Source organism: Otolemur garnettii, unplaced genomic scaffold (assembly GCF_000181295.1).
Source record: "Otolemur garnettii isolate 467f Iridium unplaced genomic scaffold, OtoGar3 scaffold00021, whole genome shotgun sequence".
Taxonomy (NCBI): domain Eukaryota; kingdom Metazoa; phylum Chordata; class Mammalia; order Primates; family Galagidae; genus Otolemur; species Otolemur garnettii.
Window position 1 is genome coordinate 21124591 of NW_003852416.1, and position 72089 is coordinate 21196679.

A 72089-nucleotide genomic window follows, 5' to 3' on the forward strand; every position below is an offset into this window, starting at 1 on the left:
GCCTCAGCCTCCCAAGTAGCTGAGACTACAGGCATCTGCCACAATGCCTGCCAGGATCTCGCTATAGTTCTGGCTAGTCTCAAACTAGTGAGCTCAGGCAATCCACCCACCTTGGCCTCCCAGAGTGCTAGGATTAGGCATGAGCCACTGCACCCAGCCTTGAAAAATTCTTAAAGTTTAGCAAATGCACATATCCATGTAACCATCACCAAATTGAAGAAATAAAACATTTCCATCCTCCCCAAAAGTATTGTTGAAAATGGCAGGATTTCCTTCTTTGTAAAGGCTGAATAGTATTTGACTGTGTATATACACCACATTTTCTAAATCCATTTATCCACTGATGGATGCTTAGGCTAATTCCATATCATGGCTATTATCAACAGTGCTGCAGTGGACATCCGAGTGCAGATACCTCTTTGACATATGCTGCTTTAATCTCTAAAATATACTACGTATACTCAGTTTTTTTTGAGGAATCTCCATACTGTTTTCCATAATGGCTGTACTAATTACATTCCCAATAACAGCCTACCAGGGTTCCCTTCTCTTCACACTCTCACTGATACTTTTGTTTTTCTGATAATAGCCAATTTTATGATAACAGGTGTAAGGTGATAGATATCTCATTGTGGTTTTAATTTGCATTTCCCTATCAGTGATGTTGAACATTTTTTTTCATATGCCTCTGGTCATTCACACGTCTTCTTTTGAGAAATGTGTATGAGGTTCTTTGCCTATTTTTAAATTGGGTTATTTGTTATTTTTGCTATTGAGGTGTTTGAATTCCTTTTATATTTTGGGTATTACCTCCTCATCAGATGTGTGGTTGGCAAATATTTTCTCCCCTTCTGTAGGTTTTCTTGTCACTCTGTTGATTACCATACCTTTTATTTGGACATCCCAGAAAGCACCGGTGACTAAGTCCCAGTCATTCCTTAACTTTAGCTTTAGCCTCTACTTCATTCTCTTCAGCCTCCACCCTCATAAATGATCTTCCTTTTTACTTCATCTTTAGCTTTATACTCGATCTCAACCTCATTCTCAGTCTTTGTCTTCTCCACAGGATCAGAAGGAATTAGTCTTATCTAAATATCATCTAACTAGTATCTGATGATGAAGAATTTCAAGTTTCCTGAGTAACCCCACCTACTCTCCAACTTGCCAGCACAATTTCTGGCATACCATCTTTCTCACACCAGTCTGTAGATAACTGTTTTCTAAAATATTTCTGTTCAATAGGCTTGTGTATTGCTTTCTTCACTAACTTGTGAGCTTCTCCAGGATAAGAATAATGGCTATAATTTATTCTCTAGGCTAAGAATCTAGCATAGTTACTTCTGTATTGTGAAAGTTAATGTATGTTAACATGACAACATGATTACACTCACACTGGATACGCAGGATTTCTTCACTAGTCATTTTCATTTGCTTTTTGTGTTGGATCCAGAAGTTCGTAATCTTTTCTTATATTCATGATACATTATTAACTATCACCATTAAATTTTACTCAATTTACTCAAATAAATGAATTTTGTATTCATTTATTAACCCCATAAACATTTATCATGATAAAAGGAGTACAAAAAGAACAAGACACAACTTCACACTTCAAGTCTAGTGATATCAACTAAGTTTTTCTCATTTTTCAATGCTTTTTATTTATTTTGGCTTTGTAGTTGTTTTGCCAGGAATAATTTCACTTGAAAGAATAACTTTTATTTTGTGAAAAATTGATGGATCCTTCTTGCAAGAACCAGGAGAGACAGCAGCTTTTGAGGTCTTATGTGAGTTTTTTCAATGGTCCTTTAACCACAATGTGGCTGAATTTGCTCTTACAGTTGGCATGCTTTGCATTTTTTCTGGCATTCAACTGGACTCCTCTAGTTCCTTTTCATGTGAAAGAAGCTTAGGTTAAATAAAAGGGGGCCTCAAAGTAGTTAAGATGCCAAAGAAAGATGAGGAACAACTGTATAGAAAGACAGAAAAAAGGAGAACCTTTCATGATTCTTGATCTTTACCCTATAGGGAGATTAATTTTCTAAGCTGGAATACATATGCTTCCAAGTTGTTGCAAGATGCAACTTGGAAGATGCAACTTGGACCATGGGCATGGTCAGGGAATATAACAGGCTGAAGTACGGAGCTCTAATCAGATTGAATCTTAGGGAGGGACTGTGTACTGTCCTCTCTTCTGGGTCAACTGATTTAGAACTGGGTAAATCCCTGTGTGAAAGAAAAGAGGGTACAGAATTCCTTTCCTTGAACCTTCTACTTAGGAAGATGCTATTGCATCCTTAAAAGACAGCAATCTGGATTAACATCATTTTGCTTCTGAGAGCATAAAGAATACATTTCAAATTACCCTCTCCTTACATATCAAATCTGTCAACATAGATGATTATATTATTATTGTTGTTGCAATTGCCAATGTCCAATGTAGTTCACTGTGGTAGTTTTACAGCATAGACAGAGTAATAGACATTTCAGAAGAGAGGGGTGTTAGGTATGTTCTATGGTACAGAGCTGGTAAGAAGTCGATGCACATCCTTCACCCTGTATCTTTAGCCTGTTCTACATCTTCATTTTTTAAAAGATCCTTTACAATCTGGGGTTCCCTTATCTCCTCAAACTCATTTTCCATATGGTTCCTCAATCAAAACCCCTCTTACAGGTTAGGTCAAGTTTCCTTGCTCTCCTCCCTCCCCCACAGGATACAAATCCCTTGCTCAGTTCCCCTTGGGAGGAATGCCTTTTCTGCCTTTCCCAATCCTTTCCTTCCTCCAAGGTCCACTTTAGACCAATGTCCTCCATCAAGTCCTCCCTGACAGCTCCTGCCCAGCTCCCTCTTCCTTCTCAGACCTCCTAGCACACAATGGTATGTGATAATAATAGCTTTTTTTGGCCCAGTGGTTGACAAAGCACTGCGCTTACTTCTGATTTTCACAAGCCCCTGAAGTTGGTAAGAATTTTCTTGTCCCTTCAGCAAGAGTGAAAAACCAAGGCCATATTGCAAGTAAATGGAAAAACTAGAATGTCAGTCCAGGCCCTGTCAGTCCGAAGCTTTCCTAATATAGCTTTTGTTCTATCTCAGCTCTGTACCTCAACAGGAAAAATTAGATGCCCCAATAACTATTTGTGATTCCTCTATCGACCTTGTCAGATCTTCTTTCTTCCTATATGTTACCTGCTCCCAGCACAAAGTGGTCACTTCTGCTTGTGTGAGCCATGAGCATGCATGAGTGAGAGTTTGCAAAGCGCCAGGGGTGGAAAGTCTGTTCTTCCCAGACATGATCTGTGATGGAAGCTATAGTGGGGGCATAGGGCTTGGGTCTATTTTCCAAGGATGGTATTTTTGAGGGGATGGTATCCCTGGAAGCTGGAAAGGGGGGGGATACCTCTAAAGCATGGTGGAATGAGGACATGACTTCACTTGTTCTGAGGGGTTCTTTGAGAACCAAAGAAAAAGGGTATTTAAAAAAACACTAGCAGAGAGAATCTCTCTTTTGGCTGAGTGACATTTCATACCTATTCACATCAGTATGTCAGTCTTTGAGAAATGAAGAGCTAAAAGCAGCCTATTTTTTTTTTTTTTTACTAGACAAAAGGAAGAACTGGGTGTTCCCCCAGGAGGAGACCCGAATGTGATGAGTGAAGCATTAGGACTGAAGCTGAGTCACTGGCATTGGGAGTGGGGGTGGGGTTAGAGCTTTCTCCTAAGCTTTCAAAACCTTAAATGTGCTTAGGGCCATAGTTACACACACCTGTTGGCTGCAGCCAGTGCTGGTATTGTCAGCATCTGGGACACGGCTCAGGGAAAGTCTCCAGCTGTCTTTAGTTTTTCAGAATGGATCTCCCATCAGGTGAGCTAGTGTTTCTATTTATTTTTTCTTTCTTTCTTTTCTTTTCTTTCTCTTTTCCTTCTCTTCTTTCCTCCTTTCTTTTAACAGGGTCTCATTCTGTTGCCTGGGCTGGAGAACAGTGATATCATCATAGCCTATTGCAACCTCAATCTCCTGGGCTCAAGAGATCCTCCTGCCTCAGTCTCCTGATTAGCTGGGAGGCATGTGCCATCATGCTCACCTAATTTTCCTGGTTTTTTTTTTTTTTTTTTTGTAGAGATGGGGTCTTACTATGTTGTTCAGGTTGGTCTCAAACTCCTGGCCTGAAGCGATCCTCCCACCTCAAAGTAGAGGCATGAACCATCATACTTGGCTCTTATCTTCTGTGGCCTCTGCTAGCTCAGGCTTTCTGACAGCAGGGTGGTCTCAGGGTGAGCAGATTCCTTATACGGTGGCTGGTGTACTCAAGAACAGCTGCTCCAAGAGGCCTGGGTGAATGGTGCAGGATTCTTATGATCTAGCCTCAAAAGTTCCAGAACATCACTCCCATCTCATTTTATTGGTGAAGCAAGTCACTAAAGCCAGCTAGATTCAAGGGAAGAGAAATTAGACTCCACAGTACAACAGGGGAAGCAGCAAAAAATCCATAGCTATCTTCAGCCATCACAACTGCCCTGTAGTCTGGTGGTCTGCAGATGAGTGGACAGGTACTCTAAGGAAGAGATCATTAGAGCTGTTGCAGTGGTCATTAGTTGGGTAAGTCCTTGTGTCTGATTGGCCCCATGAGAATGTTCATACAGTAGCAGTGTCACAGCACAGCAGTGTCACAGGTGGTAAATGTTCAATAAATGTTGTCTGTCAGAACAGCTGAGTCACCTTCTGAAGTGAAAATAAGTAGGAAAGTAGTGAATATCACTGGGGACTTCAGGGTAATCCTGGAATTGGCCTTGCACTGCTATAGCTTCCTTTCTCCAAATAGTCTGGAATCCATCAAATATTTTCTGCTACACAGTGTTTGTTACAAGGTAATCTGCCTGGTATAGCTGAGGCATTTTGCTAGGAGCTTTGCGGTATGCCAGGGTGACTTAAGCATGGCTCCTGTTCTCAGGAACATTTATAACAATTCTTCCCTACCTACTGCTGGGGTCTTACTTTCCAGCCTGGGTAGTAAGCAAGACTGGGACAATGGAGAGGTGGGAAATGGTGAGGGGAAGCACTTGTCACAACCATTGCTGTAGTTATTCTCCAAGGGAATCAGCAGCTTGCTTCTCATCCCTTCCAGCTCCCTCTCAGGCTGGGAGGGAGCAGGGAATCTCAATGCTGGATCTTCACATTTTTCTAAAAAAAATTAAAAGTCCTCTGTGCCCAGAAGTCTGATTATCTGGGGAACAATTTTTTCAGCACATATTGTTGGCATAGAAATAAATCTTCCCTGAGGGGTGGGGAACATCCAACTCCCAGTGGGTGGAGTTGGGCAAGTCTTCTAGGCAGGAGCAGAGTGAGCTTCAGTGGGAATTGGAGACACCAGGGGAATGAAGAATGAATCACGGGCTTCTTGAATTAAGGAAAAGTCTCAAACTGAACAACTCAACGGGGATGATAATTGAACATATTTCCTGGGATCCTCTTCTTCAGATGAAGGATGATTATAGATCCAGTCTTGGGGTTTGGGGGGAGGAAATTCAGTGGAAAGGAAATTAGGCAAGAGGCATAATATAGGCACGGCCGACAATAGCCAAAGAATTGAATGAAAGGGCTCCATCTGGAGGCCTTTTCTGGTGGTGATAGCGGAAAAGCAGGACCTAGGTGTGTTGGGGCAGTGGTTTGGGGGTTTGAAGAGGCGAGGAGGAAGATTCTTGGCCTGAAGCTCCCTCATAAATGGTGTCAGATTGTGGAATTCTAGGGTGATAGAATGCGTGGGAAGAGAGCTGTGCCTGTCTGAACCCTGGAGGACGTTACTAAGCGGAAGGGGATAAGGTCACCTTCATCAGGGAGGAGAAGCTATTTGCCAGATGCCAAGGACTGGCTTGTGGGTGCTGTCTCAGCTGTGGCGCTGTCGGTTCTGTGAGTGTCCCTCCACTCCGTGCTTTTACTCACGCTGTTCTTTCTGCCTGGAGTCCTCTCTTCTCTTCTCAGAGCTGGATGCCATGAGGCTTTAAGATTCAACTGAAGCATCAGGAGCACAGGGGAACCTTTCCTGATTATTCACAGTTTGGATTAGGGGCTCCTCTTCTGTATCCTGAGTGACTTGGAGCCCATCAGACATAAGCTCCCTAAGGAAGGGATGTGTCTGTCTTGCTCACTGTAACATTCCTAGTGCCTAAAACTTGTAATTTCTTAATAAATATTTATTGAATGAAATATCTGTTGTAGCAGTTATTGTAGGTATTAATTTTTTTATCTTCTCTATACATATACATGTGTTTATTTGGCTTCCACTTTTTGCCTTCACAAAATTAAAAAGGCTTAAAATTTAATGGCAGTAACAATGTTTACGATAAGGACTGGAAACAAAAACCTCGCAAAGAACGAACGAAGATAAATACATTTGGAAAAGAAATCAGATGATTGCTGCAACAAAATATGGAGCAATAATAGTAATAATGCAAAAAAAAAAATCCAGCCTCATCCTCCTATATAGCTGGGACTATTGGCATGAGACACCATGCCTGGCTCAGGTTGGTCTGGAACTCCTGGCCTCAAGTTTTCCTCCTGCCTCAGCTTCCCAGGGCTAGGATTATAGATGTAAGCCACAGCTGGCCTAAAATTGTGAGGAGACTCAGACTGTCAGCTTCCTGAGGGTAAGGACTGTGGCTTACCCATCTTGGTATACCCAGTATATGAGTTCAGAGTCTGGGGAATAGAGAGTGGGAATAGTATTTGGGGGAATAGTATTTGTTGAATGAATATTAGAAAGGGAGAGGGCTGTCTGAAGATACACATCAGGTTAATTGGTGATTCTAAGGTCTGGCTTACAGTAGACCACCAGGGGAGCGTTGAAAATTCTGCTGCCTAGGCCTCACACCACACAAGTCAAAACAGAGTCTTTAGGGGTGGGGCCTAGGCATCTGTATTTTTAAAAGCTCTAAAGGGGATTTTAATGTTAAAAACCTGGGAATGGAGTCCCTATCTGCTGGAGAGGGAACGCTGTGTAAGTATTAGAGCAAAAGAGAATAAAGAAGTCTGGATTCCAACACCACACTCTGGGTTCTCTCTGCAAGAAGAACCAAGGAATCTAACTAAATGTGCCCTGTTTTGAAGAAATTAGGGCATTTCCAAGAACAATAGTCTTGGCCATAATTCCCAGGACCAACAGAATCAGCATTACCAGGGATCTTATTTCTAAATGCTGAATCTCAAGCTCATCCCAAACCTACAGGATAGGAACCTAATCACCCACTGATTCCTGTGCACACTGAAGCATGAGAAGCATTGTTCTGAAGTGCTTATTTTCAAAGTGTGATTGGGACACCAGCATTGTCTGGGGTGGGATGGGGTCAGGTTATGGTTCTTAGATTTTAATTACAGTGGAATTATCTGAGGGTTTGTTAATCACCAATTGCAATCCAAAGGGAAACTGGGAAACCCATAAACCATCTTATTCAGTAGGTCTGTGGTAGTATACAAAAATTTGCATTTCCAACAACTTCCCAGGTAATGTTGATGCTGCTATTTGAGGGATCACATGTTTGGGCTACTATAAATAAGGTTGTTATGACCATTCACATTCAATTCTTTGTATGAACACAAGCTTTCATATCTTTTGGATACCTAGAAATGAAATTGCTGGATCAGGCTGGGTGCGGTGGCCCATGCCTATCAGCCTAGCACTCTTGGGAGGCCGAGGTGGGTAGATCTGGATTGCTTGAGCTCAGGAATTCAAGACCAGCCTGAGCAAGAGCAGGACCCCATCTCTAAAAATAGTCAGGTGTTAAGACAGGCACCTGCAGTCCCAGCTACTCAGGAAGCTGAGGTAAGAGGGTCGCTTGAGCCTGAGAGTTTGAGGTTGCTGTGAGCGATGATGCCACAACACTATACCCAGGGCAACAAAGTGAGATCTCTCTTGAAAAAAAAAGAAAAGAAAAAAAAAGAAATTGCTGAATCATAGGTGAGTTATATATTTAATTTTTAAAGACACTGCCAAATAGTTTCCAAAGTGTTTGGACCATATTGCCTTCCCACCAACAGTGTACGAGAGTTCTAGTTCCTCCGCATCTTCACCGACCCTTGGAATAGTCTATTTTTAATTTAACCCATTTTAATAGACATGTGGTGGTATTTCACTGTGGTTTTAAATGTCCAGTTGTTCATTGCTAGTGTATAGAAATGCCACTTCTTTGCATATTGATCTTTTATCATGCAACCTTGCTGAACTCATTTATTAGTTGTAGGAGATCTGTTTTGTAGATTCTGTAGGATTTTCTGTATAGATGTCATGTCATCTATAAATAAAGACAGTTTTAATTGTTTCTTTCCAGTTTGGAGGCTTTTTTTTGTTTGTTTCCTTTTTTATTGCATTGGCTATATATTCAGTGCAATGTTGAATAGGAATGATGGGAGTATATTGTTTTGTCATGTTCCTAATCATTGGTAATAAACATTCAGTCTTTTGTTATTAAGCATAATGTTAGCTGTAGACTTTTAAGAGACCGTTAATAATCAGGTTGAGGATACTCCTGTCTGTTCTTAGCGTGGTGACTTTTTTAAAAAATGAGGAATGGATGTTGAGTTTTTTCAAATGGTTTCTCTGCATTTGTTGAGATGATTATATGGTTTTCTTTTTAATTTTATTAATATGATAAAGTACATTGATTTTTCTTTCTTTTTTTCTTTTCTTTTCTTTTTTGAGACAGTCTCACTATGTTGCCCTTGGTAGAGTGCTGTGGCATCACAGTTCACAGCAACCTCAGACTCTTGGGCTTAAGCAATTTTCTTGCCTCAGCCTCCTAAGTAGCTGGGACTACAGGCGCCTGCCACAATGCCCAGCTATTTTTAGGTTGCAGTTGTCATTGTTGTTTAGCTGGCCTGGGCCAGGTTCAAACCTTCTAGCCTCGGTGCATGTTTCCAGCTCCATAACCACTGTACTACAGGTGCCGAGCCAGAACACTGATTTTTCAAACCTTGTGATACTGGGGTAAATCTCACTTGGTCATGAGGTATTTATCCTTTCTCTATATAGCTAGATTCATTTTGATAAAATTTTGTTTAGAATTTTGACACCTATGTTCATAAGGGATATTGATCTATAGTCTTCTTGTAATGTCTTTATCTGGTTTTGGTATCAGGGTAATGCTGGTTTTATAAAACAAGTTGGGAAGTAGTCCTACTACTTCAGTTTTATGACACAGGTAGTGTAGAAATGGTATTATTTCTTCCTTGAGTGTTCAGTAGGATTCACCAATGAGGTCATCTTGGTCTGGAGATTTTTCTTTTTCTTTGTGAAAAGATTTTTGTTTAAAAATTCAATTTCTTTAACAGATAAAGGGCTGTTTCCTCTTGAGTGAGCTTTGGTAGTTTGTGTCCTTCAAGGAATTTGTCTATTTCATATAAGTTGTTACATCTGTTGGTATTATTTTTTCATGGTTTTCCCTCATTATCTTTTTAATGTGTATAGGATCTGTAGCGATGTCACCTGTCTCATTCCTTATAGTAGTTTTATTCTCTCTTTTTTCCTGATCACTGCTCCTGGAGTTTTATTAATTTTATTGATCTTTTCAAAGCATCAGCTTTTGGTTTCACTGTTTATCTCCGTTTTTCTATTTCATTGATTTCTACTCTGACTTTTATTATTTCATATCTTCTCCTTACTTTAGATTTAATTTTCTCTTCTTTTTCTAATTTCTTGAAGTGGGAGCTGAAATCTTCCAATTTAGCTCATTCAGTTGAGACCTTTCTTCTTTGCAGATATGGAGATTTAGTGCTCTCAGTTTCCCCCAAATACTACTTTAAAAATATTCCAAAAATTTTGATAGGTTTTATTTTTATTTTATTTCAGTTAAAATATTTTCTAACATCCCATTTGATTTCTTATTTGATTCATGGGTTATTTAGCAGTTGTCATTTAATTTCCAGATACTCAGAGATTTTCTAGAGATCTTTTTGTTGTTTTGTTTCTACCTTAATTCCATTGTGGTCAGAAAGAGAACATACTTTGTATAATTTGAGTTCTTTTAAATGTACTTAAACTAATCTGTGGCTGAATATGTGATTTATCTCGGGAAATGCTCCACGTGCACATGAAAAGAATGTGGATTCTGATGTGTGGAGTGTTCTATAAATGTCCATTAAGTCAAGATGTTTGATACAGGATTTTTTAAAATAGAGTTTGTTTAACTCTTTTATATCCTGATTTTCTTTCTACTTATTTTATAAATTGTTGACAGAAGGAGAAGGGTATTTAAAAGTCAAATTATAACTGTGGAACTATCCATTTATTCTTGTAGTTCTATCAGTTTTTGCTTCATGATTTTGTTGTTGTTGTTGATAACAACAACACTCTGTTATCTTGGGTAAGTGCCATGGTGTCATCATACCTCATAGCAACCTCAAACTTTTGGGCTCAAGCAATCCTCTTGCTTCAGCCTCCTGAGTAGCTGGGACTACACAATGAGGGCTGAGTGCAGTGGCTCATACCTGTAATCCCTGCACTCTGGAAGGCCAAGGTGGGTGGATAGCTTGAGCTCACGAGTTCAAGACTAGCCTGAGTAAAAAAAGAGAGACTCCCATCTCTACTAAAAATAGAAAAACAAAACTGAGGCAAGAGGATGGCTTGACCCCAAGAGTTGGAGGTTGCTGTGAGCTATGATCCCACATCTGTCTATGATCCCAGACTCTGTCTCAAAAAAAACTCAAACCCACAATAAGATATCATCATTCATACCTATTCAGAGATATATTACCATAAACCTCAAACAAAACAGAAAAAAACAAGTGTTGGTGAGGATGTAGAGAAATTGAAACACTTGTGCGTTGTTGGTGAGAATATAAAATTATATAGTCACTGTGAAAAATAGTATGATGATTCCTGAAAAAACTAAAAATAGAATTACTACATGATACAGCAATTCCTCTTCTGGGTATATGTCCAAAAGAATTGAAAGCAGGGTCTCAAAGAGATATTTGCATATTGCTATAAATAATAGCACTGTTCACAATAGCCAAAGGGTGGAAGCAACCCACTGTCCATTGATGGATGAATAAATAGGCAAAATGTGTTGTATACCCACAATGGAATATTGTTCACCCTTAAAAAGGAAGGAAATTCTGAGGGATGCTGCAATATGGGTGAACTCTGAGGACATTACACTAAGTGAAAAAAGCTAGTCACAAAAAGACAAATACTATAATATTTCACTTATATGAGGTATCTAAAGTAGAATAGTGGTTTCCAGGGACCGGGTGGAGGGGGAAGTGGGAAGTTATTTAAATGGTGTAGAGTTTCAGTTATGCAAGATGAAAGCATTATGGAGATTGGTTGCACAACAAGTGAATATACTTAACTCTCCTGAATTCTACATTTAGAAATGGTTAAGGTGGCACATTTTGTTATGCATTTTTAAGCACAGTAAAAAAAATCTATAAGAAAACACAAAATAGATCATGAACTAAAAAAATATATATATAAAAACAGGAAATCTATTAATATAATTCCAAAATATTTTGGGGAAAAATAACATATTGTTTGTCTCTCTAGAAAGTCTGTTTATAAAACATGTTCTTTCTAACCCTCTAATTATAAATAAAACAAATGGTATTTGTTTTTTAAAAATATATATCTTCCAATTTCTACTTAATGTTTGGAACATATTTAACAGTTATAATTATTATTTTTAACATCTCTCTCTGTGAAATCTAATATCTATATCTGTTCTGTGTCAGCTTCAATTGTTTCATCTCCTCACTGTGGATTATCCTTCCTTCCTTTTTTGATGCCCGGTTATCTTTTTACTGGATTCCAGGAATTTCAATTTTATTTTGCTAGGTACTGCTTATTACTGTATTCCTATATATACTGTGGAGCATTATTCTAGGATTTGGTTAAATCACTTGGAAATGATTTGATCCTTTTATGTCTTGCTTTTAAAATTTGTTAGGCAGGACTGGAGCAGTGTTTGGTAGGACTAACTAGACCTTACACTGAGGCATGGCCTTATGTGTTCTCTACCCCGCAGCAATCTTAAGTTTTCAAGTCTGGCTGGTGGGAACAGATGCCATTCCCAACCTGGTGGGAGCCAATCACCTCTAATTTTTGTGGATGGTACTTTCTCTGGCCTCAAATAGTTCCCTTACATCTGTATGCTCATCGGTCCTCAGCTGAATACTCAAGTGGGAACCCTCTGCAAACCTCCAGAATGTCTCTGTGTGCAGTTCTTTCTTGTACTCCGTCTGAGAACTCTAGCAGCCATGGTTTCCCCACATTCTCAGCTCCGTATTCTCAACTTAATGGAGTTAGTTCTGCTCTGCCTGGGTTCTCCCTTCTTTGTGCTGGGGCTTGGAAACTCTCTCAAGGCAGTAAACTGGGGCAATCGCAATGCTTGCTTCATTTGTTTCACATCTCTCAGGGATCATCATCTTTCTTTGCCTGATATACAGTGTTTTTCAAACTGTTGTTTCAATAATTTTGTCAGTTTATTTGGTTGTTTCAGCTGGGAAAGTAAACAAGTCCATCTGGCCAGAAGCAGTCTACATTTAAACTTTAAATGTTTTTATCCTGAAAGTTACTTATATGTTTTATAGCATTAAAAATAATTGTTTCCTGTATTTTTCAAATAAAACCATAGTTCTGTTCACCCCAAAACTGACCAAGTGAATTGCCCTTTGCTTTAATAACAACCCCACTGGCTCAGTCCAAGAACAGAACTGCATTTGAATATAAACCAAGCTGCATTAAATCGCTGTGTGTGTACTTCACAATGACTGGTAAAACAGGCTGTAGTTCTAGGTATAGCACTTGAGCTAGAGCAGCAGCAGTAAATCTTTGCCTCACTCAAGTATGGCCATTCTGTGGTTTGCTTTATAGCTGACACGTCAAAGATATTATAAGGAAGAAGATGAAACTCAAAGGTAAGATTTATAAACATATGCTCCCTGCTCTTAGATTAAGTGTCCCTGAAGAATTCAGCCTAAAGTGGATCTCTCTAAGTCAAAATCCTGATGGTGCACACGCTGATGTCTTCTATTTGGATATGAACGGGAACCGTTAAGTGACTCTGTCAACCGTTAAGTGACTCTGTAAATCTGACGATGGTGAAGCAGAAGCGTTTATTTGATGCTGTGGAGTGTGTGGGTGGGGAAGTGCAGAATGTGAAGCAGGAACAAATGGAAAGTTCCTGCAGACACAGAGGAATGACAAAGATATGTCAGGCACGTACTGAAGTGCTAAAGTGTAAGTGCACTGTAGAAAGAATGAGGACTCTGCAGCCTGGACTCAAATCCTGTCTGTGACAGTTACAGCTGTGAAACCCTGGGGAAGTCACTTAACCTTCCTTTCTAGTTCCCACAGTGCTACCTCCCAGGGTGCAAAGCAGTTAGGACAGTGCCTGGATGCAGTGAGTCCAGAATGTAAATGTTGGCAGTTAGGATTATCATCATCATTTTTGGTGTTATGGAGAATTGCAAAGGGAGGGATGGATATAGAATGTGTGGGCATCAACAGGACAGCCTCCTCCATCATGTGGAATCTGAACCGGGCTTTGACACATGGAAAGAATTTCCAGCGATGGAAATGGCAGTGATTCTGGGTGTAGAAAACAGAATGAGCTAAAGCCCAAAGGGAGAAAAAATGTTTTTGAGATACACTTAGAGAAAAAAGTAGTCTAGAGTGAATGGCATTCCTGGGGAGTAGAGGATGATAAGGCTAGAAGGGCAAAAATTACAATATTTGGCAATATTTTGATATGATGTGAAAAAGGAGATGTTGTGTATAACCCAGATATAAGCTGGATATCTTCATGGCCCAGTCTCAAAATGACAATGAATGATAACAACACAACAGTCTAAAACCAAAAGGATCTTGAAACTAATTCAAAATTTTACTTGCAGTTCTCCAAGAACATTAAAATGCATACAAATTCATAAGCTTTAGGAACAAATTTTAAACTTCTTTCTTCTGGTAAAACACAACTGCAGTTCTAGGTACAGCCACTTGAACTAGAACAGCAGTTATTAAATCACCGCCTCACTCCACTCTGTAGATCTCATCAGCTCTGGAGCTTCACACCCTCTTAATCTCTCACTTTCCATTTCTTCTTCCCTGAAACTCACTTAAAAGCCTCAGCCCATGAGGCCCTTGTCCATCTGCCTCTTCAGTCTTGTTTTTGATTATCTATTCTCTTAATTTTTGAATCATGAAGCCTAAGGACTATCCTGAAAAAGGCAGGACTCTCCCAAGAGGGCAGTCTTAGCTCAGCTATTAAAGACAGTATTCTCTTTATGGGTGGGTGGTAGAGAGGTTGGAGACACCCTTCATGTTACAACATCTTAAAATTCATCACGCAAAGCTAATGCTAAGCTTGTGGTAATAGGATGATGGGAGGCATACCATTAAAAAAATAGGAAAGCTGGGTGCTGCCTGTGGCTCAAAAGGGTAGGGTGCTGGCCCCATATGCCAGAGGTGGTGGGTTCAAACCCAGCTCTGGCCAGAAACTGCAAAAAAATAAATAAATAAATAAATAAATAAATTAAATAAATAGGAAGGTCAAGAAATGAAGAGCTTTTGAGGCAAGATGCTGAGTTTGGGACTGTACATGAAGAGGAGCTGGAGCATCACCATTCAAGTGTAGATGGACAAAAGAAGCTGGATAAACAAGTTGGGGGGAGGCAGCACCTGTGGCTCAAAGGAGTAAGGCACTGGCCCTATATGCCAGAGGTGGCAGGTTCAAACCCAGCTCCGGCCAAAAAAAATGCAAAAAAAAAAAAAAGTTAGATTTGAGCATCATCCCCAACGAGGTGATGGCTGATGACGCAGGAATGAATGAGAAGAGAAGTACAGAAAAAAAATAGAGAAATATGAAGGCTACAGACAGAATTTTTAAAAAATACCTCCATTTCAGAATAGGAGCTGATAAGATTTATGAAAGAAGAAAGAAATCCTGGTGTCCAAGGTCTCATCCAGACCAATTCCATCAGAATCTCTGGAAATGGAATTCATGCATGAGAACTGTTTAAAGCTCCCTAGTGATTTCATGTGCAGCCAGGGTTGAAAACCATGTTCTAGTAGTTTTTATGATGCATAATAGTTTTCAGGGTTTTATAGGGAAGAAGTTGTTAAGGAATACAGTTCATTGGATTTAAGACCCAGATATGAGGACAGTCTCATTTTGCTGAGAAACTTGAGGCTCAAAGAGGCTAATTAATTTTGGACCTTTAACAAGTCATTTAATAAATGTCCAACCTCCTGCTTACCTCTCACTGTCACGATGCAACCCCTCTCTTCTGTCTTCCCTCACTCTACTGCTCCTCACCTTAGGGCAGATTTTCTACTACCCTTGCCTTGGGACTTTCTGTCTCTCATTCCAAGGCTGTTGCAGCCATCCCAACGCCTCTAGGTTCCGATTTTAGAACACAGTATTTCTGTCAGGTTAAAGGCTCATTGAGGTACCTTCAGGAGCAGCAGGCCATCCTGTCAGAGGAACTGTGTTAGGGACTCTGTCGTACATAACTTTGTGAGCCCAGAGGGAAGGTTAACCTCCAGAAGAAAATGAGAAGGGGTATCCTGCATTTTGAGGTGCTGGAGGTGACAGTGCTCTGACTTCTAGCACAGACCCCTCCTCAAAGACTCTAGCAGTGTCCTCAAGCTGTTTATAAGATGGCGTCAAAGTCTGGGGCTGTGGTGTCGAGTCCTGCCAGGGGACACAGCATTTGTGGGAATTCTGTGACTCCAGAGGGAAAGGGTCAGTTTCTTTTCATTGACAGTGTTCTTGCTGCCCAAGGGTTTATCTCTGGGAATCTTGACTGGTTTCCAGGGTCAGGCTTCACTTCTATTGTTATCTGGGAACACAGGAACAGCCCTTTTGTCGTGCCAGACTGAGTTAGACAACTCCATTCCCCACAACCCTGCGATCACACCCCTCCCCCAGGAGTAAAGTTCTATACGCTTCCAAAACAACTAGAAAAAGATTTGTAAAAATACACAAACCAGCTCATTTTCTTCTCATATGCATACATTGTGCTTGGTTTACATTCCCCTGTGTACTTTGTTTTCTCTCTGTCTCCACAAAATTACTCATGAATGTGATCTAACATTGGAATGCACCCTGGAGCTTGAGGACACGCCTGGAATCCCCTGCAAACACCGGTCTTTCACTCATCCTCATGCACAGACAGGATATGCACACGTAACCCCTGAACTCGCACGTGACTCCACCAGCCCACAGTCATGCTAAAAGTGGGTTCAAGTTACATATGTGCTTCTTACACCTCTGCTCACACAATCCCCCCTGGAAGTTTGTGTACACAGAGCCGGTTCATTCCTAGCAGAGTCAGCATCTGTGTTCACAGCCATATCAAAAACACACCTTTAGGTTCCTAAGGAACAAATGGCAACAGAGAATGGGACCAGGGAGACTGAAAGAAAGGGCCTGCTCTTCCTCTTCTGTCCTGAAGCAAAGCAACCAGGGTCTTATGGGCTAAGTTGGTGTGCTGAATTTCAATGTAGCTTCTCATTACAGATCCTGATTCTCTCTACTCCAAGGCCAAGAGCAGCAATCTCCTCCCCAGCAAGTCTGCTGGGTTCCTCCAGCTGTCTCCAGGACAGTTCTCCCTCAGTGCAAACTATTAGCATTTCCTGTTAAAACATTTCTAATAAATAAATGAATACATCATCTTCCCAACCCAAAGCAGATCTCAAAGCAGCCTACGAGCTACCCTGAGCTAAGGACCGACATGGACCACCCAGCACCAGCCCACTGGCCTAAGGCCAATGCTGCTTTTGTTTGAATTCCTGCATGAGTAACTGCTCAAGCTGACGCCAGCCAAACTCAGTGAAATATTATTTTTAATATTAAATAAATAGATGTTAGGGTGTGTTGATCTTTTTTTGTTCTCAGTAAATTGCAGCACCACAACCTAGAAGCCGGCTCTTGTATCCAGACTTCTTCAGACAGCAGAAAGAAGGTTGACATTCTCTTTGACCTTCCTCATGGGAACACTTACCCCGCAAAAGACAGAAAAGTCCCAGTTGGTGTTGACAGGACCCTATTTGGAGTAAGCTAGGACTTCAAATGGTAACAAGGCTTGTGAAGGATCACCATCCATTTTTGTTAATTTTTCTAGTTTGTTGTTTCCTTTTAATATACAAAAAACACATGCTCTTTACATGAAAATCAGAAAGCACAGATAAACAAGAGAAAACTGAAATGAACTACTCAGTAAGAAATAATGAGTCCTGAATTTAGATGAATACCCTGCCTAGCTTTTATATAGATATATGAACATATCATACTCAGTGTATGTTGATTTGGCAAAAAAAGGGCTCACACTGTATAAATGTATATTGGTTGCAGGTAACTGATTTTGGAGATCTATTTTACATCAATAAATACTGTCCTAAAACGCTACTCTTTAGGGCTGCATAATATGAATAGGCCATAGGGCACTCAGTCTCCCACTATTGGATATTATGGTTGTTCCCAAGGTTTTGGTATTATAAACAACACTCCAGTAAAAAAAAAAAAAAAAAAAAATCTTTGCCTACATCCTTAATTACTTTCCTAGGCTAAATCCCCCAAGATAGAATTTTAAGGCTTTGGCTACATATTGCCAAATGGGCCTCTGGAATGATTATAAAAGTTTACATCACCATCAGCAAGGAATCAAAATTCTATTCTTCAAACTCCATCTTTGACTTTTTTTTTTCTGAGGGCTGGGGAATACCCAACCTTAAACATTTAACAAGAGAGGTGAGCAATATAGAACTTGTATAAATCTGAGTGGTAGGTGGTTGCAGTATTTGGTGGCAAAGGGAGCCCACTGAAAAGAAGGCCCTGGCTGGGATGGCCTTAGGAAGGCTCTGGCAAGTGAGAAGACACTTTGACATCAGGCTGGGCTGGGAAACATGAGTGTTTGGAAGCCCCAAAGTGAGCTAAGACAAGAGGCTCTACTATGGAGATCCCAATGAGGTTCATTTACTTGGAGGGAAAAGACACTGAGGTCAAGGAGGTTGGGGGAACCTGGCATAGTGGCTCATGCCTATAATCCCAGCACTTTGGGAGGCCAAGGCTGGGGGATTGCTTGAGCCCAGGGTTTTGATAACAGCCTGTGCAACATAGCAACTCCCCAATCTCTACAAAATATTAAATTAGGTGGAGATAGTGACATGCACCCGCAGTCTCAGCTACTTGGGAGGCCAAACTGGGAGGATCATTACAGTAAGCTCTGACTGTATGATTATTAAATTATAGTAAGTCTGACCGTATGATTATTAAGTTATAGTAAGCTATGACTGTATGAGTATTGCAACACTGCACTCCATCCTGGGTGATACAGTGTGATCCTGTCTCCAAAAAAAAAAAAGGTTTGGGGAACACTGGGATAAGCCAAATTAGACCAGTTCTTTCACAGCAGAATTTGTCAGAACCTGTGGAATGCTCATGGGCATGGTGACACTCCAAGAGGCCAATGTGGCCAATGTTTGCTGAGCTTATTTGGCCACAGACCCACCCCAGCCCTATTGTTTTTATTTTCCACAAAGATTCTCCTGGATCTATCTAGTGCTTGGTGGAACACACTTTTAGAAACACACTCTGATGCTAGAAAGGGAAAATAGTTTTCACAGGAAGGGCAGAGACTGGGAGATAGGACATTAGGTGAGGGGTGAGGGAGAGAAGAAAGAGGGGAGGAGAAAATGCAGGAGAATTGAAGGAAAAGGGACAGGAGAGAAGCACAAAAGGGAAAGAAAAGGGGAAAGATGCAAAGAGAGGGGAAAAAAGCATAAGAGAAAAGCATAAGAGAACAAGGAAAAGAAAGTGGGGAACAGGTTCGGCGCCTGTGGCTCAAGTGGCTAAGGCGCCAGACACATACACCTAAGGTGGCGGGTTCGAATCCCCAGCCCGGGCCCGCCAAACAACAATGATGGCTGCAACCAAAAAATAGCCGGGCGTTGTGGCGGGCGCCTGTAGTCCCAGCTACTTGGGAGGCTGAGGCAGGAGACTCGCTTGAGCCCAGGAGTTGGAGGTTGCTGTGAGCGTGATGCCATGGCACTCTACCCAGGGGGATAGCTTGAGGCTCCGTCTCAAAAAAAAAAAAAAATGAAAGTGGGGAACAGGAAAAACACCAAGAGAGAGGCCTCTTATCACTAACCACCTCCCATTGCTTTAGGAAAGACCCAGGTGCCTGTAATCTCCTGCTGAGCCGCTGTCCCTACAGGCCACCCCAATCTCTGCCTATCACTTCCCAAGGTGAGTCTACCTGAAATATTCACATTTCACCGCCCCTTCCTTACTGAAAATGCAAGAATTCATTTGCAAGGAAAGCTCAGAACATAGAAATAAATGGTAGACCCTAAGGAAACACAGGTAAAAAGGAGCAAAAAATTCCAAAATTATTTACTCACTGTATCTTTAATAGTTGTTATGTAGCTTTGTGTTGAATCACAATAGGGCATGATCAAAACAAAACAAACTCAGCCAGGAAGCTTAGTTGTCTAAAGAGCAGACAAGACAAATTGACAGCTTTTATTTATTTATTTATTTATTTATTTCTGAGACGGAGTCTCACCGTGTCTCCCTTGGTAGAGTGCTGTGCTGTCACAGCTCACAGCAACCTCAAACTCTTGGGCTTAACTGATTCTCTTGCCTCAGCCTCCCAAGTAGCTGGGACTACAGGTGCCCACCACAATGCCCGGTATTTTTTGTTGCAGTTGTCTTTGTTGTTTAGCAGGCCCTGACCACCAGCCTCAGTGTATGTGGCTGGTGCCCTAACCACTGAGAGAGCTGCGGGCACCAAGCCGCAATTGACAGTTTTAAACACCAGCTGGGCCTTTCACCAGAGAAGGCCTGCTTTCCAAACTGAAAGCACCAAAGTGGTAAAATAAACTCCTAAAAGCTTAAATGCAGTGCATGTACACAGCACATAAACCTTAAACTTCCGCAACAAAAAGATCGTTAATTATTTTAATAGAAGCTATTTGTTATTTTTAAAAAGTCTTAAGTAACGCATGCTGAAATAGCAATAGGCTTTTTGAAATAAACTCATGGCACATTCATCCAAATCTGAAACCCTTAGAATTCTCAGAAAGTGGGATAGGATCTGAAGCAGTTACATTGGAATTGACATCATATTTCTTTAGAACAGTGATTCCCAGCCCCTTGGTCACCAGGATTCTTTGTTTAGCATCGTTCCCTGCAAGAAGTCGCTTCTCTTAGGTCATCACTGTGTACTGATGTCCGCAATTGCTCATGGGTTCAGTTGGCATACTGGACTGTTAGGTGATCAATAACATTCCAGAAACTTCTGTGATTTCAACAAATGTAAATCATAGTGACTAGCATGATACACCCAGGGTTAGCTAATGGAGTTGATATTATTCTATTCAAAAGGAAAGAAACTTGACATTTAGTTAACCTAGTCAACCCTCTCACAGATAAGGATAAGAGGAGTTGGGCCTTCATAAAGAAAACATAAGCCATTATTATAGACTTAGCAAATGTTCCAGGAATCCAAGACCCCAAGGATGGAAACCCCCACATTGGAGATTTTTCTGTAAACCTTCCAACTTTCAACAATTGTGGCATTTTTTAGAGCTGATTCATCCTGAGCCTCTAACCCAGGGACAGCCAGTGATGGCACAAGCGCTGTTGTTCCCTCTCTGCTGCCTGTGTAGACATCTCTAACCCATCCCTACTCTTTCTCATTGAGCGGCTTTTCCCCTCTCAGTGGTGTTTCATGCAACCAATGAATCAGAGCTGGTGCTGAAGATAAAATCCACTTGCCTTTTCTGCTTTTCCCTATATCTTAAGGATATAGGCTCAGATTCCTCTGTGTAGGGAAGCCTGATACCCCATAATAAAGACAGAAGACGTAGAAATGAGGGGAACTAAGAGATGTAGAATCATAGGAGAATAAGACTCTGACTTCTCTCCCACCCCACTGATAGCTGATTGTAAATGTAAATCCTCACTCTTTTTGCCTCTTGTATTCGAGTGAAAAGGAAAGGTTGGTCCGAGAATGGATTATTCTGTGCTGGGTAAACCATCCACAGTGGTCTTGGGATAATACTGGTATCACCCTACGTGGCCACAGGGTTGGGAGTTTCTAGTCTCTCAAGTCCTTTTTCTCATGTTAACTTCTTAGAGTTTGACAGTCCTATGAGAAAGGCAGAGAAGGTGCTGTCCTTCCTTTCACTCATGAGAAAAGAGAAGCTTAAAGATCAGTGATTTGTTAAGGTCAAGGTCAAGGCTAGAAAGAGATGGAATTGGAAAAAGAACTCAGATAGGGAAAAAAGACTCTGAGTGTTTTTTCTAATGCACTTGAGCTTCTCATGTTGGGATCTAAGAATCCCAGGACAGAAAGGGTGGGGCTAAGCACAAATATTTCAAAGATTTGGGTAAAATGGCCCTTCTCTAAGATTTTAGGAAAATATTTTGATATTAAAAAAAATATATGTGGCTCAAGTGGCTCATGCCTGTTATCTTATCAGTCTGGGAAGCTGAGGCAAGAAGATCACTTGAGTTCAGAAATTTGAGGTCAGCCTGAGCAGGAGTGAGACCTTATCTCTACTAAAAATAGAAAAATTAGCTGGCCATCATGTCAGATGCCTGTAGTCCTAGCTACTTGGGAGACTGAGGCAGAAGGATCGCTTGATACCAGGAGTTTGAGTTTGCAGTGAGCTATAATGATGACATTCTAGTTTAGCTGGGGGTGATAGAGTGAGATTATATTTAAATATATATATATATATAATATATATTTATATAGGCACTGGATGAGGTGGTTTGCACCTATAATCCCAGCACTTTGGGAGGCTGAGGCAGAAGGAACATTTGAGGCCAGGAGTTTCAGCAACTAGCCTGGACAACAGTGATAATCTATTTCTGCAAATAAATAAATAAATAAAATTAAAATTTAGGCAGACATGGTAGTGCACACTTACAGTCCTAACTACTCAAGGAGGTTAAGGTAGGAGGATTGCTTGAATTCAGGAGTTCAAGGTTATAGAGAGCTATGATTACTCCACTGCACTCTAGGCTAGGTGATAGGGAATAAGGCCCTGTCTTTAAAAAACACAACAATTGCACATAGTAATGTAGAATGCAGAATTTAGATGACTTTTTTTTTTTTTTTTAAGTCAAGGTCTCCCTCTGTTGCTTGGGCTAGAGTGCTATGGGATCATCATAGCTCACTGCAACCTCAAACTCCTAGGATCCAGAAATCCTCCTGCTTTAGTTTCTGGAGTAGCTGGGACTACAGTTATGCACTGCCCCACTCAGCTAATTTTTCTATTTTTTGTAGAGACTGGCATCTCGCTATGCTGCTCAGGCTAGTCTCAAACTCCTGATCTCAAGTGTTCCTTCTGCCTTGGCCTCCCAGAGCTCCAGGATTACAAATGTGAGCCACTGTGTGTGGCCAGGATTTGCATGACTCTTCATGATGAAATACAAGGTTTCAAAGATACCAGCATTAATGGAAATGGCCATATCTTCAGAGCCCTGATGATGAGGAGTCATCATTCCCTGCAGTTCTGGTGGAAATGGGTGAGAAGTACTGCTCGTCACCATGCTGCCTCTCACCTCTTCTTTTCTCCTTCTCCTCCTCTTCCTTGTTCTTCTTCATCTTCATTTATTTAGGTGATATTTCCACTCTCCCAACACCCCATAGGCAGCTTGCTTTCAAGAACATTTCAGAGGCATGGGACTGCTATCAGACTGCAGTTATGGGGGGAAATGATTTTCCCCGGTGATGCAGACAGGGTTAGGAAGAGATTGAGTCACATGCTAGGCTGAGTCGTGCTCATTGGTAAGGGTGGACATGCAGTTGAGCCACTCTGCTGACATGTACCCTAAGATGCCTGGATCAGCACATTTGTTAGCTTGGGCTGCCATAACAAAAAAACACAGACTGGGTGGCTTAAACAACAATTTTTTTTTGCAGTTCTGGAGATGGGAAATCTGAGATCAGGAGATTAGGGTGCCAGCATGGTCAGGTTCTGGTGAGGGTTCTCTTCCTGGCTTTAGATGGCTGTCTTGTTGCGGTGTTCTTACATGGCAGAGAGAGGCTTTCTAGTGTCTTTTCCTATAAGGACATTTATCCCATCATGAGGGCCCCATTCTCTAGACCTCATTCAAAACTAATTATCTCGCAGAGGCCCCCATCTTCAAATCCCATCACATTGGGGTAAAGGCTTCAGTGTATGAATTGAGTGGGGACACGGTTCAGTTAGGATGACTTTATTCATTTATTTAAGACTTTGTCACCATCAGGGGAGTGCTATGGTGTCACAGCTGACAGCAACTTCAAACTCTTAGGCATAAGTGATTCTTTTGTCTCAGCCTCCGAAGTAGCTGGGACTATAGGTGCCCATCACAATGCCCAGCTATTCTTAGAGACAGGGTCTCACTATTGCTCATGCTGGTCTCAAACTCAGGAGCTCAAGAAATCCACCACCTCAGCCTCCCAGAGTGCTACAATTATAGGCATGAGCCACCGCACCTGGCCCACTTAAAACTCTTCAATTCCTATTTTAAACATTTACTTGGACAGTAAGAAAACAAGATGATATTTTCCCCACCCTAGACACCAGTTTTTTAAAGGCTAGATTTAAGGTACTCTAGATTATTTTCTGGATTACTATGTTATTTTTCTCCTAAAATCTACCTTTCCATTTTTACCCACCCTGATAATAGAATACTTTTGCAGTTTCTTCCCCCCCCACCCCCCATCCTCAGAAGGACTAACTTCTGTGCCTATTTGAGTTACCAGCATCACATATTTTCTTGGGAGGGCCAGAAAAGCCCAGCCAAGTTTAGGGTAGGATATAGCAAAAGCCAAATTCTACCACTTACTGGGTAGAACCTACTGGGGGTGTAGGTTGAGAATCATATCCTTTGCCAGGTTCTCAATAGTTTCCTAGTCCAGGGCCTTTAGGAACATGATTTCTTCTGATTGTCACTGCTTCCTGATGAGGTCTGTATATAAACACCCTTATACACGCAGACACCAGACAGCTTAAAGAACTTGTTTGACTCTCACAGCTGGTATCCTTGGTTCTACAGCTTGGTACCATCTTTCTCTGTATAGGACATTGCCTTTATTCAGTCTTTTCCTTCTATTCCAAGACGTTATGATATTCCCATATCTGAATTCCTGGGACACTGACTGCCTTTTGGGGTGGGACTGAAAAGCCGGCTGGGAAGAGCTGGCGGTGGAGTTCTGCAGTAAGAGATGAGTCATCCCAGCTTTGACTCCCCCCCCCATTTTCTCCCCTTTCCATCTGCCCAGTTCCTTTTTGTTCTACCAACTCTCCAGCTGCTACCACCTCATCTATGCCAAAGGATATGTCCATCTTCCCCTTGAGACAGCCTGAGTGGAGACAAATCTTCCTCCCTTTGTTGAGGAGAAGCAAGGAAAGCACTTTTCACAAGTTAAGGAACATTTACTAGGAGAGTAAGAAGACCCCAAACCAAACTGCAACCAGAAAAGACAGGAGCATCAGAGTAGATGGCCTGATGGAGGGAGAGCCTTTTCATAATTTAACTGCAGTCCTTCCAGAGCAGGTAGGGGTTGACCTACCTGCAAGTTCTGCTCCCCATCTGCACTCCCAAATCCCCTTATGGGGAAGCAGAATCCTGATTCCTTCATCCTTCCTTCCTCAGCCAGTAATAGGTCTGAGTGGCTGGAGGGAGCATTGCCTCCCAGGAGGTAACCTACACATTTCTTCAGGGTGAAAGTTACATGTCTGTTTTACAGACCTAGAACTGGGCATCCTTCTCTCCATGTCAAGGCATGGGGGAAAGTGACATATTGAATGCTTAGCATGGGAGGAACTTGATGCAAGTTTATTCCTCAAGGCCACTCCCACAAACAAGGAATTGTCAAGAAGAGTTAAGAGGGTGCTCAAATTCCAGCATTGCCCACCACCAGCTGTGAGACCTCAGGTTGGGCAAATTGTTTAGCCTTTCCAAGTACCAGATCCTGCAGGAAGAGGGATGGAAGAGGTCAGCATGCATGGTACTTGACAACCCCCTAAAATGCTCACTGTTATTAGTGACCCTGTGAGTGAGGTGGTAGTAGTCCAATTTTGCAGATGAAGCAGGCTTTCAACCCAGGCCTGCTGAGCTCAAGGTCGATGCTCTTTCTATTTCCCCAATGCTGCAGCCCTCATCTGAGTGTGTGTTCTCATACTGTCTTACACTGTTACCAGACTGTGCCTTCACAGAGACCATAAAAGCCCTAAGGAAATAACTGTTTGAATTGAATGCATGAGTTCCCATGTTAGGAAAGGAGAGGAAATGAGTTTAATTTGAGAGACAGCAAAACCGCTCATACCAGAGGCTAATATAGATCAATTCATTTAGACAATCAGTTAGTTAATATTTACTGAGTACCAAAGGGTACCTGGCCCTATTCATACAGATCCCACCATTTTAGATGCCTAGAGGGAGTGGGAAAGGCAAGTGGGACCACTGGAGGAATGGGAAAAGCTGGTCTAAAACAAAAAATCTGAATTTTTTTTTTTTTTTTTTGAGACGGAGCCTCAAGCTATCCCCCTGGGTAGAGTGCCATGGCATCACGCTCACAGCAACCTCCAACTCCTGGGCTCAAGCGAGTCTCCTGCCTCAGCCTCCCAAGTAGCTGGGACCACAGGCGCCTGCCACAACGCCCGGCCATTTTTTGGTTGCAGCCATCATTGTTGTTTGGCGGGCCCGGGCTGGGGATTCGAACCCGCCACCTTAGGTGTATGTGGCTGGCGCCTTAGCAGCTTGAGCCACAGGCGCCGAGCCTGAATTCTTATTTTTAATGTTATCTCATAATCATCAAACTGGCCTAAATGATTAGATTAAGTAAAAGATGACAACACAATATGATTTATAATAGCTGTAGTAGTTTCTGTGACATTAGAACATTTTTCCTCTTCTTTTCTCAAATCCTGGTTACATGAATACTTTGCATAATCTCACAAAATTAATGATTTTAATTTCTAAGTTGGTACAGAGTCCAAATAAAGGTTTTTATCAGACTGTTGCTATGGGCGGGAAGTAGCTGTAAGGAAGACACTAAGCCTGGGATGGGAAGACAAGGTTCCAGACAACGGGATTTCTTGGCCTTGAAGACGGCTTGTGATCCTTGACTCATTCATTTGATTTAAGAAGGGGACAAGAGCACGGGTAGGAATCTCAAAGGTCAGGGCTTCTATGGTTAGTTGAGGGTAACACCACCATTTCTGCGAAGGCTTGATGCAGTTAGGCTTGATGTAGATAGATCGGTGAAGAAGAAAGAGAGGGAGGATGCCAGGCCGTGCATCCCTCAGTGTGGGCATCTGCAGGTTGAAACAGGTAAAACAACAGACAGGTTAAAGCAGGTTGGATTATACATGACACAGTGAGAAATGGCTTACAGGAGGAGCTCCTGAGCACGAGTCATCAAAAGTAGCTTTAAAATAGGAGAGATGAATCCTGGGACCTCAATTCTCTTGCAGTTGATTTTGAATCATTAAATAGATTGTGGTTGATTTAGAAAAGGAACTTTTTATGGCAGCCTAGTAACATGCCTCCAAGCATACAGAATTTGAATCTCCATCTTCTACAAACTGAGTGATCTTGGCAAAATATTTAATCTTTGGGCTTCCACTACCCTCTCTGTAAAATTGGGGTGGCATCAATTCCTGCCTTATTTGGTTGTCATGAGCATTGCATAACTTGGTGAATGTCACATGCTTGGCATTGTACTCAGACCTAGAAGGTGCCCAGCACCAGGCAGCATGGTTATTACGAACACAGGACCTAGAGCAGCCATGTTTGGTTTGTCATCTCCTCGGGGCAGGTTCTGTGATTTTGTCTTTAAGTACTCAAATTACTTAGTTCATTGTTGTTGTTATTAATAAAATAACTCTCACCTATTTTGAAATATGGCTTCTGCTCCCAGTGGCAACTGATACCTGCTATCAACACCTCTCTGCAGAGCTGGAACCAATTCTTACAGGTTTTTTCCAGCAGTAAAGAGATAGCTGAGCCATAGCAATATAATTAATCTGCCACATGAGTTACCCCTGTTCCTGTCATATATTGTTACACTATTCCCTGAACCTCAATGCCAACCTTGTGCCCTATTCTGCATCCACTTCTCTCCAGCCATGTGATCTCCGCTGAGAAAACTTGCCATGAACAGCTTTCTGTAGCAGAGACGACCCAATTCCTGGCATATGCTTTAAAACATGCATGCTTTGTTATCGACCCAGGCTGTCCATGTCTCTGATGGGTTTTGAATAAAGTATTCCCTGTCTTAAGAAAGAAAGATAGTAACCTGCATCAAGTACTAAGAAAGTTACACAAAAGAGTATTTAGGATAAAAAAAATAGAGGTATTTCCTTGGCAAAGAAAGAAGAAATAAATATGAAAGCAGAGGATTGGAAGGGATCTTGAAGGTCCTCCCCATTAACTACCCCACAGTAACAATAAGAGAAATAACAGTGATGTCAAGAAGGAAATGGAGAGATGCGGAAGGAGGAAGGAAGACCCCCTTCAAGGAAAGACAGGCATAAAGGATGTAAGGTGCTTCAACAGAAGTTTGCTTCTAATTACAAGGTAATTCACTGCTGTCCTTTCATTTGGATGGGCCAAGATCCCCAGGAAATAGATAGGAGGCCTCTTCTCCTGATACTGAGTTCTCTGGATGAGAATCTCTTTTGCAAAGAGGCAGCTTTTATCTCTTGTGGATAATCTCATCAGATAACCAGTTAAGTTATAATAGACCTCTATTTTTTTCTCCTTTTTAATACTCTCTTTTTTGTAACTTTCTTAGTACTTGATGCATGTTACTATCTTTCTTTCTTAAGACAGGGAATGCTTTATTCAAAACCTGTCAGAGACATGGACAGCCTGGGTCTGTAACAAAGCACGTGTGTTTTAAAGCATATGCCAGTAATTGTATATGAGAGCATACGTTGCTACGAACAAATTAACTGATCAGACTACAACTTTTCAATGTTTAAAACAGAATTAGCTTCTCAGTAAAAGCAGCACCTTTTCTACATTTTAACTTTGGTATTTTCCTTCTTCCTCACCCTTTTCTTCAACAGAATCCACATCCTCCTCCTCAAATCCTTCTCAAGGATAGCCAGATCCTCATGGGCCTCAGAAAACTCTCCTTCCTCCATTCCTTTACTTATGTACTAGTAAAGAAAGGCACACTTGGCATATATGAGGTCAAACTTGTGGTCCAGGTGAGCCCTTAGCAATGGCTATGGCTTTTCTCAGCATGCACACAGCCCTCTGTACCTTGGCCAGGTTTTCATCAGGTACCACAATGGGAAGCTGGTAATTAATGTAAACCTTGAAGCTAGGGGGACATCAACCCACAAACTGGATGGCACACTTGGTCTTGATGGTGGCAATGGTAGCACTGACATCTTTGGGAACCACATTACCATGGTACAATAGGCAGCAAGCCATGTATGCACCATAGTTAGCATATGAGCACATTTTGCCATCTGGTCGTCTGTCTCAAGGCAAACATGGGTCATCTCTGCTACAGAAAGCTGTTCATGGTAGGTTTTCTCAGCGGGGATCACAACATGATCTGGATGATCATACATGGCTGGAGATAATCTATACATGGCTGGAGAGAAGTGCATGCAGGAATAGGGTACAAGGTTGGTCTGGACTTCTGTGATCAATATTTAGGGCTCCATCCAATGTGAGGAAAGCAGTGATGGAGGCACAACTGAACCTATCAACCTTTTCAGGTTAGTATATGTTGGACGCTCAACATTGAGGTTTCACATGACAGATTTTGTAGATGGCCTCATCGTCTACCATGATGGCACAATCAGAGGGCTCCAGGGTGGCATGGGTGGTAAGGATGGAGTTGTAGGGCTCATCTACTGCTATGGAAACCTGGGGGGCTGGATAAATGGAGAACTCCAGCTTGGACTTCTTGCCATAATCAATATAGAGGTGTTCCATCAATAGGGAGGTAAACCCAGAACCAATTCCCCCACAAAGCTGTGGAAAACCAAGAAACTCTGAAGACTTGTGCACTGGTTGGCCAGTTTAAGAACGTGATCCAAGATGAGGTCAGTGATTTCCTTGCCAGTGGCGTAGTGCCCCTAGGTATAGTTATTGGCAGCATATTCCTTGCCTGCAGTGGCTGCTCAGGGTGGAAAAGCTGAAAGTAGGTGTCAATACAAATTTCATCAATGACTGTGTATTCAGGTCTACAAATGCTGCCCAGGACACATGCTTGCTACTGCTTGTCTCACTGAGGAAGGTGTTAGACATTTCCTCCAGTGGTCTTATCGCTTGGCACATGGTCATTGGCATTATCAGTCTGGACACCAGTCTGGCCAGTGTGGATGGAATTGCACTGAGACTTGGCCACCAATTGACAGCTGCTGAGCAGATGGCAGAGACAAAGAAGGCAGGTTGTCACTTCTTACAGGATGACTCTTAGGTGGTCAGTGTGAGAGAATCTGCCCCATCTTTCTTTCTATGCAATTTTTACATGTTAAGTCTCTTTCTAAATCTCTCTTGCATTCAAAGTGTAAACTTTTTTGAAAAGTCCCTTTATTTCCTTATTTTCTCTCTGCCGGCTTCTCCAACTCCCTGTCTTCTGCCTTTTTGCCCTTCTGTTCTTTTTATTATTTTTTAAATTTCCTTTTTCATTTATATTTCATTCATATTTTTTTTAATACTACCTGTGAGTTTTAACTTACGTTCACATTTCTGTCTTCAGCCCAGGATGACTCCATCTTTTCACAGGAAAGAAAAGCTAGAAATTCAACCTTGGACTGGAAACCAAATTCTGGTCATTCCCTCATCATATGGCACTGCATTCCCTTAGTGCTTTCAATTCTTAAGTCTGAGAATTGAAAAGAGGTAATACACTAGAGCATTGCGCAGTAATCAGTAAGAATCACCTTTCATCTAAGCCTTCACTATTTAAGGTGTGAGATGTTCCAGGTTGATCTTATGATCTTACAGGACTAGATGCTCTAGTTGAAGCCCATTCTCTGCTGCTCTATTGCCCAAAGGCATCAGGACACTTTATAATTCTGGGTGGGCTTTGCTTTAGAATCAGAGATTTGGGGATTAGTAGAATCAGAGACTTTGGGAGAAAGAGTCTTCAAAATCATGCAATCCATCTAGCGATCTGATGCCTGAATCCCTGGATCTAGGGAAGGGGAACTCTATACTTCCGAAGGCGGCCTAGTCCAATCCATTGCCAAATAATAAAGCCAAAATTTCAAAGTAAACATTCCTATATTTAGTCATGGTGGTTGTTTGCTTAGCAAACTCTCCTTCTATGAATGATATTTATTCTTAATTTTCAGTAGCCACAGCTCATTTCTGTCCTATCATGGTCTTTCCAAGAGAAAGAACTTTAAAATTATCAGAATACTGGGTTAATACTGGATTCTTTTTAAAATTTGCAGATGTGGAGGTAAGAATGTGTTTGTACTACATGGATCCATCCTCATCATCATGCCAATGATAATAAAAGCTAACCCTTCTAGCATTAATTATGTACTAAGGTTTTTTTTGTTTCTTTTTTTTTTCTTTTTCTGAGACAGAGTCTCATTATGTTGCCCTTGGTAGAGTGCCCTCTAATCACAGCTCACAGAAAACTCAAACTCTTGGGCTTAAGCGATTCTCTTGCCTTAGCCTCCCAAGTAGCTGGGACTACAGGTACCCGCCACAATGCCCGGCTGTTTTGTGGTTGTAGTTGTCATTGTTGTTTGGCAGGCTGGGGCTGGGCTCAAACTCACTAGCTCCAGTATATGTGGCTGGCGCTCTAGCTGCTGAACTACAGGTACCGAGCCTATGCACTAGGTATTAGTCTAAGCATTTTGCCTATATATGATAGCTAGAAAAGGTCATTTTTCTAAACAACTGTCCCTATTTGTTTCCCTACCAAGGCCTAGCATATGATGAAATATCAACAAGAAATCTAGATGTCATCTAGTCCAATCTCCAACTTTCCAGATAAGTCTCAGAGAGAATATGTGTCTTACTGAGGGTCATGCAGCTATTAGTAGAGGATGTGTCTTACTGAGGGTCATGCAGCTATTAGTAGTAGTTAGATCTTTCAAGCTCTGGGCAGAAAACATCCTGAATGCTTCAAATACCTTGAAGAACAAGAACAAGCTGACCATTCATAGCCAGGAACAAGTAAGGTATTTTAGAAAATTGAAATTTTTTTTTTTGTAAAAATCTATTTCATTTTCTCTACATGTGGGTAATACTGTGCCCCAAGGTGCCCCAGATCACCTTTCTATGTTTTTCTATTTTTTTAATTTTTAAAAATAAATACTTCTTTAAATTTCCTTTTAGGCACACATATCATCTCAATGCTGTGCTTCTCAGGCTGCTCTTGAACTCTCAGCCTCAACCATTCCTGCCTCCCCACCGCCCCCCAGAAATCCCAGTCTAATTTGAAGAAAAATTCACTTGGGCAGGGTTTCTGAATAGGGGACAAGATAGTCATTTGAACTTCTTTACCTATGACTCTCTTATCAGAACTGACAAACACAGTTCTGTTGACCTATTTAAGAACAGGTTGGATCTTCCTGTGTGGCTTGGGGACAGGGGAGCACTAGGTAGAACAGGGACATGGATGGCATTTTAGCTGGCTGCGTGTTGAAGCAAACACCTCTCCAGCAGGGGAGAAGAGCTGCCCCCCTGGCTATTTGCTTCCATGCACATCCACCTGAATTATGCTCCTAGGACCCACCAGAAGCCCCATATGCGAACTCCCTACCCCATTCTGTTTCTGAATGTTCCTCTCAAGAACCTGTACCCTGCTCATATTTGTACCCAGGTCTGGCACAATTAGTACAGAGGGAAAACTTTTGTCTTCTCAAAACATGGGAATATTCTAAGTCAATAGCAGCCTTTGAATAAGGGTTTGGTGAATCAGTGTGTGGACTACGTAGAGTATTTTAAACCATATTTGCCTGCAAGCAGTGACAACTTTAGAAACAGCACGGAAATGGACAAATGAGTGAGGTCAATTTGTAACTAATGCTAAAACAATATCAAAACTTTCTTATTGTATAAAATATTTTCCAGAATTTGTACACTGGGTTTAAGCTTTTTTAAACTTTACAAAGAAATTATTATAGCTGTATTTGTTGGGAAGAAAATACTGAACATAGATTCATTGATTTTTAGATAGATGTTGGGCAAAAAGTGTGTGTTTTCCCAACTGGCAGAACTTTTCTTCATGTTAGTAACTAGAAAGGTGGGTTTGTAATGGGTTTGTTTTAGAGACACACACACACCTGGGGCTCAATCTTCGTTCTACCACTTGACAATTTGGGAGCTTGTTTATATCATTTAAATCATTTGAGACTCTGTTTTCTTACGTGCAATAGCATTTATCTCATAAGATACGGTGGGTTTCAAATAAGATACTGCATACAGAATAAGTTTACAAAGTGCTAGGTATATAGACACTTGGTAAATGTTAGTTTCCTTCTGGCGATGTGTGTGTTTGGAGAGAAGAGGAGGAATTGAGTTGATGAGGACTGTTCCAGAAATAAAGGATCTGTAAACAATTATATTAACTAACTAAAAACCAGTACAAAGCCAGAAAGGCATAGAGGTGAGAAATAGAAGTTTGGAAAAATGTTATCAACAACGAATATTTATTAAGTATTTTCTATTTATGCATTTAGAGTCTTCTACCAGGTCAAGAAATATGGGACTCAAGGGTAATTCTTGTCCTCAAGCAGTTTACAGTCTATTTGAGGAGATAAGACTTACCACTTGTAAAAAAGAATATTAAAATGCACAGAAATTGTTACTATAGCACTTGAGAGGAGAGAGCAATCTCTGTATTTATTGTTATCTTGGAAAACCAGTTATAAATTCAAAGGTATTGTGGGTAGGAGGAAAGAGCAGATAAGACCATTTTGAAAAGATCAACTACTTTAAGTCTGATGACAAAGACTTGTGAATGTCTACACAAGGGGAGACATTTGGTTTTGTTAAAACAGCAGTGGTGAAAAATTGTCTTAACATTCTCAGAAACAACAGAAAATCCCCAAACAAAGCTAACTGGGGCCTGGTGGCCTCACTGGGCTTTTGCCAAGGGGGAGGGGAGAGGTGTACAAGCTGAAGCTATCCAGTGCATACTCCCGGGGCTTCCTTACTGGGTCTGAGAGACACCCATACCCTTTGTAGAGTTACTTATCCAGATCCTCCTTAAGCTCCATTTCTTTCTTTTCCCAGCAGATCCCTGGAGAGATGCCCTTTCACCCCTCCATCTCTGCTAAATGCCTGCTGGATCCCAGCAGTAGAGCCCATTAGATGTTTGGATTTACTTAGAACTGACTATGATGAAGGCCTGTTAGGGTTGGTGGAAAGAATTCTAACCAAATCTTCCAGGTTGGAAGATAAATGACAGTTCTTCCCAGAGTATTCCCATGACAAAGCACAGCAACCATCCTACAGAGGGTTAATATTCCCCCCTCCTCTGCCCCCACACTTGCTGTCAGAGATCAGCTAATCTGATAATTACAGCAACAAACACAGTTTAGACAAACAAGACCTGACCCTGAGGGTTTGGAATGAAAACATTTACTCTCTCCCTCCCCAGAGAGACAGTGCCCGGAGCATACACACAGAGAGACACTGGGAAAATACCCTTGTACTGGAGCAACAGGGTGAAAACATCTGTGTCCCTGTGCTGCTTAGGAGATAAAATGAAGGCATTGGGGGAGCAGGAGGAGCAGGGCATGGTGCAGTCTGAGGGCGTGCGTGTTTGGAGCAGATGGAAAATGTACCCATAACTGGGGCTATAAGTGAATTGGAATTGATTTTACAATAGAGACAGAGTGAGGGGAAAGGTACAAAGGAGACTAATGCAGGATTCAAGTGAAAACCTTAGGAGTGGGTAAAGGAGAAACAGCTTGAAACACCAAACTAAGATTTATTCCTTAGCGCTGGAGGGGAAGTATATTCAAAGTGGTCCCTGACTGTAAGTGAATTTGATATCTGCTCCCAGAAAATTCCAACAGTCTACACACTGTCTTGTCATCCTTTTCCCATCTCTGATTTTGCTTCTAAACTGAACAACGCGCCCTTTCCTCCTCCATGCCTGCCTCAAAATTTGGCAAGCTACTTTCCCCCCTTTTACTTCTAAAATGCAACTTGCTAGAAAAAACTTCCTGAAGTTGCTTAAACCAGAGATTCTGACTTGGGCCTGCCTCAACCTGGAGTTCCAACAGTTACTCCTTTCACAACTCCACCCTCAATTTGTTCCATGTCCTAGTGCCAAACGTTATTTCGTTTTTACACATGGCTGGTAGTATGTCAGCTGGTAAATACTCCTTGCCCCTGAGAGCCTTCCAAATTACCTTTAGGCATCCAAATCCTTAGGGGGAGGGTGTTGCAGATAGTGTGCACTGATGCTACCAAGGTAAGAGGCATAACTGCTGATTGATGGGAGGCTCAAGATTTAAAATAAATTCCACAAGCTGAAAGATGGTCTCAGATCAATAACTTCGAATGTGCCAGTAAGTGTAAAGTGTTGTGTTTAGCTTCAGTAATCAATCATACAAATCGAAGACCTACAAAACTATAGTTAACAAAAACAAAACAAAACAAAACAGCTTTTGTGTTGGCAATTGGTTCAATATGAGACAATAATAAATCTATCTGTTTAAATAGTGAATACAATCATGTGAGCCATTAATGAAGGTATTGTGATCACATTAATGCTTTACTATGTTTTTAACAAGGGACAGATAGGCTAGGACTGAACAGATATATATATTTTTCAACATTTAACTATTAGCTGACCAATTATATAGAGTCCAGTAGGAGGTACAGACTGATGTCTTTTGCTTTATTTGTCTTTTTTTTTTTTTTTTGGAGAGAGTCTTACTTTGTTGCCCTTGGTAGAGTGCTGTGGCATCATAGCTCACAGCAACCTCAAACTCTTGGACTTAAGCGATACTCTTGCCTCAGCCTCTCGACTAGCTGGGATTACAAGTGTCCACTACAATGCCCCACTATTTTTAGAGATGGGGGTCTCGCTCTGGCTCAGGCTGGCCTCAAACCTGTGAGCTCAGGCAATCCACCCATTTTGGCCCCCCAGAGTGCTAGGATTACATTGTGAGCCTCTGTGCCCGGCCTATTTGTTGTGTTTAATGTAATTTCAGGTTCAAGTCCCCTATTGCAATCTATATGGGGTCCACCTTGGCAATTGCAAGTTGCTAGTTGCAAGTTGCAAGTTTTTTTGAGTCAGAGTCTCACTTTGTCCCCCTCAGTAGAGTGCTATAGTGTCATAGCTCATAGCAACCTCAAATTCCTAGCTCAAGTGATTCGCTTGCCTCAGCCTCTGGAGTAGCTGGGACTACAGGTGCCTGCCACAACACTCGGCTATTTTTAGAGACGAAGTCTTGGTCTTGTTCAGGCTGGTCTCGAACCTATGAGCTCAGGGCAATCCACCCACCTTGGCCTCCCAGAGTGCTAGGATTACAGGCATAATCTGCATTTTAAATCTCCCCTGCTAGTTCCCATTTCTAAAGAGATAGATTCTTTCCAAATGAACCGTCTTCTTCTCACTGTTCCTCTCTCACACAGAATGGTCATTTGTTCATCCATCCCTTAAATATCTAATGCTTACCAGGAACTGAGGACTCAGTGGTGAAAAAGAAAGAGTCCTCCTGGCCCTCATCAAGCTTGCATTCTCATTGAGGTAGGTCCTAAACAAGAACTTTAAAATGTCAGATAATAAGAAGGTATGAAAAGTCACCAGGTATTTGAAAGGCTTGCCTTCTACCTGGACTTGTCAGAATGTTACTTCCTGCTTCCTAACCCAGCTCAAGTTCCGTTTCCCTTTGGAGGCAGAGAAGTGCCCTGTCTGTCTTCCCTGAACAGAGCTTGAACCAGGAAATTTAGCACTCAGTTGCTCTGTAATTGTTTCCCTCAGACCAACTTTGCTTCCTTCAACAGACTGCAGGAGACTGTTGGCTCTTTAAGGTTCTAGGGTATACCTTCAACTGAAATGTATTCACCAGGCAATGAAAAGCACAATTCAAACGTGACTTTAGGTTTTTAAGCTGATTCCCAGATAACAAGAAAACTCCTTCTAGTGCTTCCGAAATCCTCTAAAATAAGAATGTAAAGTTAAGACAGTAGTTTTTTTACTTGCTGAACTTACATCCTCCAAAGAGTCCTAGACGCTGTAAGGAAATCTTTAAAACAACAAACATACCTTCAACTGAATAATAGCAAGATTAGAGGGAACAGCAGGAGGGAAACAGCCACCAAGCTCAAAGAGGGAGGACCAGGACCGCTGACGACAAACAATGGCAAATTCAGGAACGTACTTAGTCCAAAATTTAGCCCAAACAACATTCTTTTAGCCTCTCACATTCGGTGGGATAAAAGCAGCAACAATACAAATGGCCACTGATAAAGGACAGGTTAAAGGGATGATGGCACCACCTTCACACCAGGGACTGATACGGGGAAAGAACAAAGTGGGTAAAGCTACACCAGCGACATGAAAAGATTGGCCTCTACATTTCAAAACTACTAAGAGTATAGTATAAATGTCTTACCACAACAAATAAGATGGCTATGTCAATCAGTTTGATTTAAGCATTCCACATTGCATATCAAATCAGTACATTGCACCCCATAAAGGTACACAGTTATGATTTAATTTTTAAAAAGCCACAAAAAGAAGCAAATCTCAGAGAAATATAGATAATACGATTCTTTTCATTTAAAAATACTTTTATATGTGTGTAGAAAAACGCATGTAAGGATATATACCAAATGGTTAATGATGGATATTTCCGGGAATGGGGTGAGAGGTAATGAATTGGGGGAGACAGATACATGGGAGAATTTAATAACTTATTTTTACTTTATGCACTTGTGAATTGTTATATATATTTGCATTTAATTATATATATATATTTTAGAATGAAAATATATTGTTTTAATAAAACAATAAACAACAGAAGCAGCCAGAGTGTTCATTAATCTGTCTTTTGGAGAAGACACGTTATGTTGTCATAGGGAACAAGATCATCACTAACGTCAGTTTGCTCCTTGGGGAATTGTGGATATCCAGCGTGGATCTGGATTTGCATGGGCAGACTTCTGAAGGGAAATCCTAAGCATTTGTCAATGGACTGTACACGTCTATCCCCTAGGGATAGATGCATATCCAAACAAAAGACATGGCAGGGCACATAAGAGCGAGATGAGGAGGCAGTCAGAGGCATGTTTTATGAGTTTGTTTCCTTAATGCAACTCAAGGATGTACTGACAAAGTTCCTCGACAATTGTTTTGATATATATATAGATGAATTCCTAGTAAAATATGTATGGTAAAATAAATTTTTCATATACATGTAATTTTTTGCTTTTTTTTTTTTTTTTAGAGATAGGACTCTCTGGTGCCCGGGCTAACGTGCAGTGGCACCATCATAGTTCATTGTAGCTTCAGACTCCTGGGCTCAGATTATCCCTCTGCCTCAGCCTCCTGAATAAGAGGTAGGACTATAGGCACATGCCACCATGCCTGGCTAATTAAATCATTTTTTTTTTTTAATAGAGAGATTCTCCCTAGGTTACCCGGGCTGGTCTCGCACTTCTGTCCTCAAGCAGTCCTCCTATCCCAGCCTCCCAGAGTGCTGAGATTATAGGTGTGAGCTACTGTATCTGGCCTGGAAAACAATATTCAAGAGCTGCTGAATATGGCTCAAGAGTATGGCTTTGGAGTGTTAGATGCATTTTGAATTCTAGGTTTGGCACTTCATGATCTTGGCCAAATTATGTCACGTCTTGTTGTTTTCCTCTTAACCCTTCTGAATCTCTTTTGGGGGCTCTTCCCTCTCTCCCCATCCCAGAAATGCTGAGGGTCCCTGAGTTGCTGGCCGAGTCCCTCTTCTTCCTTCCCTGGGTAACGCTATCTATCTGTACCTTCTGTTCTCACAGTGTGCCCATGACATGCAAGTGGGGATTGGGCCAGGTCTTCTCAGCTGTATGCTTTGCCTGCTGCCTAATGGGATCCCTATTGCCCATGTGCTGAAACCTTTCAAAGTGCTTCACAAGATTCTTCAAAAAATCTAAGTTCTAGTGTGTCTTTTTATCCCTCTTTTGCTCACTCTTCTCCCTCTTTCCTCTCTGCTCCAGTCATACCAAACCATTTTTTGGTCTTACACTAACCATGTTGGGTGCTTTCTTAATCCTGGACCCTCTCAGCTGCTGCATCCTCAGCCTTGAGCTCCCTTTCTTGTTTCCACTGGCTAATTCATACTCATCCTTAGATCTCAGCTTAGATTTCTCTTGTTCTGAGAAGCCCCTGATGAGCACCTAACCCAGCAGTGTCCTGGACCTGCACTCCTCACACTACTCAGTTACACATTTGGATTTCTCATGAGATTGATAATCCCACAAAGGCCAGGACAGTACACTTGTCCATTGGCATCAATAGTGGTTTGGTTCCAGGACCCCTGCAGATACCAAAATCAGGGAATGCTCAAGTCCCCGATAGAAAACAGCACAGTGTTTGTGTATGGCCTCTACACATCTTCCTCTATACTACTTTTCATCTCTAGATTACTTATACCTAATATAATGTAAATGCTATATAAATAGTTGTTATATTGTATTTTTTTTTTGAGACAGAGTCTCACTTTGTTGACCTTGGTAGAGTACCATGATGTCATAGCTCATAGTAACCTCAAACTGCTGGATTTGAAAGATACTCTTGCCTTAGCTTCCCAAGTAGCTGCAGGGTCTCACTCTTGTTCTTATACTGTTATTTAAATTTTTCCCAAATATTTTCAATCCAAAGTTAGTTGAATTCCATGAGTGGAGAACTCATGGACAACGAGGCCAGTTGTATTTGTCTTATTTTTCATCTTATATTTAGAGCACAATGCCTAATACAGGTACTTAACAATTTCATAATAGATATTTGTTGAATGACTGTTTTTATTAATATGAGCAAGGTGATAGAATGTCTAAGAGTTGGGCTGTGGGTTCAAACTTGAGCCCTACTGCCTCACAGCTGTGCAATATTTGGCAAGTAACTTCTCTGTACATCTAAAGTGCTTACAACAGCATCTGGCACATAATAGGAGCTTAATAAATATTAGTTATTGTATTGCTATAAATTTTTGTAATAGTAAATATAATCTCTAGTTTTAAAAGTTTAGATTTTTGAATATAGATTTTCTTAAACCGCTGTATATCAGGTAGTCTACTAGCTTTTCTCTCTAGGGAAGTGTTTGAATAGTTGTGTGGAAAATTATTTGGACCATGAGAAATGTTAAGAAAGCAAGCAATTGTGTATTAATAACATTTTAGATTTTAGCTCTTGCAGGACAATGATTGAACTTTAAAAATAATAGTGTTTCTATGATTATTGCCTTTGTTCTAGATGGCAGTTCTTAAACTTTGGTGTGTGTGAGTTGATAGCATCTGGTAGCTTGTCAAACTACTGGTCAACAGCCTCAGTTCTAGAGCTGGTTCTGGGTTTTGGACTTTTACAGGATCTACTGGTGATTTTGGTGTATATCAAAGTTTCAGAACCTGGAAACAAATGCAGAACAATTGGTTAAAATCACCAGCTACTATGACAAAACCATATGGCAGCATCTGCCCCAACGGGATTTTGTTGGACGTTTCTTGCCGGAGGGGGCTCTGAGAGGTTGGTGCTGAGCAGTCTCTGGGAGATGACTCTGCTGTGGGGAGTGGCCTTTGAGGACTGTTGTTATCTTCAGGAGAATCCTGAAGGGACTTTAAGGGGGAACAGCTTCTGAGAACCAGTTCTGGGCTCTTGCTCCCCAGGAGGTATTGCTGAAAGCGCCCGTAGGAACCCCAGATGGCAGAAGATAGTAGCAGTGCTTCTCCACTGGCCCCAGCATCACCTGCATTCAGAACCAAATTAATCAGTAAGAAAAGAATGAACAACCCCATTTCTTTGTGGGCAAGAGACTTGAACAGAAACTTCTCTGATGATGACAGATGGATGGCCAAAACAAACACATATAAAAATGCTTGAAGTCTTTATTTACTCATCAGAGAAAGGCAAATCAAAACCCCTTTGAGGTGTCACCCTACTCCAGTAACATTAGCCCACATCACAAAGTCCCAAAACTGCAGATGCTGGCTGACGTATATGTGGAGAGAAGGGAACACTTCTAAACTGCTGATGGGACTGAAAACTAATACAACCTTAAGGGAAGGACATAGGAAGAATCCTCAAAAAACTAAAAGTTGATTTTCCATTTGATCCCAAGATCCCATTCCTAGTTGTCTACCCAGAAGAACAAAAGTCACTTTCCCACAAAGGCATTTGCACCAGAATGTTTATTCCAGCCCAATTCATAATTGCCAAGTCATGGAAGCAACCCACATGCCCATCAATCCATGAATGGATTAGCAAATTGTGGTACATGTATACCATGGAATACTATTCAGCCATAAAAAGATGGAGACTTTACAGCTTTTATATTTATCTAGATGGAGTTGGAACACATTCTTCTTAGTAAAGTATCTCAAGAATGGGGAAAAAAGTATCCAATGTACTCAATACTATTATGACACCAATATGTAAACACTTACACACTCATATGAATGATAAAACAGAAATATAGTCTAGCAAAGAGGAGGGGAGAGGAGGAAGAAGGGAGGGGAGGGCGATTGGTGGGAGGAGGGAGGGCATTTGGTGGGATTTCACCTGATGTGTACAAGCCAAGGGTATTTTCAAAATAACTCGGAGTAAATTTTAAATATCTTACCACAAAAAATAAGTAAGCAAGGTGATGGCGATGTCAATCAGTTGGATTTAAGTGCTCCACATTGTATATGAAATCATCACATTGTACCCCATAAATGTATATAGTTATAATTTTAATTAAAAATTAAATAAAATAAAAATTGAGAAGGAAAACCACTCTAATGATAAAAAAATGGTTATAGAATTAATTGTGTAGAAATAAAAATTACTGTATCTGTCAAAAACAACAATAACAACAATGAAACCAGAATCATCACAGTTTGTTAAAATGCAGATTCCTCCGCCCTCTCCAGACCTTCTGAATCAAGGATCTGCATTTTAAACAAGCTTCACAGATTTTTTCTGAGGCATGTTAAAGTCAGAGAACCCCTTACAGAAGGTGATGTTAAGGAGACCTTGAGATACGTGTGTGTCCAGCCTCCGCTCTCTGCAGTGGAGAGGTGTTTGTGTTTTATTACACTCCCCTTCTGGTAATTGGACGGCCAGACCCTCTGCGTGGAACCTGGGACTGACTTCTCAGATCTTAAACAGTCTCCAACTCTCAAAGACCAGCTGGAGGGTGCGACCTGGAAGAGTTTTGTATTTAACTTTCTTCGAGTTATTAGGCATTCTATGCACTTTTCTGATGATAACTAATATGGGCATTTGGTTTTCCGAAGCTGTCATTTAAAAAATGATGGTCTTTTGGGAGAAATCTCAATGATAGTGGATGAACTTTACTCTGGATTCTTCCTGTTGGGTCCTTTGAGAGTGACGGGGCCATCCTGGCACACATGGTTCAGGTGAGTAAAGTGTTTTGTAGGTGACATCTACTCTCTTTAACCGTCAAACAAAGATGGATGAGCAGGGACTTGGCTGCCATGGGGGACATTACCACCTTGGTTTTCCCATCAAATGCTGTCAGGCTCTGTAGCTTAAAGAAATGAAAGGGGAGACGGAGACGGACAGTTCCTAACAAGCTGTCAGCAGGGCCCCACCATGGGCTGGAAGCCTCCCTCCCTGTTGGCCTGCTGCAGCCCTGACTTTGTTCCAATGCTATTAGAGCAAAATCCTCAAATTTCTCTCAGAGAAAAAGAAGTGGCCTGGGGCTGAGAGACACAGAATCATAAGTAATTTTTCTCTAAAAAATTCCCTCTAGTGCTTAATCACCATTTCAAAGAGGAAGAACTATCACAGCAGACTCTGAGGGTTTGCCCTGGACAGGATGCAGAATGCTGTCCTGCAGCCTAACTGGTGTGATTTTCTCACTTGCCTGAAATGGGCCAGCCTGACTCTCACTGAGGCTGTCCTAGGTGGTCTCTATCCCAGTGATGTTTAGGGCTGGGCTGAGGGAGCATTGACAAAGAACTAATGGAGACAGCTTTCTAAAAGTGGAGTCTGCTCACCTGGGTGAGGAGCCAGAGAGGTTGTTAGTGTCAGTGCCAAGCATAATGTTGATTAAGGAGGGCATCTAGAGAAGTCAGAGCATGATGGGATTTCAGTAATCTCAGAGTCAAGAAGTGACAGGTTTAATAACAAAAGCCAGGCGTGTCTTAGTGGTTTTTGTTTTGAGTCGATACATAGGTCTGTTATATTTTTGTCAGCCACTATATTATTTATAATAAAATTATTCATTCAAGATTATAATATTAAAATAATAATTAGCTTAAATAGTCCATTATCCAGGATTACAGATGGTATGACAGCCAATAGCTCTGGAATGTGTTTTGAATAGTTATACAAGTAGTGCATGAATATGTTCTTGTAAAATATTTAGGAGTTTACACAGCAAATTGTCTCTTTTATTCCCCTTCCTATTCCCTTAGGTAACCATTGGCCTAACGCTGCTCTGAAGACTCTGCTTATCTCCTGGTCATCTCTATAAGTGGTTCTCAATCCTGGCAGTATGTTAGACGCACCTGAGAAACGTAAAGATTACGTATGCCCAGTTCATACCCAGACCCACTGAGTCAGCATCTTTAGGAGTAGGGCTCAGGCTTTGGATTTTCAGAAAAATTATGAAAATTCTAATATACAGCAAGGGTTGAGAATCATTGATCTAAACATAAAATAAAACAGAATTCTAGAGCATTTTAAGTTAATATATCACTTATATTATGGAAATAGTCAAATAGTCACTGACCTTTAATTGTTTACTCTTAAAATAGCTTGAGTAAATCAAATAGTCTAGGTGAAAATAAATCGGATGTTTAATGATCACACAACACTTTGAAGACATTTTCATTTTTTTTAATAAAAAATATCTCAGAGCATCTTTAATCCAAAACAATGAACAAGGTGGGCCAGGAATGACCTTATCCATTTTACAGTCCAGGAAGCTGATGGGGGCAAAGTGATGCTTCTTAATTTATTGTGCTTGGGAAAAATCTGAGGATCTTAAAATACAGATTCTTATTTAGTAGACCTAGGGTGGAAACTGAGATTTTGTATTCCTAACAAGCACCTGGGTAACACTTTGCCATTATCTGAAGACCACAGTGATTAGTAACTGCCTAGATAAAAGGTAGCGAGTGCAACATCATAGTGAACCAAATTCTGTACAAGAAACTAGATGCCACTGAAATGATGAACACTTGGTATAACCAAGGAGCGAGAGGAGAAGGGAATACAGGGTGAGGAAAGATGGAGGGCAAAGAGGCCCTTCCTTTACATCACCTAAGCAAGGATGCCCTTCACCCTCAGGTCCCATGCCTTTAACAGGGGTACATACTGGCTTGGCGCCTATAGCTCAGTGGTTAGGGAGCACTGAGGCTGGTGGGTTCAAACCCAGCCTGGGCCTGCTAAACAACAATGACAACAACAACAAAAAAAAATAGCCAGTGTTGTGGCCAGTGCCTATAGTCCCAGCTACTTGGGAGGCTGAGGCAAGAGAATCACTTAAGCACAAGAGTTTGAGGTTGCTGTGAGCTGTGATACCACAGTACTCTACTGTGGGTGACATAGTGAGACTCTGTCAAACAAAACAAAACAAAACAAAACAGGGGTACATCCTGAACACAACATTAAAGGCATTCCAAGGCTATCAGTTGTCATACCATCTACAATTCTGAAGGTTTTCAAATATGGTTTCTTGTCTCTATTTATAACCTTTCCTTCTCGGGAATCCTGATGGGAGCCTATGGACCTTTGAGTGCTTATCCCAATGCCTTCAGTTGCAGTCCAATGCTCCCTTGGGTAACCAGAGGCCCCAGCTCTGAACTTGACTTGTCTCTGCCCATCACCTACTCTTTTGGTACTGTGGTCTTCCAAAGAAGATTCTGCAGCCCTGCTCTGGCCACCATGCCCATCGCACATGAAAGAGACACTGCAAGTCTTTTGGTGATGTCCACATACAGCCAATGACAAGGCTGTCCTCTTTGGGCAGTGCCAGTATCAGTTTTCTTCTTCAACCTTTAGGGATTCTTGTCTTGCATAAAATAAGAATACTACACACAAATACATGCTTCTGATCCTCCCTTCTCTTGTTATTTGTTTCTTTAACTTAATAAAGATCTATATTATTCTTGGAGTAAATTTCTTCTTTGCTTCACATTTCTCGATTGAATCACAAAGATAAAATTACTTCTATCCTATGAATACAAATTAGATTTTTTAAAGTGATATCTTTGTGTTTTTGTCTTTTGGAAAAAAAGAGCAGCCATTATAAAATAACAAAACAGTAAATTAAACACATTATTTTTAATGGACCGTTTCTCTTGAAAACATTGGCTGCTAAAATGGACTCCAGAAATTTAAGATTAATATGTGTGAGCTGTAGGGTCTCAGAAGTGCTGCTGGGGTAGGAATTAGAAGTGGATGTATTCCCTCCCTCAACTAGATTAATTTCCTCTGTCTTATTATATATATATATATATATATATACATATTTTGAGACAGAGTCTCACTTTGTCCCCCTTGGTAGAGTGCCCTAGCATCACAGCTCACAGCAACCTCAAACTCTCAGGTTCAAGTGATCCCCTTGCCTCAGGCTCCCAAGTAGGTGGGACTACAGGTGCCTGCCACAACGCCTGGCTATTTTTTTATTTGAGGGGGTCTTACTGTTGCTCAGGCTGGTTTTGAACTTGTGAGCTCAAGTGATCCACCCACCTTGGCCTTCCAGAGTGCGAGGATTACAGGTGTGAGCCACCGCGCCTGGCCTTCTTCCCTCTTATAAGCTCTTACGTCCGTTTTCCATGAAGGTAGGTAGCTCTTGCCATTGCTGTATCTTAGTAATTTTATTTGCACAGTGCTCTTATTGTCTGTCTTCTCCACTAGATGATAGAATCCACAAGGAAGGTATTTTGTCCTTTTGTTCACTGTGTTAGCCTTAGCACCTAGCGCAATGCTGGCACATAGTAGATGGCTAATTAATATTTTTGAAACAAATGAATAAATCATGAAGGAAAAGAAACACTGATGTTAAGTTATGGAATGAAGTTTAACCTTTAAACCAAGGTTAAAACTAAAACTAAACAAAAAAGAGCAAGCTCTAAAGAAATCTGCGAAGCTTAGCACAGAAGAAAGATCCTGATCAGAAAAGGTGGCGACCCATTGCATTAATTATGTCAAAGATTAAAATACATACACATACCACCTTACCCCTTTAAATAATTTTGACAGCGTTATATAATTTTTCTCTGTGAGCCCTTATGCTTCTTCCATTTCTAGAGCAAGATGCACATATTTCTCTGTCAGAGCCTTGGAACTGCTGTCATGGAAATTATAATGATGTCAGAGAGCAAATACAGTGACCTCATCATAGGAATAACAACCTCCTATGTTCTTTTTGAAACATAGTTAGTGAACCTATCACACACTAAAAAAAATGTTTTTAAAAATATCCTATACCCTAAAGAGAAGTTGTGGGAATGTTTTAATATCCTGGCATGAGTTAATAGAAAATATTCTGAGCTCTGTAGGACAAAAGGACAGTAAAATTTCAAAAAACAATAAATTCTTTCTTTCATTCATTCTTTCATCCAATACATTTTTACCACATGGGACACAATACAGCACAGTGGAAAAGGGACCAAGAACCAGGCTGTCTGTGTTCATATCCCCAATATTGTCTAGCTGTGTCACCCTGGGTAAATTGCTTAGTTGGGGTTTTTTTTTTTTTTGCTTTGGCTGCCTCATCTATTAAATGGAATAGTAAGAACACCTACTTCAGTTGCTATACAATTTGAATGTTAGTGTGTGTAAAGCACTTAGAACAGTACCTAGTATACTAGTAGATAGTAAGTTCTGTACAAAATGCTTTTAAATAAACAAACCCTATGATATGCTAGGCAAGTACTAAGCACCCATATATTCCCAGGAAAGTAGTGGACTAGTATCTGCTGAACACTTACTCTATATTGAACACTAATCACTAGGTAGTTTTGGATCAACTCTGATGGAGGTATCATCTTCATTCATTTCTTCAACCAATATGTACAGAGTGTCTGCTAGATATCAGGACCTATGAGGGCCTCAGAAATAGCATCTTAGGATTTACATTTTTTAAAAATCACTACTTTATTAGTGATTTTCAGTAGCTCCCTAGATTAGCTCTGCCAGGGGTGTCCAACCTTTTGGTTTCTCTCTGCTACATTAGAAGAAGAGTTGACTTGGGCCACACATTACATTCACAAACACTAACAAAAAAGCTGACGAGCAAAAAAAAAAAGAGGTCTGCACACAATTTTCGTGCTATCTGCTACCACAGACAAGCAAAAAAAGCCCTCACATACTCTGTATGTGGCCTGCAGGCTGCAGGTTGGACATGCTGCTAGCATACCACATCATTCTTTATTAATACTCAGAATGTTTGAAATTTGAAATTACTGCATGTATAGTGCTTTAGAGAGCTACTTTGCCTTTTTCCTCTGTCTATTCTACTTAATTATCCCTGATAGAAGCTATCTTAATTTTGTATTCTTGTGAAGTATCTTTTAAACCTGTTATTTTTCAACAAAACTTGAGTTTTTAGGTAATAAAAATACATCTGTTTGCAATTTTGTATGGAGAAAATGCTTCAATGCATAACTAGATGCCTCTATGCTCATCTATCTTTGTAAGCTTGTGTGAATTTCTCTTTTTAACAATTATATGTATTTATTGCATACAACACATTTTTTTTTTTTTTTTTTTTTTTGCCGTTTTTGGCTGGGGCTGGGTTTGCGCCCCCTACCTCTGGCATATGGGACTGGTGCCCTACCCTTTTGAGCCACAGGCACTGCCCTTGTATCAATTTCTTTAGGAGAGATTCCTAGAGGAGGAACTGCTTGGTCAAATAGTGTGAGCATTTTAATTTTGACTGATATTGCCAAAAAACATTCTAAGAAAAGGCTTTATAGATTGACACTATCTAACACCTCAGTGCTCTTTGGCTTTAACCCTATTTTTCAATATTTTTAATTTTTGTCAATCTGATGGGTAAAAGTTTATAAATTGTATAGTTTCAATTTAATAACAGGGATAATTTCGGGCATGTTTTTAGGCCATTTTCATTTATTCTTTTTTGATTGATTTCCTTATATCCTTAACTCATTTTCCTACCAATATAATAAAGCTCTGAGTATATAATAGATGTGACTGATCATGTTACCAATATTTTTCTAAGTCATCACATTTTTACTTATGGTATCTATCACCATACTAAGCCATATTTATTTTGTTTATGGCTTCTGAGATTGTGTCACAATTAGGAAAATGTATGCCACCCTTATATTATGTTTAAAAAATCCTTATTATTTTCTGTGTTTTGTCTGTAGTTTAAAGTATTTAAATCTTATATTCATCTAGAGTTTATTTGTGCAAAGCAAAGGAGAAAATCAATTTTTTAAAATCCCAAATGAATTTGACATGATGACTGACAGTCGTGACATTAGATGAAGTTCTGTGCTTGGAAATGTGCGATGTTTTTAAGAGTACATGTTGAGAGTCAAATACATGCCATCCTCAGAGTCTTCCAGAACTTTCTACAGCTAATGCAGAGTTCTTTTCTGGGACAATATCTCTTTATAATCCAGTGCTCATACATAACAGCTAAATAAAAACCTTACTATGATAGAAATAAAATATTAAACTTAATACTTTATTTTCAATAATTAACAAAAGTCAGATGTCCTGAAAATCAAATAGTTAGCAAATAATTTTATGGGTTTTTTGATCTGATGATAGTTTCCTTCTCATAAATATTTAATTATATCCTGGACACAAATGACTTATGAAAACACTTTATAGAGACACATTCTTTTCTGACATCTACTGTCAGGACCATAGAAAATGGCTCATCTACACGTTAAAGAGAAAATAGGGCAGAACCTCCAAGAGGGGAAGATGAATTTAAAACAAAGTGGAAATCTTTTTTTTTTTTTTTTTTTTGCCGGGGCTGGGTTTAAACCTGTCATCTCCAGTATATGGGGCTGGCACCCTACTCCTCTGGGCCACAGGTGCCACCCAGAGTGGACATCTTTTGATTACTGTACTCCACTTATCCATCACCACATAGTGAAAGTCCTCCGTTCTTTTCTTGTTTTGCTTAATCAATAAAGAAGCTCTTTGGAAACCAGGTACCAATGATGTGGAAAGTAGTTACATAGAATTAATTCTGGATGAACAGTTCTAGAGATGTGTTGATCAACAATGTGATCAAACATTGTTGATCAACTTAAAAATGTCTAAGATGGTATAAATATTGTTTTTTGGTTTACCACAACTTAAAAAAAGAGTTAATTCTGCATTATTGTTTCTGCTTTTAATCAACCAACAAATACCTAAATACCTTGCTTCTTTGAAGGATACCACGATATGTACCAGGTCTCAAGGAACTAACTAGCAATCATACTGGGAGGAAAAAGTTAAATATACATAACAATTAACTAAACAATCTCTTTTTTCTTTCTTTTTTTTTTTGGCCAGGGCTAGGTTTGAATCCAGCACCTTTGGCATATGGGTCCAGCGTCCTACTCCTTTGAGCCACAGGTGCCACCCAACAATCTCTTTTTTCATAAGATGGTGCCAAAGGCAAAGAAGGAAGCTCCTGCTTCTCTCAAAGCCAACGCCTAAGCCAAGGCTTTGAAGGCCAAGAAGGCAGTGCTCAAAGGTGACCACAGATGCAAAAAAAAAAAAAAAAGGAAGAACCACCATACATTACCCACCTGTGGCAGCCAAGGACATTGTGGCAGCCCAGATATCCTTGGAAGAGCGCCCCCAGGAGAAACAAGTTTGACCACAGTGCCATCATTAAGTTTCCCCTGACCACTGAGTCTGCCAGGAAGAAGATGGAAGACAACAACACACTTGTGTTCATTGTGGATGTCAAAGCCAGCAAGTGCCAGACCAAACAGGCAGTGAGGAAGCTCTATGACTTCGATGTGGCCAAGGTCAACACCCCAGTTAGGCCTGATGGTGAAAAGAAGGCGTATGTTCGATTGGCTCCTGATTATGGTGCTTTGGTTGTTGCAAACAAAATTGGGATCAACTAAACCACATCCAGCAGGCTAATTCTAAATATATATCTTTTCACCATAAAAAGAAAAATAAAAGAAAATTAACTAACAATCCCAGGCAGTTAGTGATACCAAGTGAGGAAAAGTGACATAAAATCTTATAGGCAGGAGTCTTTGGGGGACTACAGGGATAGAAATACTTATTTGGTACTTAAATGGCTTTTAAAGCATTTTAATATGCATTTTCTAAATTGACTCTTTTATAAATCAAGGAGGTATTATCTCCATCTAACAGATGAGGAAACAAAAGCTCAGAGGTTGTAATTTGCCCAAATTCACACGGGATTTAGACTCAATGTCTTCTAGCTGTTATTCCTGGTGGGACTTACTTACATTGGCACTGAAGATTTGCTGCCAAGACTTGTGATGGTCAGAGCAGAATTCAAATGTGTTATGAATACTGTGGTTATGCATTTGTTAAAATTAGAATTATTCTGACTTCTCTGTAATCTGGCCAGCATCTAGTAACTTTTAATAGAAATTAATGGATTATTTTTCTTATTATTCATCATATAGGTAAACTTAAATCATACTATAACAGAATGAGCACTAGGATACAAGGCTTTGAATCCCCTGCTATTTACACATAGCCCTTTAGTGAAGAGCAGTCCCATGAAAGACATTCCCTATCCACCATGTCGGCCATCATTCTTTAAATTCAGAATACGTATTCTCTTTTTCAGATAGTTCTGAGCTGACCCAGGTATGACAGAGAGGAATATGAACACAGCAGAATAAAGGCAATGAATAAGAATTCAGAAGTGGTTATCAGGGCTAAGCCTATATGAGTTATGCACATTTTTTAAAACCACATCCTGCTATTTCAGTAGATTGACTTCTGTCCAGAAAATGCAGGAGCATTAGGTCTGTTCATACAATAACACTATCTGATTACCCAGGGTCAAGCTACTGTTTATCTTTGCCAGACAGAACCCATATCCTGAGTGGGGAACCTAAAACCTTCCCTGTTTTTCACCAGTTACCTGGGCTACCACTTCAAGGAGATAGTCACTGACGTTCTTTTTATATAATCACCTAAACAACAAGAAAAACATTCTAATTTTTTTTAAGTCTATGGTAAAAGTAAATACGCAGGCACAGTAGTTAGAAGCTTTGCTTTTATTAATATTTACCTTCTTAGGAGTGCTCAATTGCAAAAGAAGGACAGTGCTGCCCTCTACTGCTGGATGCTGGAATATTATTAATACACTTCCATGGCCAGGGGCAGTGGCTCACCGCTGTAATCCTAGAATTTTGCTAGGCCTAGGTGGGAAGATGCCTTAAGGCCAGAAGTTTGAGACTAGCCAGAGTAAGAGTGAAATCTGCCACCCTACCTCCCAACCCCTGCCTCTATACAAAATAGAAAAATTAGCTGGGCATGGTGGCCCATGCTTGTAATCCAAGCTACTTGGGAGGCTGAGGCACAGGATAGCTTGAGTCCTGGAGTTTGAGGTTGCAGTGATCTATGATGATGCCACTGCATTCTAGCCCAGGCTACAAAGCAAGACCCTGTTTCCAATAAATAAATAAATAAAAATTATGCTTCCATATCTCTGCTAATCTAGGTATAACAGGTAACATTGTTTTAAATTATGTTAAAAGACAGCAGTTTGTTGGCTAACACATTGCATTTGTTTCCTTTCTTATCTCTTCATCTACCTTCATCTTGCACCAAAGCATAGACTTTAAGGATATTACCCAATCCAAAAAAGGACATCACAAATTGGAGGGAAAAAGCTTATGGCATGGCTCTAGTAGAGATAAAAGTCTGTGTTTGTGATCCATTTAGGGAGAAACAGGGAAAGGAAAGGAAATTTTCCTCTGACTTCAAGGTCTGTAGCCTTTCCATTCTTCCATCATTTGGAGTGTCTTCATTTACTTTTTGTTAAGACAATCTATTTCCTTCTTTATCTTTATTTAACTGGAGAAGACAGTTGCTCCGGGATGTGGAAGAGTGTTTGTAAAGCAATGTTTTTCAATCTTTTTTCTCTCGTGGCACACTTGAACCTATAGTTAAACTTTTGGGGCACACAAAGTATCTAGATTAAAAAAAAAGAGTATACAAGAGAATATACTTACTGTGCTTTGAACTTCCTTCAAAAATAATTGAATTAATGATCTTCAAAAAATTTTAAGGCGCACCTAAGATCCTCGCATGGCACATCAGTGTGCCACAGCTCACTGGCTGAAAATTACTGCTCTAGAGCATTTTCTGTTCCACAGAAAAGGCTGATATAGAAATACAAAGGGTTCCTACAGTTCATCTTACGAGGGTACAGTTCATCTTACGAGGGTACATGTGAAATTTACTAGGTGTAGAATATAAATGTCTTAACAAAATAACTAAGAAAATGCTGTGAAGGCTATGTTGACCTGTTTGATGAAAGCATTTCAGATTGTGTGTAAAACTAGCACATTGTACCCCATGATTGCATTAATGTACACAGCTATGATTTAATTAAAAAAAAAAGAAATACAAAGGGTTGTTATTAACATATTTAAATTTTAATTAGTTATTAAATACATTATCCTGTTACCTTTTAATTCCTTTGAGATTTAAATTCCAATATCTGTGATGATGATATTGATGATTATGATGATGAACCCAGTTAATACCTATTGAGTACTTGCTGTCAGGTACAATTCAAAGAGTTTTACATTTAATCACATTAAATCATTTAAACTTCACAGCAACTCCATGAGGTAAAACTATTATTATTCCCATGTTACAGATGAGGAAATGGAGACATACAGAGAAAACCTAGTTTCAGAGACCATGCTTTTAACCATTATGCAACTGTTTCTTAAGTAAACTGTAAACTCTATATAGCCCATCAATTTCTAAATGGTGCCTTGGAACTTAACTATATTCAATAATTAGACAAAACCATCAGTTCTCAGTCCTATTGATATATCTGCTCTACAAAGTCTCTAGCAGCTTCAAATATTTGGGTGCCCAGCTCAAGAACTAACTTTCGACTCTCCACACTCAGCCTCAGTGAACATGCTCTTCTATGAAGCAGGAAGCAGAAAGACACCCTTGCTTAGTGGGTTTGGGGAGTGGTCACATGGAAGGAAGAGAAGGAGAAAATACAGAGAAGAGAAGCAAGAAGGTATGATTTCACCAATGCACACCCCAAAAGCAAGCAGTTAATCCGAGGGAAGAGGTTGATAAAGGCCCACTTTCCTAACCACAGCACCACTTAGGAGATCAATGCTTATTTTATCACCCATTATTTAGCCACACTGTGACTCACAGATCTCATACAGCTTTGGTTTTTAAAGAAATATTTGTTCAGCACTCAACTCAGTTTCTGAATAATATGCCACCTTTAGTGACATATTATTGTCACTATAGCACAGCCCCAAATATAACCATTCCAAAGCACTTTGTGCTTAAGTGCAAAGGGTTGACAAACTCTTCTCTCCCCTGACTTGTTCCTAAGTTTAGACCTTCTGGGTATTCAGGAACATGACTGAGTAAAACAAGCAGCTGTGGGTTTGCTTAGAGGTCCCTGAAGTGCCCACTGTCATTCTTGCCTGCCCACCCTAAAGGCTTCAGATTTCCAAGAGAGCATATTCCAAAGGAATTCATTCCAGATGATGCTGTTGCCATGTAGATTCCCAGTTCATCTTTTCCATTTCTTTTTTAAAAGAAGGGAAAAGAAGGAGGCAGAAGGAAGATGCTAGGGAGAATGCTTGAACAGAGAGTTATAAGGAAGCACAGAGATATTTGAGAATGCCAGCCCCTTTCTCTTCGAATCATACTGCCCTTTCTCTGGATACTCACTTCATCTGGCTGGCTGCTTGTCTGGGCAGTGTTCAGCTCTTGAGTCTTTTGCTTATCCATCCAGCAAAGAGGCAGTGTTGAGTCAATTCTAAGTCAAAGTGTTAAAATTAGCAATGACCTGGAAAGCATCTTGTTTATTTTGAGATTGGCATTTTACTTAGAGGGGCAGCCCACAAGGCTCAAGGCAGAATGGTACTGACCTTAAAATAATCTCCAAGAACCTCTCATTTCCCAGGGAAAATTTTGAGACATGGACCCTACATAATATACAGTCTTCCCTCCCCAGCCCCAGTAACCGCCCTTTCTAAAATTCAGAATAAATATTGTGGGGACATGAAGAAAAACTGCATATGGTACTTTCTTTGTCTCTAACAGCATCGATTTAATGATGAAGCTGCTTAGGTTGTCAATAAATATTTAGTTGGTCTTAGCTAAGTTGATAGTGTTTAGGTAACCTAGGGTTGTTTTTCCCCCTAGGAATGACGTAGAGAGTGACCATGATGCTGTTGGCCAATGCTCTAAAGATCACACTTTGAATCAAATTCTGGGAAGAGCAGGCTATAGAACACCCCTCTCAGCAGTTGCCCTCTGCTGCCTCTGCTTTTGGAAGCACTAAAAGTTCATTGTCATTTGGCCTTCATCATTGAACATGGTGCAATACTTAAAGCGTTAGTGAAACACTGTGGGGAGCTACCTTCAAAACCAGAGGCAACATCTCTGAAAAGAAGCAGATGTTATAAAAAGTTGACAGATGTTGTACATAGTTCTTTTGCTTGTGTTTATTACTTTGGATGGAAAATTCATTTTGAGATTTGTAGTATTATCTGCTGAGCAGAAGTGGTGATATTGTTTTCTTCTGAAACACCAAGAGAATTGATTCCATCTTCCACCATTTGTTGAATACTTAGTAAGTGCAAGAAACTGAGAGAGACTTTTACAGGGTTAGATCCCTAGCCAAAAGAAGCTTACCATTTACAAGGGGTGTGGCAGATGGGCAAGGATAACAACAGTCAACATTTTGAAGTGCTTTGCAACTAAACACTTTTTACTATTAACTCACATAATTTCCACAACTCTGAGGGAAATGCTATTTAATATTATCTGTACTTTACAGAGCAGGAACAGAAAGGTTTAATAATTTGTTGAAACCTGCTCAAGTTAGTAAGTGGCAGCCAGAATCAAAACCTAGGTAGTTTGGTTCCAGAGCTGGGTTCTAAACCACAAGGACATTTAATAAAATTGTAATATTGCCAACAAGGTTCAGAAGCATAGGAAAGAGAGACAGATTTTGACCAAAGTGAAGGTTAAGGGAAGGCTTTCTGGAGGAGTCGGCATTTGCTCTAGGTCTTGAAGGTCAACAAGTGGAGATGGGCCTGGAGAGGAAGGAAGAAGCAGTCTGGGTACCAGACAGCTAATGTAAGATCAGATTCAGTGTGTGCACTGAGGAAAGATAGAAAGGAAAGCCACATCTGTATCCTGGAGGTCTTTGAGGACCAGATGCTCTCTGCAACTGAAAGCCCATACAGTGAGAATAAGATGGAGTCATTCAGGCTAGGGCTGAGACAACACAGATGTCTGGTCGATTTAGGTCCTATGTGACCTTCACCTCATATCTCCCATTCTTACTGTTTTATAAATTCAGCTTTAACCTAAAAGTGTATGTCTAGAGTAGTTTATTGCAATTGATTTAGATGATTAACTTTTAAATTGGAATGGTATTTTGGGCATGAGTAATAATGATTATTGTTTGTTATGAGTCATGGGTTATGACAATTATTACTAAGATAAAGATTAACATAATTTTTACTTTGAATTTTTATGTATAAAACTGTGGTTTTAGAAATAGAAGAACAGAACAGTCTTGGAGAGGCCCCTCTCATTCTTCTCCAGAATCCTGGCCTTCTGACAAAGTTTGGTGGACCTATTCCTGTCTGTACATATTGGCTGACAGTGACAGCCAGCCAGATCCTCTTTAATAACATTTCTGGCGACCATGAAGGGACCCCTAGACTGCTCAGTTAAGTGCTGCCAGGGAAGCCTAGTGGTTGCCTGGACAGGCTAGCCTGGGGGTGCAGTGCTCACACACTTCAAGTCAGGCTGCCAAGATTTCTCCTGAAAGTCTTCGGGCTCTGCTGTCATGCACCTGCTGTTGTTAATCACTGAGGTCCACCTGCTTTATTCTGCTTGCGTGCTGAGAACTTTAGCTCTCATCAGTTCTGGTTTTGTTCTTGAGAAATCTGGTGTTCCTGTGTCTAGTCTGCATTATGGGAGCTCAGGCCTCAATCCCAAATGACAGTCCATTGGGGCATATTCTAATCGGTCTCAGCATGGGTACCTGCCTGTGAGTAAAAAGGCAAAGAAAATTTACTATAACATGGCCAGGCCGATTTATCATCTTGACTCTGGAAGAAAATGGCGTTTAAGTGGATCCTTGAATTATTATAATGATGTTACATTGTTCAAAAGAACAAGTTTGGTTAAAATACTTATATTTGTTCTTTTTCTTGGTAAAATTTTTGAGTTTAAAAGCAATAATTAAAACTATGTATATATAATTTACAGGGTATAAAAATGGTTAACATAAAAATAAAATGATAACTAAAATCTAAACTGCTAAAATAAATAATTTAGCTAATTAAAATATTAATAGTATGAATAAAAATGTTTAAAAGCTAACAAATATAAATTCTGCTTCTGCCTGTCTGCTTGTGTCTGTCACATGCCTGTGACATTTCACTATCAAAATATGCATAAGAGTTCTAATTAATTGGCTTAACAAAGAAAGAAAAAGTAAGCAAATATTTTTGATCAATACTTATATCAAGCAATACTTACATCAAGTATTTTATTAGGAAAACAGAAAAGAACTCAAACACCTTTTTGTTCAGGTGACTTACTATTCTTTGGTAAATAAAACTAGTTTTAAAACTATATTAAAGTTCAGATATTTTAAGATTATAGAACTGCCACTTCTGTAATATTTCTAAATTTTGCTGGATTTGACTGTGAGCTTATGTTCTTAATTTTGAAACTCTGAATTCTGAGGTCAGATACGTGGCTATGGTGAGGCCAAGGGACATGTTTTCCTTGCCTAGGACAGCAGCTATGAGGCACAGTCTAGCCCACATGTACCCTTCCCTGCTTCAACTTTGCCTCCTGGCTATTCTGAGAGAAGCTGAAGCTCCTGTCTTCCTGCTTTCTGTCTTGAACTCTGCACCTGATAAATGAATTAAGGACACAGCTAGGTCCTATCCTTTGTAGCCATCTTTAATGCCACAGGACTATGTGAGACTTAGGAGGACCAGGAAAGACATCAGGGATGGTGCCTACATTGTGGTTTCAGAATACTTTTCAGTAACTTAAAACCTTAAAGTCATGTTATATTTCATAAAATGTCTAAGTGATTTGTAAAGTGAAATACTTCAGCTATTTAGATTGTTTGGGAAACTGAGTCTTTATAAAAAAAATAAGATTTTTGCCTTTTAAGTCTTCTAATTATCAGTTTGGCCAAGTGAATAATTAACTTTATAATAAATTGTGATCCTGTTTTGTGTTTTGGGGGGGTAAGAAAAATTAAACAGAAAGGAAAACAGCAGCATTGTGTAAGAAAGAATCTTGTGTTCCCCTAAGCGGCCTGAGGTGATCTGTGAAAATGGTTCGCTATTCACTTGACCCAGAAAACCCCACAAAGTCATGCAAGTCAAGGGCTCAAATCTTCATGTTCACTTTAAGAACACAAGTGAAACTGCCCAGGCCATCAAGGGTATGCATATACGAAAAGCCACCAAGTATCTGAAGGATGTCACCTTAAACAAACAATGTGTACCATTCTGACGTTACAATGGTGGAGTTGGTAGGTGTGCCCAGGCCAAACAGTGGGGCTGGACACAGGGTCGGTGGCCCAAAAAGAGTGCTGAATTTTTGCTGCATATGCTTAAAAATGCAGAGAGTAATGCTGAACTTAAGGGTTTAGATGTAGATTCTCTGGTCATTGAGCATATCCAAGTGAACAAAGCACCCAAGATGCGTCACCAAACTTACAAAGCCCATGGTTGCATTAACCCAGACATGAGCTCCCCCTGCCACACTGAGATGATCCTTACTGAAAAGGAACAGATTGTTCCCAAACCAGAAGAAGAGGTAGCACAGAAGAAAAAGATATCCCAGAAAAAGCTGAAGAAACAAAAACTTATGGCACAGGAATAAATGCAACATAAAAAATAAATGCAAATAACTGTCAAAAAAAAAAAAAAAGAAAAAGAAAAGAAAGAAATAATCTTGTGTGGTAAATTTTGTCCTGAAACAGAATGACTAGTTATGTAAGAAAAGTGAAAGGAAAGATGAAACAGAAAATTTAACATTTTTGTAGATTGTCTGTACAGGTTAACTAGAACTCATAAAAGAGAATTTGTGAAGGAATTTGCATGTGATCCACATGACTATGATTTATAAAATTTAGTTCCCTATTTCTCTTTAATTTAAAAATTATACTATAGGAAGGTTTTTTTTTTTAACCTTTTGAGTAACTGGTCTAAAAGAATCCCTGTGTTGTCTGTATTACGGTTTTGGCTAACTAGAGAAGACTGAACTTTATTTATTTATTTTAACTTTATTCAAATTAATATGAGGGTACAATATTTAGGTTACATTGTTCTCACTTCCAGAGTAAATTTCCATTTGTAGAAGAGCCCCTCATCCAGGGGGCATGTTATACACCCTCACAATGTGCACATTAGGTGAGATCCCACCTCATACCCTCCCTCCTTCTGCCATATGTCCTCCTCCCCCTTCCTTCCCTCTACCCCCAAACTAGACTATAATAATGTTTTATTGTTCTTATGAACATGTAATTGTTTACATATGGATTTCATATTAATATGGAGTACATTGGATATTTATTTTTCTATTCTTGAGATCCTTTACTAAGAAGACTGTATTTCAACTCCATCTAGGTAATGCAAAAGGTGTAAAGTCTCTTTTTTAATGGCTGAATAATATTCCATGGTATACATATACCACAATTTGTTGATCCATTCATATGTTGATGGGCATGTAGATTGCTTCCATGACTTGGCAATTATGAATTGAGCTGCAATAAACATTCTAGTGCAAATGTCTTTGTGGTAAATGATTTTTGTTCTTCTGGGTAGATAACTAGTAATGGGATTGCAGGGTCAAATGGAAGATCTACTTTTAGATCTTTGAGGATTCTCCATACTTCTCTCCAAAAAGGCTGTATTAGTTTGCAATCTCACCAGCAGTATAGAAGTGTTCTCTTCTCACCACACCCATGCCAGCATCTGGTATTTTGGGACTTTGTGATATGGGCTAATCTTGTAAGGGTTAGGTGATCCTTCGAGTGGTTTTGATGCATTTCTTTGATGATTAAAGATGATGAGCATTTTTTTCATGTGTTTGTTGGCCAATGGTCTGTCATCCTCAGAGATGTTTCTGTTTAAATCTCTTGCCCACATATAGAGAGGGTTGTTTGCACTTTTCTTAATGTTTAATTTGAGTTCTCTGTAGATTCTAGTTATCAGCCTTTGTCAGATTCATAATGTGCAAAAATGAGAAGACTGAACTTTAAAAGGGTTAAAGTTTACACCCATATAACCTCCTGTAAGACCTTTAGAATCTTTTATCTTAGAATCCTATTAAGCCTTTGATATTTGACAGATCTTCCAAAATTAAAACTCTTTTTGAAATATTAAGTCCACTGAAAATCTGAAAAAAACATATTAGGCTTATTCTCAGTGTGTTAAAACTGTATAGGAAATATTGTCAAATATGAATATTGTCTTTTTGAAATATTAAGTCCACTGAATATTGTCTTTTTGAAATATTAAGTCCACTGAAAATCTGAAAAAAACATATTAGGCTTATTCTCAGTGTGTTAAAACTGTATAGGAAATATTGTCAAATATGAAATGGTAGTTAATTTTCTGTGGATTATGTTTGTATATATACAAATATTTTAATATTAGAAAATATTGATATGTCTTATTGTATGTTATCAATAATAATTTTTGATTTATGTCAGAAAAACATTTTTTAAATTGGATAAGTCCAAAATTTGTCCTTCAAGGCAAGTAATGAAAAAGCTGACAATTTCTCTTGGATACAAATTTCTGATGACTTTGAAAATTATATACCATCAGACTAAAAATAAACTTTCAGGCCTTTAATTAGAAAGCTAACATGTCCATGAGTATTGCTAACCTAACCTTAAATAGAACAGAAATTAATTATGTGGGACTGAACTGATTTTTATGACTTATTGTTTAAAACATTACTGATTCTTTCCATGTTCTGTTTTCCAGAAGTCAAGAAAACCCTTTTCCATCTCTTCAGCTATTTATAGCCTGCAACAATGTGCAGGGTAACATAAAGTTTGTGTGCAAGTTACTATATTAAACTATTTTAAATTGCACACAAACTTTTTTTAACACCCTGTACATATTTATAAGCAAAATTTGAAACATTTATTTTCCTCTCTCTTTAATTTCTCTAGAATTTGAAAACTGTTCATAAATATTCTTAATTTCTGACAATATAGTTATTTGCATAAGTTCATAAAAATCTGTTTTCTTCTATAGGATGCAATGAAAAATACTGGTTATTTTACCAAGGTTTTGACTGAAATGACATTTTCGGAGGTGTTCAGACTGCAGTAAGAAATTAAAGTTGACTTTATAAGGCCAATAAAAATCCCATTGAAAAAACTGGCTAGATACCTCATCAGTAATGTTTCTTGGTCTGTGATGAGTAAAAAACGTCACTTTCTGACAAGTCCAGGCACTCCAAGTTGCTTTGGGAGAGGAATTAACCCAATACATATAGACATCTAATGACACAGATGAAACCTTGAGTTGACTTGAGAAGCTTTCTAGTCTAACCTGGTATTCCTTATAAAAGCTTCCAGCAAAGCCAATTTTAAAAGAAAGAAAGGCCTAGATGGCTAACAATTATTCTTACTATACTTTATATAAATAATTAGACCCAGTATACTGGAAGTATAGTTTATTTTGACAAATAAATTGATTGTGCTAGGATTTGCCTTTAGTAAAATGGGAAATTAAAGAGAAAAAAAATATGGTTTAAAATAAAAATCTATAGATCACTCATATTAGATGCCTGCTTTGTCTGTAATGCTAGTTCATAACATGATACATAGCTATTTAACCAAATTGATCTATTCATAAGACTAAGAAACTGGCCAAAGAGTATAAAATTATATACAGTATCAGATTTACTGCAATGTACTTTTTCTTTCTGCTTCTTAGTCCTGAGATAACATATTGAGTTTTAATATGTAAAATCTTTTAATTTCAAAGTGGACAAGGAAAAAGAAGAAAGGTAAAAATTTACTCCAAAATACATGTGTCTAACATATTTTGGGATGACTACCCTAGAAATAATAACACGAAAGCATGCTAATATGCTTGTCCCAATCTATAGACTATATACCAAAAGGAATATGATCAGAGATTTGTCTCTGACTCTAAGACTGGTGGAGAAGAAAACTGGAAAAGCCCTAAGGTTCAACAAAGATTGTTCCACTTGCTAGTCCAGGTACTCCTAGATAATCAAGCAGTGCTGGGCTGCCTATTAACTACACTGGAAGGAATGCGTACAGTATTAAACACTATCTGCTAGGTCGATATAGATACCTCAGGAGAAATTAAAACCTGAATTAAAATTTCCCAGTAAGTGGCATGGCTACAACAGTGCCTCATAAGCAGCCCACACCCGGTTGATTTTCAGGAATATTCACTTAAATTGCCCAGAATTTCAGATCAGTTCTATAAGGACTCTTAAAGCTAAATTTTATCTTAAGAACTCTGCTGAGCTGTAAATAAAAATACTAATGTTCTCATCGTGCAAACCTTAGCCTCAAAAGCCAAAACTTGTGCATATTTGTAGGTTACTGCTAAATAGTTTCATTCTTTTTTTTTCTTTCTTTCTTTCTTTTCTTTTTTTTTTTTTTTTTTTGAGACAGAGTCTCACTATGTCACCCTAGGTAAAGTGCTGTGGCATCATAGCTCACTGCAACCTCAAACTCTTGGGTTTAACCAATTCTCTTACCTCAGCCTCCCAAGTATCTGGGACTACAGGCACCCACCACAACACGCAGCTATTTTTCTGTTGCAGTTGTCATTGTTGCTTAGCTGGCCGGGGTTGGATTTGAACCTGCCAACCTCGATGTATGTGGCTGGCACCATAACCACTGTGCTATGGGTGCCAAGCCTACATAGTTTCATTCTCTTACCCTGGGAACAACCCTGACTTTGTCCATGTCGATGAAGCCAGATTGGGCCTCTATTTACTTCTTTACTATAGAGTAGTTTTTGAAATATCTTCCAAGTCCTACATTCCAGTAATGGACTTACCCAGACCAAAGAACTTACTCAGCTCGTTTTAGACCCTCCACTCAAAATGGCTGTTCTGACTTTTACAAGATCTCCTGCAGATGACCTTTGATTTCTGTCATGGCACATCCTGCCACTTCCTGAGCCACACCATGCTACACTCTGAATTGCTGAAAAAGAGGCTCCTTTCTCTACTTTGTGAGACCTACATACATTCCCACCCTCAATCAAGTTCTTCTGAAGACTTAGAAAAAACACCTGACAACCAACTCAAGAGAAAGAGGACAAACCATCCCCTACAACGATGAAGTTGTCTGGATTGTGTCAATCCTGCATCTAGCCTTATTCCTAAGAAAAACCAGTGAACTCAAACCAGACCAGTGGATTGCAAAACTGTGTGGAGATGGGGGTTAAAAACTTCAGTTGTTGGGATGGAAAATATATGATTCTCAAAAATCTTTGTTATTATACTTATTGTATCCCTTGTTGTCTCTTGCTAACTGTGCTGCATGTTGTTTCTAGTATAACTTTAAACCTATCCCTGAACTGAGTAAGTTCCATCATGGGACAAATGCAGTAAATTGTAGTAATTATTTCTATGTAAAATCTATTTCATAGATATGAAATGTAGTAATAGGAGTGCAAAATGAAAGCACATGTAGTGAGAATAAGGTAGAATCATTCAGGCTATGGCTGAGAGGACAGAGCTGGTCTGGTCAGTTTAGGTCTTAGTGACCTTCACGTCACATCTCCCATCCTTATTGTTTTGTAAATTCAGCTTTAACCTAAAAGTGTGTATCTTCAGTAGTTTAGGACAATTGATTTAAAAGGTTAACTTTTAAATTGTAATGTTATTTTGAGTCATGGGTAATGCTGATTATTTTTTATTATGGGTCATAGGTTATGCCTATTATTATTAAGATAAAGATTAACGTGATTTTTACCTTGAACTTTTATGTATAAAACTGTGATTTTAGAAATGGAAGATCAGAACAGTCTTAAAGAGGCTACTCTCGCTGTTCTCCAGAATCTCCGCCTTGTGACAAAGTTTGGTGGACCTATCCCTGTCTGTGCATACTGGCTGACAGTGACAGGCAGGGGGGACCCTCTTCATCCAACAACACAACAAATGGGGAGCGAAACTCTCAAAGAGCAGCAAAAAGGAATTCATCGTCACCTGCTATTGAAGGATCCCTACCGCCCAACCTACCTGAGACCAAGGCAGGCAGCACACCCACATCTCCCTGGGGACCCGGCCTACATGGTCAAGGTCGCCCGCACCAGCTTCGGAGCTGCCTGTCCTCGCCAAGGACTGGCATCCAGGGCTTTGGCTGCCAGCCAAGACCGTCATAAACGTGCTCGCTGCTGGGACTGGCAACAAAAACACCTGCTCAGCGAGTACATGAAGACCTGTCCTCGGGAATTCCCTCCGGCCACCTCCCCCTGGTCTCTGGGCCAGCGAAGGTCGAGCAGGCTGCAATGACCGCTCGCCGGGCTCCTCCCCTCAGCCAAAGACCCAGGAAATAACAGCCTCCGCAATAGGAGCACACCCTGCCAATCAAGCCTAGCCTCCGCCCACGCCCAGGCCGATTAAATGGAATTGGTTGCATCGTTACCGCCTCGTCATAAGATTCTCTTCTTGGATTGGCTAATAGTATCTCCTCCATTCTGCCCCTTCTTTGTCAGAAGCTCGCAATTGGGTAGGCGTGTTGCCAAGCTCCGGATGCTGCTCAGCCATTGGAGGCTGCCGGCCCGCCCCCGCCGGCTGGGTGAAGGTGAGAGTCTCCTCGGGTCGCCGTGGCCAGCCGGGACCGAGCTGCTCCAGGCGCGGGGTGAAAGCTCTGGGCAGATACTTGCTCTCTCGCCATGGCGCCTCCATCAGTCTTTGCCGAGGTTCCTCAGAGCGAGCCGGTCCTGGTCTTTAAGCTTACTGCCGACTTCCGGGAGGATCCGGATCCCCGCAAGGTCAACCTGGGAGTGGGAGGTAAGGATGCAGTGATTGGGAGAGTGAGCAGCTTGGGAGTGTAGCGGACCCAACCTGGGGGTGGGAGGTAGGAGAGGCCGAGGCCCAGCGTGGCGCTGCCTGAACAGGGGGATGCCGGAGAGGAGGCAGGGTCCAGAAAGACTTCGCTCAACCTGCCCATTTTAGAGAGGAGGATATGGAGCCGCTGGAAAGGGGAGATATGTCCAAAGTCACACAATGGGTTTGGCAGCCAGGACACAAACGCAGGCTTTCTGATTCCCCAACCTGTGTTCTTCATACTACATCCTTCAAAGAAATGGGGCGGCCAGCGCTTGTAAGGAGAGGGAGGCAAATAAGAAGCCTAATAGGCTCTGGGTCCCGGGTACTGGAAAAGGGGTAAAGGAGAACTGTTAGTCCTAGGGAGCTCTGGTCTGGGCTAGTAACCATTTGATTGACTACCAAGTATCAATCAGGGACCTTATTAAGTCTTGTGGGGAAGACTGAGGCTTGGTTTTGCTCTTGAGGATTTTAAAATCTACACTATGCTTTGAGATGGGTTAATGCTTCCTGGAGGGATCTGGGAAGATGGTTTGGCTCTCACAGATGTGGTAGAAATGGATAGAGATGGTGGAAAGCAGTAGGAAGAAGTATGGATATGAGCATAGAACCTCACTTTCCACACATCCTTGTCTTCATTTCTTGATTGTATTTCCTGGGCTTTGGAGAGCTCAGAGCGTGGGCCTCAGTTTTCCCAGCTGCCAAGAAGGTTTATATTGGAGTGCCTCTGAAATTCCTTTAATTCAGATCTCTGATGACTTTGTTATGTTCCTCTCACCATCATTTGGATATTTGAAGTCCCATAGTCACTTTCTCCATTTGGATTTTGCCATATACAAAGCATAATTTGTCCTATGCTAGGAAACAAACTTAATACTAGGACTAGAAACTTTGAAAGAGCAAATGGAATTATACTGTTGCAGAGGGTGACATGAAGGAAGCTCCCATGGAGAATGTTTGTGTCTATACATAGCATCTGTTAAGTCTTTACCCAGGAGTTTGGGAGTGGGGTAAAAAAAGAAAAACATTAAAAAGTGATTGTTGCCAAAGACGTTAATTTGTGGAAGCTGGGTAACAGGTACATGGACATACATTGTATTATTCTCTTAGCTTTTGCAAAGGGCTGAAATTTTTCATAATAAAGCACTTTAAAAAAGTCAATACTATGTAGTTTCACAGATGGAGGGAAAATGATGTTTTTAGCAGGCAGCAGAGTGAAGGAAGTATTAAAAGATTGCCTCGAATTGAATTGGAATGGACACCATTCAAGCTCTTAATTTAAATCAAATCCAGAATCGAAGTATTTCTTTATAGCCATATATATATACTGAAGAATATTCATATTGATCTAAATATACTAATATTCATATTGATGTAAATATATCTTTGTATAACATAAGATTTTATTGGCTCATTTACCTTTGAACTATCTTACAGAGTTTTTGTGCAGATTAAGTACATTTAAAGTGTTTAGAACTGTGTCTGGCACATAAGTAGGATTTATCTAAGTGTTAGCTATTATGATTATTGTTGTTTTGACATTTGGGTGAATCTCATAAAAGATGTAGAAGGAAAATTTTTGGCTTAAGAACTGCAAAATGAAATAATTTGACACTGGGTCAGAAATAAGCTGCTCATGCAGAGAAAAGGCACCATAATAGCCCAGGCCAGAAGTGCTTGACTCATAATCATAGTCATTAGTGCACATGGCCACCTCCTCTGTGATGGTGCCTTTGTCATGTTTTCCTGGAACTCAGGAACTTCATTCCTTACTATGAGCAAATGATTGATCCATGTAACCTCATTTAATGTTCACAGCTCTGGAAAGTTGTTTATTACTGTTTAGAGGAAGGAAGCCAAAGCCCTGAGAGATAAGCTGTTTGCCCCAGGTCATGTATCCTAGGTGGTAGAGCTGAGACTCCAGGCTAGGTCTCTCAGGCCCCAGATTCTCTATCCACTCCTCTAGTTCAGGTACCTACCTACATCTGGTTTGGGGGTAGCCAGTGCACCATAGTGGGAAGAGCCAGGAGACCTAGGGACAGACCTACTACTGTGTTCCAATGAGGTGACCTTGGAAGGGTTATTTAACATTACTGGGGCTCAGTCTGCTAAATGAGGAGACAAACTGAATAACCTTTCTCTAAATTCTACTCTAAGATTTAGCTCTACTAAAAGTTTACTCCAAGATTCCCCAGCACATTCTGTGAATATAGTGTAGGATAATTTTACTGGCTTCGTCAACTGAGGATTAAATGATAATCATGTGTGAAATGTAATATGTAAATGAAAGTGATATATGGGGGGTCCCCAAAGTAGCCATACATAGGGAAAATGAGAAATTGGAGCTAAATGTACCTTTTTTTTTTTTACACAAAATATTAACAAAATCTTCTGTACATATTGGTCACCTCTTTCTACACACACACAAAGTCTTCTCTCCCACTCATGGTGAACATGGTCCAAGATATCTGCCACCATACATGTTTCCTATGTATGGCAACTTTGGGGTGCCCTGTATATAAATGTTGTTGTTAATCATCATTATGACCTTTTTATGGATGGCCGATGTTTAGACAAGGGCCTCATGAGAGTAGAATCAAAGGTCTCTTTCTAGCTTTTGTAAGTCCTACCCTTACTTTATACACATCCAAAATATACTCATTGTGAAGGAAATGTAATTACAACCGACTTTGGGGAAGAGACTCTTCTTTCCCTTCAAGTTAAGATATAAACCCTAATGGAAATTCTCCAGCTCGTGTTCTAGTGATGCTGGGACATATTTAGAATAAACTGCAACTATAATCTCAGAAAGTTCCTATTTGCAGATAGTTTCCTCAGAGATTTTCTTCTTGCTGTGACAATTTCAATAATTCCTATATAGTTAAACAGGTAAGTATATAACATTCAAACATAGACCTGAAACATAATAAAACAGTTTTTCTATGAACATCTAAACTTTGGTATATCCAAGTAGTCTCCTTTAAACTTTGGAGTCTCCTTTTGTTTTTCTATGAACATCCAAACTTTGGTAAATCCAAGTAGTCTCCTTTAAAGCATAGTTAAAACATGCCTTTTTGTTCAAAGATTTTTTTGGGAAACTTCTTTTGGAATGGCCTTGGAGGCAGGTAGGACCCACACAAGAGATCATTGCTTTCTAATTGTTCTCCATGAATATTATCCCCTTTATTTACCCACCCTCTTCTCTGGAGATGATGCAAGTACTATTTCCAAAACTTAAATTGAGTTTCAAAGGATGAAGTGTTGGCCCTGCTGGGGATATTCAAAATAATGAAATGTTGCCTTCGAAAACAATTCCAAAAGAAATTTTAAGAACACTTTGAGCAGTGGTAACATTGTGATCTTAGATAGTGTTAATCTGTTTCCGGGAGAACTCTTACTTGGAAGTAGTTATTTTGGTATGCCTGTGAGGAAACCAGACCAGATCCCATCTGGTAAAGGAGACTTTGAATTTGTTGAGAAGGAATTAGTTTGGTGGGTCTAGGGGTAGCATGTGAGTGGTACGAGGGTATTATGAGTTAGATTCTCCTACCCTGAGACTGTTGGTTGGTTAGTGGCTGTGTCAGCCTGTAGCTCCATCTTTATTTTTATTACTAGCTTGATAGGTTTCTCAGTTTTGTAGATGACACATTCCTGGAGGGTAGAGTTAGCTGATAGAAGACACAAAAAATTCAAAATGATTATATAAAGTCTTTTGTTGTATATCTTTTGACCTAGTAAATTTATATTTAGAATTTTTTCCTAAGAAAACAGTTGAGTATGCCTAAAGATCTAAGAGTATTCATCACAATGTTTATGATAGTAAATAATTGAAAAGAAAACTATTACATATAGGAAGGGATATTATATAATTACTAAAATGATGTTGCAAATGGCTCATATGTATGAAAAATGCCCAGTTGCATTCATAAGAGAAATGCAAATTAAAACTACCCTGGGATACTATTCGTACCCTGATATTGGCAAAAGTTTATTCAGTGGGTAAGGCTGTGTGGAAGTAGGCACTGTTATATTGGTGGTGGTGGGAATGTGATTCCATTTAATTCCTATGGAGGGCAATTTGGAAATATTTGTCAAAATTACAATACATATAACTACTTAGCTCCCTCCTCCATTTTTCACCCTGCTTGTTAACAGATACAATTGCATTCATGTGAGATGACATATGTACAAGGTTGTTCAGTAAAGTACTGTTTTAAGATTGTAAACAACTTACATATCCATCAACAAGAGACTGACAAAATAAAATGTGGTACATTCATCAGTTAAGCAGCTATAAAAAGGAACAAGGACACTCTTTATGCATGAATATAAAAAGATCTTCAAGTGGAAAAAGCAAGGAATGAAACCATGTATGTATGTGATATGCTACCTTTTGTGTAAAAAGGGCATAGGGAAGAAGCTATATTTGTGTGTGCATAGAGAAATTCTGGAAGGATACATAAGAACATAACTATATGGAGGAAGGGATTTGGAAACTAGACAGAGGATAAAGATGGGACGGGGACATGCAAACATATCACCTATTGGAAGAATAGTTAATGATGATGAAAAAGATTGGTAATATATATTTAAGTGGGAAAAAGCACATTGAAAATTCTGAATACAATATGATTCATATTTTGTAAATAAAATGTTTATAGAAAATAAAGCTTAGAAGGTTGTACACCAAAGTTTTTGTATTCCTTATCTCTGAGCACCAAGATTACATGTTAATTATCACGTTTATTATTTACTTTCTGGCCTTTCCTAATTTTTCTACAATCAGGATGTGTTGTTCAGTAAACAATAAAAACTACCCTAAAAAGTGTTTTTTTTTTTCATGACAGAGATTAATACAAGATATAACTTGATCAGAATTGTTCTAAAATTTTGTTTCAGTTTCAAAGTCCCTTGCCTAATATAGGATTGTTGAAGACCTAAACATTTGAACAGAGAGGCAAATGACTTCTTGTCAGGAATCCTACTCCAAGAGATTATTGGCTTGGGTGCAAGGCCAAAGCAGCTGAACTCTAAAGCTATAATCCTAACATAATCGTAGAGTAGTACAGGAAAAAAATCAGTGATAGGATAACTCCGAGCTTAGAAATTTACTATAGAGCAAGATTAAATATTGTGAGAGATCAATATCAATGAAAGGGTGAGGCAGATGAAGTGGGATAAACATTCAAAATGGTAAACATTGCCTGATGTGAAAATACAGGAAGAGGATAGAGGGGTGTGTTAGATGACCCTGGGGTAATTGTGTAACCCAACCAGTTGTTGGACCCTTCGGTTGCAGGCATGTGCTTACTCTACATTCTAATTCTGCTCTTCTAGGACAAGAGGCAGGGTGGCCTCCTAGCAATATTGATGTGGTGTTTAGTTTGCAGAGTGCTCTCCCATGCACTCTCCCACATGACCAGGCTCTGTGATGTCCCAGTTTTATTTCAGCATTCTACTTTTTGGCAGTCACATAGTTAATGAGCTATACGTTTCATAAGGATGGAATCATGTCTGTCTTGTTTGCCCAGCACCTAGCTCATGTTTGGCCCTAATTAGGTACTCAGTGAGTGAATGAACTTTACTTCAATTCCCTTCACTGTTCTGTTTTAACTGGAAGGTGTCAGAATGCTTCCTGTTCACAGTTATAAACTCTCACTTGGGCACAGACTAAGACTCCTCTGTATCAACTCTTTTCCATTCTCTAGCGTATCGCACAGATGACTCCCAGCCCTGGGTTCTGCCAGTAGTGAGGAAGGTGGAGCAGAAGATTGCTAACGACAGTAGCCTAAACCATGAGTATCTACCCATCTTGGGCCTGGCAGAGTTCCGGACCTATGCTTCTCGCTTAGTCCTTGGGGACAACAGCCCAGCTATCAAGGAGAAGCGGGTGAGTTTTGTAAATTGTGAAAGTAAAAAGAAGTTGAAAAACGCAGGGTTTTTTTTGAACTACCAATGAATAAGGGTTTCAGTAGAGTTAAGTTTAAGAACTTGATAGAGTACATAAGGTAGTCACACACACAGCATGGAGTTGTTTAGTTTTGTCTAGTAGATCATCGGATTCCTGCTGCCAGGTTTAAAGCAGCCTGTGGAGATGCCAAGTAGAGGAGATTTAAAGGAATCATAAGAGAGATCAGGGTTCTAGACCCAACTCTGCCACTATTTTTGACCACAAAAATTCATTTACCCCTCTGGACCCTACATCTACATATCAGGAAAAGACTTAACATAGTTTGGATTTAGGACCCCATAAGGAACACTTGCATAGGGGATCTTTTAAGGGGCCTCTGAGCCCCCTGAAATTATATGTAGAATTTTGTGTATACTTAACTCCTGGGGAGAAGGTTGATTTCTTATATCAGCTTTTCAAAAGGTATCTATGTCCCCCCCAAAAAAGTTCAAGAGTCGCTAGTCTAGATGCTCTTTGAAGTCCTTGCCAGCTCTTAATATTCTTTAATATGTCCAGCCTTGAGCTTAGCATCTCTCATCTAAGTACTTCCTGGTATGTATGCTGTGTATAACTATAGACACATGGAGGAGGAACACGTCTCGGACGGAGGCAGGCTGTACATGACAGGAAGTGGTATGACTCTCAGTGTTGTAGGAATTCATGAGGGCTGGAGATGGGACTTGAGCTGAACCTTGGTGAATGTGTGAACAAGGCCAGGACACTGGTTATCTGGCTCAACAATAGTATCATGTAGGGAGTTTGTAGAAACTTACTAATGACTGGACTCTGTGGACTCCATACCAGGCCAGTTAAATCAGAATCTTGGAGGACGCCACCTTTCCCCTCTCCTTTTTACTCCTCCCCTTTTCTGTCCCTGCCATGGCTCGTTTTTTTTAAAAGCTCCCCAGGTGATTTCAAAGTATAGCCAGGTGTGAGAACCAACCACAAAGTAAGGAAGAGGGACAAAAGGAGGGGAGTATTTGCCTTGAGTGGTCAGAGTCCAGGGACAAAGATAAGGGGTAAGCAGATCTAGGATGTGAAGAGACCTGGTTGATGAGAGCAGGAAACATGTTGGACAAATCAGGCAGACTGATTTTGGCAGCAAGGGCAGGAGAAGCCACCTGAAGGTTTAAGCAGAGAAGTTACTCAATAAAAGTGTTATTTGAAGAAGATAAAACTGATTAGATGGGTAGGAAAGGTGAGAGCTCAGATTTTTGCAATAGTCCAGTTAGGTATTGTGCAATTAAGTACTCCGCAGGCCAGTGTTATAGTAGAGCCTATGGTTCATGCTTTGAAGGAACCACATCTTATAGTCATCTGATTTATTCTCCACATGCTGTTACAGCAGGTTTTTCCTTTTGCATATCATGTTACCCAGATGCCCCGATAAACAGAACCACAGGATAAATAAAGGTTGCACACATGTACTTTCTTATGTGTATCAGGAGGCAGGGCAGCTCTAGTGAAGATTTGGGAACTCTGGTCCATGATTAGGCAAGTAATTAACTTGAGTAGGATTTTGTCTGGATTGTTTTGAGAGACTGTGATTTGCCTTAAGGAGCTGAAGGCATTTGGGTAGAAATGTTGAGATTATAGAGATTATAGGTCACATTGGGAAGTTGCTCTGAAAATCCTCCACCAAGGTAGTGCAGAGTCCTAATGAAGTCTGAAAGTGAAGAACTGAGGCTACTGGGGGCCTACCTTCTGAAATGCTGTAAATAAACTAGCTGAAGTCTGTTGTTGATAAATGAAAACAGATTCTGTGCTTGGGAGCTTCTTCCTCTAAGACTATGCATTTCTGATACAATTATTAACTCTGTTGGGCAAATGCTTGCTTTTTGTTGTTGGGCTCCTGGATCTGTGTTTGCTCACTTAACACCATAAGACTTGGAGCCAGTGCTTGTGTCCTTGACCTAGGAACATAGCCCTCCTTTTTAGTCTAGTTCTTCCTGTTGTGTTTTTGATCATGGAACAATTTTAGATGGCAGTCTTTAGCATGGCAGCAAGCATTGGAAGGTACTGTTTGGACTGGTATGGGATGCTCCCGTAGCATCTACATCACTCTCAGTTACTACTGAGTCCTGAGCCTTTCCTCTTTCCTTGGAAGTCTTTGCCACTCCCAATGGCCTCCTATTTGACTTTCCTCCCTCTAGTCTCTTTCCCATTCTAGTGCATTTTACATACTGCAGCTAGAATGATGTTTCTTAGCAAAAAAAGCTAATCATGTCATCTGTTACTTCTGACCTTGAGCTTGGCATGCAGTGGATTTAGTAGACAGCCTTTATCCTGTTCTTTTAGCTGCTTCCCTTCATGAACCTGGGGGGCCTGCCATTCTAGGAGCCTTGCTGTTTTCTGGACTCACCAGGCCCTGTCATGGTTAAGAGCCTTTGTCTGGCTCTTTCTTCCACTTGGAATGCCTTCCTCACCTCTCCAACTCTCCTGTCCCTACCTCCAAGCCTGCCAAGACCCATTCAGGGGTCACTTTCACACTGAATCCTTAGCTCGCTAGCTAAGGCAGAGCTAGTTGTTGGAGTCCTGTGAATAATCAGTCCTGTAAGTACTTCAGAGATTTCCAGATGTTTGAATTCACTCATTCATTTAGTCATCAGATGCTTACCACCAGAGCTGGGCACTGTTCTAGGTGCTAGAGCATGGTGTTGACCCAAACATACAGAATTCTTTGGCCTTGCTTTCAGTTATGTGGAAAGAAACATACT

The 72089-nt window shown here is 40.2% G+C and overlaps 1 protein-coding gene and 2 pseudogenes across 1 annotated transcript in view; 2 read left to right on the forward strand and 1 right to left on the reverse strand.

The window, feature by feature from the left end:
* Window positions 1-28027: 28027 nt before the first annotated feature.
* Window positions 28028-48975, reverse strand: LOC100964545 (annotated as a pseudogene).
* Window positions 48976-56685: 7710 nt separating this feature from the next.
* Window positions 56686-57239, forward strand: LOC100953658 (annotated as a pseudogene).
* A 5836-nt stretch (window positions 57240-63075) lies between these two features.
* The window catches only part of GOT1 (glutamic-oxaloacetic transaminase 1), a 21939-nt gene continuing 12925 nt past the window's right edge, over window positions 63076-72089 (forward strand). Inside the window, exons 1-2 of the mRNA XM_003787276.3 lie at window positions 63076-63386; window positions 69131-69312. Coding sequence (XP_003787324.1) covers window positions 63269-63386; window positions 69131-69312 — 300 coding nt within the window. The 5' untranslated portion in view covers window positions 63076-63268. The remainder of the gene's footprint in view (window positions 63387-69130; window positions 69313-72089) is intronic.